General features: G+C 32.3%; 6 protein-coding genes and 1 pseudogene across 9 annotated transcripts in view; 4 read left to right on the plus strand and 3 right to left on the minus strand.

The window, feature by feature from the left end:
- The window catches only part of LOC114392277 (O-fucosyltransferase 15-like), a 4173-nt gene extending 1297 nt beyond the window's left edge, over positions 1–2876 (minus strand). The window contains exons 1-8 of one of the 2 annotated variants that reach the window (XM_028353344.1): positions 2282–2874; positions 2120–2209; positions 1506–1599; positions 1320–1381; positions 1118–1206; positions 673–793; positions 438–581; positions 1–307 (exon numbers count right to left, since the gene is read on the minus strand). The exon at positions 1–307 is cut by the window's left edge and continues 28 nt beyond it. In XM_028353344.1, coding sequence (XP_028209145.1) covers positions 1–307; positions 438–581; positions 673–793; positions 1118–1206; positions 1320–1381; positions 1506–1599; positions 2120–2209; positions 2282–2536 — 1162 coding nt within the window. In that variant the 5' untranslated portion in view covers positions 2537–2874. Of the gene's footprint in view, positions 308–437; positions 582–672; positions 794–1117; positions 1207–1319; positions 1382–1505; positions 1600–2119 lie in introns of both variants that reach the window. The other variant, XM_028353342.1, reaches the window with a different exon arrangement.
- Positions 2877–13003: 10127 nt separating this feature from the next.
- On the plus strand, positions 13004–19023 carry LOC114393054 (calcium permeable stress-gated cation channel 1-like). Its single transcript, XM_028354313.1, has 13 exons — positions 13004–13132; positions 13217–13410; positions 13691–14040; positions 14124–14279; positions 14944–15079; positions 15659–15760; positions 16061–16177; positions 16269–16349; positions 16527–16867; positions 16961–17206; positions 17506–17830; positions 17948–18181; positions 18366–19023. The coding sequence occupies exons 3-13, from the start codon at positions 13727–13729 to the stop codon at positions 18639–18641; spliced, it is 2328 nt and encodes a 775-aa protein (XP_028210114.1). The 5' UTR covers positions 13004–13132; positions 13217–13410; positions 13691–13726; the 3' UTR covers positions 18642–19023.
- Positions 19024–25329: 6306 nt separating this feature from the next.
- LOC114393753 (lysine-specific demethylase JMJ25-like) lies at positions 25330–31121 on the plus strand. Of its 2 annotated transcripts, XM_028355180.1 has the most exons (13): positions 25330–25585; positions 26255–26745; positions 26860–26972; positions 27070–27169; positions 27281–27413; positions 27485–27548; positions 27634–28330; positions 28720–29049; positions 29611–30021; positions 30103–30175; positions 30254–30339; positions 30430–30549; positions 30653–31121. In XM_028355180.1, exons 2-13 carry the CDS (start codon positions 26314–26316, stop codon positions 30722–30724), a joined length of 2631 nt encoding a protein of 876 aa, XP_028210981.1. In that variant the 5' UTR covers positions 25330–25585; positions 26255–26313; the 3' UTR covers positions 30725–31121. The 2 variants fall into 2 exon arrangements, with proteins under 2 accessions (XP_028210981.1, XP_028210982.1); XM_028355181.1 differs by lacking the exons at positions 25330–25585; positions 26255–26745; positions 26860–26972 and having other exon boundaries at positions 27285–27413.
- A 2808-nt stretch (positions 31122–33929) lies between these two features.
- Positions 33930–42163, plus strand: LOC114393754 (annotated as a pseudogene). The gene is made up of 18 exons (XR_003662597.1): positions 33930–34474; positions 34569–34713; positions 34822–34878; positions 35247–35366; positions 35461–35565; positions 35678–35901; positions 36011–36077; positions 36171–36436; positions 36537–36731; positions 37165–37244; positions 37697–37759; positions 37887–37968; positions 38570–38647; positions 38723–38824; positions 38948–39120; positions 39333–39465; positions 39573–40703; positions 41518–42163. The product of XR_003662597.1 is annotated as a leucine--tRNA ligase, chloroplastic/mitochondrial-like (transcript).
- Positions 42164–42582: 419 nt separating this feature from the next.
- LOC114393755 (peroxidase 29-like) lies at positions 42583–44210 on the minus strand. Its single transcript, XM_028355183.1, has 3 exons — positions 43815–44210; positions 43306–43674; positions 42583–43227 (listed from the first exon to the last, which is right to left on the minus strand). Exons 1-3 carry the CDS (start codon positions 44026–44028, stop codon positions 42830–42832), a joined length of 981 nt encoding a protein of 326 aa, XP_028210984.1. The 5' UTR covers positions 44029–44210; the 3' UTR covers positions 42583–42829.
- A 10790-nt stretch (positions 44211–55000) lies between these two features.
- LOC114392857 (putative pectate lyase 2) lies at positions 55001–57166 on the plus strand. The gene is made up of 4 exons (XM_028354103.1): positions 55001–55735; positions 56360–56463; positions 56551–56689; positions 56811–57166. Exons 1-4 carry the CDS (start codon positions 55001–55003, stop codon positions 57027–57029), a joined length of 1197 nt encoding a protein of 398 aa, XP_028209904.1. The 3' UTR covers positions 57030–57166.
- A 142-nt stretch (positions 57167–57308) lies between these two features.
- On the minus strand, positions 57309–58926 carry LOC114392858 (wall-associated receptor kinase 2-like). Its single transcript, XM_028354104.1, has 3 exons — positions 58033–58926; positions 57726–57770; positions 57309–57633 (listed from the first exon to the last, which is right to left on the minus strand). The coding sequence occupies exons 1-3, from the start codon at positions 58841–58843 to the stop codon at positions 57506–57508; spliced, it is 984 nt and encodes a 327-aa protein (XP_028209905.1). The 5' UTR covers positions 58844–58926; the 3' UTR covers positions 57309–57505.
- Between the last annotated feature and the right edge of the window lie 2022 nt (positions 58927–60948).

Here is a 60948-nt window from a genome sequence, read left to right on the forward strand (position 1 = left end):
CAGGAAAATGGATTTCACGATATGCTTCCAATTCTTTCCTCTCTTCTTCACCTCCCGCAAATTCACATAAAGAATGAGCTATCATGTCAATTTCAAATCTGAGATGCAAAGCTAGATACTTGGATGCTTTCTTGGCATTACTTTCACTTTTCTCCTTCATTGATTCGGCAAATGGACCAACAAGATAACGATCCAATGGTCCAACAAGACCTGAATGTTCACGCAATCTTTTAAGAAGCAAAGCACCGGTTTCTTGTATTCTGGGAACAAATTGCAGGGCATGAAAATTACATCTGCAACGAAGTCTCTATATGAAGTTCCCCAATTAGGAAGAGCATAGTAAGGCTTCAGATCAAGAAAGACAGTAAAAACAGAGCATTGAAGGGCATGAGATCATGAAAATTATATTGTAAATTTATGCTTCAAAGAACATTTACCTGCAGCTCAAATGCTATTGGATCAAATGCCAGGCGATTACCAAATCCAACAAAGTGAACAACTTGATTTTTAAGTATAATAGGTAAGATGTGTTTTAAGTAAAAACTTGGCTTGGCCTCCTTCTCCATGTCAACATCTGTCACCTGGAAGAGCATTCCAACAATTAAATACATATTTGATAAAAAAAATAGTCAAGTTTAATCAGTTTACTTGAGGGACTATGGTGTTACTTACTACACTACTAATTGCCTCCAAGTCCAAAGATTGTAGCTCCTTTGGAAGCTCCCTCACTATCCGAATATCAGGAGTCAAGTAGTTAATAAAATGCTCCTCCTGATAGATATCGCTGAATTGACTATGAAATTATACAATAAGCAATTATAAGTTATGTTGACAAAGTCACGACATAAAAGCAGCAGGCCTATGGAATGCAAATGTGGCATTGAAATGATCCAAGACACAACCTAAGCCTAGAAATCCTAATAACTTATGCTATTTTGCATACATGAAAAGTAAGAATATTAAAAACAGAAAATTATTAAGTTATCTGTTCAATCTATAGCTCAAAATTATTCATAAAGCTCGTAGCTATTTATACCAAATCGATTAACATTAGGAAATATTATGAGTAATAGGCCAAGGTGGAATGGGAGAAGAACGAGAGATAAGACGGCATTACCTCACATCTCTCCATACACTACTGTACATAAATTTGGGGATAACTAAAGTTGAATTGAGTAAACGAGCCACAACGACAGCATTACAAACCTGTTGCAAATAAAAACTAACATAAATGGCATGCTGTGCATTTAAAGTAAAACTCAAGCTTTCTTTCTTATGCAACAACATAAAAACATAACACTCTAACAAAGACTACTTACAGCTACTCGTTGTTGATTGATCCCACCATTTGCAGTAACCAAAATGTATCCATTTTTTCCCTCTATTGGAGTACAGTACAAGAGAGCAGGCTATGAGTATCAGCTTGAACTTTTATTTTCCTTTTGTAGTTGCACACTTATAAACATACACAATATAAAAAATTGTTAAATTTCAACCACACATACCATTGGGTTCCCAATTCCGCTGATCAGCACAAGGTCTCCAAGAAGAAGCAGGAACGAAGGGTTCTTGCCACAAATCTTTAGGTTCGCGTTTATTCTGTCCCATTGGGCACAAAAAGTCAAGAGTTACCAAAAACTTGCTCTGCCAATGATTTGAAATCACTCTATAACTTAATGGCATATGACTAGAAAAAAGTTATAATTGCCCTCCTAGGAAACATCCACCCAAGCATCCAGTCAGACAGTTATCCCCTTTTAAGGCCCAATAAATCACCATTAGAGCGAGGCATATTTAACAAAAAGTGCTACGTGTACAAATTGACAATCGTATACACAGTGTCATTTATTCTTAATCACTTGTAAATAAAAGTTAACCACCATCAGACATTTCAATAATCTCATGATACTATTAAATTAAATACTTGTAAAGCATATTTATCCATTAGTGCCACAAATACAAATGGATAATTTTATTCTTAGCTACTTTCGAGGCAAAGTTACCATATTTACAGACGTAATAAATATGTGACAGGTGGAGACAGGATGGAGAATCCCATAATCTAATATGAGGGTTAGGTTAATCAATAGTCACATAAGCACAACTACTAATACTATACCTCTGCCAAGGCATGTGCAGCCAATGCCAACATCCTTGCATAATTCCCCTTTTGTGATTTTTTCTTATTTGAAGGCTTGTTCCATTTCCGCTGAAAATGAAATAAGCGTTTCAAATGTTCTATTTTATACAAATAAAAATAAGAATAAAGCAGGGCACATACCTGAAGAGAAAGTGAAACGGAGGAGGAACGAAGTGTAGGTTTGGGTATAGGATCGGGTTGATGTTGTAAACGGAGAAGCATAAACCAATTGTGAAAGAAAACGAAAGCGAGAAAAGCAATAAGCGAGAGAAGCAGTTTGGCTCGTTTCCTTGGATACCACGAAGAAAAGTGGGATTGGGATCTACGGGAGCTGGAGAGGCGGCTCGGAGTCCGCGAAGTTGGCGAGCATCGATCTGGTTCGGAAGCGGATACCATGCTTCGGGTTCGGGTCAGATCCTGAAGAAGAGGAGATGAAATCTGAAAGAATGTGTTTGTGTTTGTGTTTGGTTAATTAATGGTTAGTTAGCACTTAGCATTTAGCAATAGCTACGGTATTATAAGAGAGAAATGAATCTCGTCTTTTCTTTTCTTTTCTTTCTTGGGCTTCAAGAATTCCACCCAACTCAATCCCGTCGTTACCAATCTTTGATTTGCCGTGGAACGTCTCAAATTATTTTCTGCATAATGTCAGTGTTTCGCTAATGCTACTCTCCATTATTACAAGATTAATTTCCTATGGTTCGATTTCTGTGAAACCCCTCCTCAAACAAAGATTTCAATGAAACCTTGTTATGTGTTTTTTTTCTCTATTGTTTTTAAAATGTTAGTTTTCTTTTATTATGCTTTCCGTTGATTAAATTCCGTCGAAATGAATGAATCTATGTATATTTATTTCTATATTTTTTGGGGGGATTATATCTATCTTTATTTGCATATAAATGATAAATGCAATATTTGAGGTTTTTTTAATAGATGTCAAATTCTCCTTCGATGCATTACACTTTTTCTTATTCCTGATAATGTGTTATTTTCCAGTTATATCGAATTATTATAATTTCAATTCAAATAGAGTGAATGTGAACTATCTCATAAAACTCATGATGTCCAGACTCTCAAAAACAACTTTCATTTTCACCATTTTTTCTCTCTCTTATTTCCCATGATTTCATAAACCTCTCTTCATCCCCCGTCTTGATGCAAGCAGCTGTTACTATGGCCCATGGGAGCGCTGCACTCAAGAGCAGGAAACAAAGCAAAATAAAATAGTTAAAAAAAGTTCATCAAAACCATGTTTATGATTTTTTTTTCCATAACATATTGTAAGAATAGTCAACAAAGTTGTAACTACAACTAGTTTTTGAAGTGCGGTTGCTATTTATAATGGTAACAAAACAATAAATAACTTTTGCTTTTCGCGAAATTTTAAAAAAATCATCGGAACTTCTATTGACATCTAAATTGCTAGAGTAAAATTATTTATTATTTTTTAATTCATTGGTAGAGTGAAATAATTATTATGACAATTCAATATGCCTTCTTTGTAATAACGATGATGAATCAAGCTTACACTTGCTGAGATGGTGTATCTTGTAGTACGAGCTTCGACTCTCCTTTGCATAATAAAATAAAATAAAATAAATAATAACAATAACACACTTTTTTTAACATTGACATTGAAGCTGGCTAATACTGATCTTGAGAAGAAAATTGCCTTAAGAGATTCAGAGAATAAGATTGCATCTGAATAGCTGATCATCACACCTTCACCAGGAATGCCATTGGTAGCAGTTCTATTCAACGGCGAAATTTGGGAGAAAATTATTACAACTGGGTAAGATCCATGAGGATGGTATTGCATGCAAAGACAGAGCTTGGTTTCATAGATGGAGGTATCAATAAATCAACTAATATTTATGTTTTAAGCTCATTAATAATAAAATATTTGCAAATATATTTTATAAAATAAAAAAGATAAAAAAAAATCATATATGTTGATAAAAAAATGCAACATATAACTCATTCAAAAAATTGTTTTAAAATTTACTTTAAACTTCACTTATATACTCTAAATTGAGGAGGAGTGTTAAGACGGATTAAATATACATATAATTTTTTTTATCAATAAATATTATTTATTAATGGTTAATCTTTTGTTAGTGACCACCTTTGAAAAAACGGTTTTTTTTTTCTTAGTTCCTTTTTACTATCAAATTAATCTTATAACTCGTATTTTCATATACTTTTAGTTTATCATTTATTTCTTAGATAATAATAGTATATGTTTTAGATAACATTCTATTTGGTATATATAAATATGGTATACATTCCTCTAAAAAAAATATGGTATACATGTTATAATTAGATGAGCCAACTAGTAATACAGATTTCACATGGTTATACTTCCATTACATTTTATACAATTAGACTTCTTTGAATTATGCATAATTATCACTTTTTTCTTTTTTAAAAAATCACTTTCAATTGAGAATTTGAATGTTGGGTCATGCACTTGTGCTCCATGGTATAGAAGAAATCGAAAGGCATATATTAAGTGTTAGAATTAATGTCTTATATAAGAGAAATGTGATTTATGTAAGGACTAATGAATAAATAATAAATAATTAAAAATTAAATTATAATTGGGTTAAATATGAAAAGTTTCTAGAGATAACTAATACTTGATGGGAGTAGTGGTTATAAAAAAAATTAATAACCACTAATGTGAAACAATATCTTGAAGAAAGATACGCATTATTTATCTATTATTTGTGAGAATTATAGATTTCAGAATCTTATTATTTTTTTATAATTCTCAATCTAGAAAACCCTTAAGATTTACATGCGGTACCAGGGCATGGATTATGAAACTTATGATTCTTCAAAAATAATTTATTTTCTCTTAATTATGCATGAACTTTAATTATAAAATTCAGGGATTTTATTTTTGTTGCACGTACGGAATTTTATTGAGAAAGTGGTGATTCAATTGTTTCCAATTTCTTTTATTATTTTATTAGCATGCCTTTCCAATTTCCGTTACACATATGGAACCCATCATTCGTGCACGTGTTTGTCTTTTAGATCTAACGTAAAAGTCCTAAAGCACATTCAAAGTTTCTCGGCTTGCGTTTTTGTTTTGCATTCTCTATGCATTGTTGTAAGCTATTCTTTTAAAGGCCCAAAGTTTTATTACTATGAAGTTTGATGGTTCATGTATTATGCATAAACATGTTATTGAGATGACAAAAATTATAACAAGACTTAAGACCTTGAAAATGACTATGAATAAGAACTTTTTTTTTCAGTTTATTTTGAATTCATTATTAATTGAGTATGGCCCGTTCCAAATGAGTTATAATACCATGAAAGATAAATGAATTGTACATAAATTGCACAGTATATTAGTTCAGAAAGAAACAAAACTTAAGAATCAAGGAAGTCACTCAGTTCATTATGTAAGTCACCAAAGGAATCAAAGAACTGGAAAGAAATTTGTGAATAAGCATGATAAAGGCAAAAGACCATTAAAGATCAATGACGGTCTTGTGCAAATCCAGACGAAGGCATTAAAGAGTAAAAATTGTCATTTCTATGAAAAATCTGGACACTTCTAGAAGGATTGCTCAAAGCGTAAGTCTTGGTTAAAAAAGAAAGGCGAGCTTAATGCTTATGTTTTGAATCAAACTTAAGTGAAGTTTTTAATAATACATGGTGGATTGATTCTAGATGTATGCCTCATGTTTCTAATACTATGCAGGGATTTCTTACAATCCAAATCATAAGTCCAAATGAAAAATTTGTCTTCAAGGGGAATAGAGTGAAAGCTCTAGTGAAAGCAGTCGGGACTTATCGTTTAAAACTTGACACTAGACATCATTTAGATTTACTGGAAACTCTTTATGTACCTACTTTATCTAGGAATTTAGTTTCATTATCTAAAGTTTATGTTACTGGATACTCTCTTAATTTTGGTAATGGATGTTTCAGTTTATTTAAGCATAATCATCTCATTGATACTAGTGTTCTTTGTGATGGTTTATATAAATTGAAATTAAATGTTTTGTATGCTGAAACTGTTTTAACTCTGCATCATATTGTTGACACTAAACTTGGTTTAGTGAATGAACAATCTGTTTTCTTATGGCATAAACATTTAGGTCATATTTCTAGAGAAATGATGAAAAGATTAATAAAAAATGAAATTCTTCCTGATCTAGATTTTATGGATCTAAATATCTGTGTGGATTGTATTGATGGAAAACAAACAAAACATACAAAGAAAAGAGCTATAAGAAACACTCAACTTCTTGAAATTGTGCATACTGATATTTATGATCCTTTTGATGTTAATTCTTTCAAAAAGGGAAAATACTTTATCACCTTTATTGATGACTATTCATGTTATGGTTATGTCTACTTATTGCATGAGAAATCTCAAGTAGTGAATGCCTTAGAAATTTACTTGAATGAAGTAGGAAAAAAATTAGACACAAAGTTAAAAGTTGTCAGGTTTGATAGAGGTGGTGAGTATTACAGAAAATACGATGAAACTACCATCCAAGTCCATTTGCTAAACTCCTTCAGAAACGTGGCATTTATGCACAATACACAATGTCTAGTACACCACGACAAAAGGGTGTAGCATAAAGGCATAATAGAACTTTAATGGATATGGTTAGGAGTATGTTAAACAATTCAACTTTACCTGTATCTTTGTGGATGTATGCCTTAACAACTGTATGTATTTGTTGAATAAGATTCCTAGTAAGGCATTTTCAAAGACACATTTTTTAACTATGGATGAATAGGACACCTAGTATAAGGCACCTGCATGTTTGGGGTTGTCAGACATAAATAAGGATTTATACTCTACAAGAAATAAAATTGGATACAAGAACAATCAGTGGATATTTCATTTGTTACCCAGAAAAGTCAAAGGGATATATATTTATTGTCCTAATCATAGTATGAGAATTGTCGAAATTGAAAATGTAAGATTCATTGAAAATGGTGAAATCAATGGGAGTACAGTTCCACGAGATGTGGAAATTAAAGAAGGTAGAGTGCAAATCCCTTTAGCTTGTGACTCTAACAGTAAGGTGATTACTTTCTTAGTTGTTGTTCCAAACAATAATGAAGAAGAGCAACACAATAATGAGTCCATGATACATAATGAACCTATTATGGAAGAACCACAAGAAGTACCATTAAGGAGGTCTCAAAGAGAAAGGAGACCAGCTATTTCGAATGACTATGTGGTATATCTACATGAAACAGAAACGGACTTAAGCATAAATGATAATGATTCAGTTTCATTTTCACAAGCTGTAAGTTATAATAATTTTGAGAAGTAATTAAATGCTACGAAATAAGAGATAAATTCCATGGAACTTAATGGTGTTTAGGACCTTATAGAATTGCCAAAGGATTATAAGAGAGTTGGTTGTAAGTGGGTCTTCAAGACTGAATGCGACTCTCATGGCAACCTTGAACGTTTCAAGGTTAGACTTGTTGCTAAGAGAATTACTTAGAAAGATGACATTGATTATAAAGAGACATTTTCATCGATCTCACAAAAGGATTCATTCAAGATTATCATGGCATTGGTAGCCCATTATGACTTTGAGTTACATCAGATGAATGTGAAAACTACCTTTCTTAATGGGGATTTAGAGGATAATGTTTATATGGATCAACCAATGGGGTTTTTAGTTGAAGGAAAGGAACACATGGTGTGCAAATTAAATAAATCAATATATGGTCTTAAGCAAGCTTTCCGTCAATGGTAATTGAAGTTTAATGATACCATTGTTTCCTTTGGATTTAAGGAAAATATTGTTGATCGATGTATATATCTGAAGGTCAGTGAGAGTAAGGTTATTTTTCTAACTCTGTATGTTGATAATATCTTGCTTGCAACTAATGATCTTGGTCTTTTTCACGAGACTAAGAAGTTTCTCTCTAGCAACTTTGAAATGAAAGATATGAGTGAGGAAAGCTATGTGATAGACATAGAAATATTCTGAAATAAATCACATGGATTGTTAGGCTTGTCTCATAAAGCATATATCAAAAAATTACTAGAGAGATTCAGGATGAAAAAATGCTTAGCATCATCTGTTCTAATTCAAAAAGGAGACAAATTTAGTCTTGCACGATGTCCTAGAAATGATCTGGAACGAAAACAAATGGAAACGATTTGTATGCATCAGTTGTTGAAAGTATTATGTATGCTCAGGTCTGTACTCGACCAAACATAAGTTTTGCAACTGGAATGTTAGGAAGATATTAAAGTAATCCGGGAATGGAACATTGGAAAGCTGCAAAAAAAGTTCTGAGATAGTTACAAGGAACGAAAGATCACATGCTTATATATAGGAGGTTTGATCACCTTGAGGTGTTTAGGTATTCAGACTCAGACTTTGCTGGATGTATGGATACGAGAAAATCCACTCTTGGCTATGTATTTCTCTTAGCTGGAGGACCAGTATCGTGGAAGAGTGCAAAACAATCTATTGTTGTTGCATCTAACATGGAAGCTGAACTTGTAGCATGTTTTGAGGCTACAATTTAGACTAATTGGTTGTGAAACTTTATTTCAAGGCTTGAAATTATCGACAGTATTACTAGGCCGCTGAAAATGTATTGTGATAACTCTGCAATAGTATTTTTCTCTTAGAACGACAAGTACTCTAAGGGTGCTAAGCATATGGAATTGAAGTACTTTGTCGTGAAGGAAGAAGTTCAAAAACAAAGAGTGTCGATATAACATATTATCACAAACCTTATGATATCTGACCCTTTGACAAATGGATTACCCCCCTAGACATTTATAGAACATGTTGAAAATATGGACATTATTATTATTGATAATTATTAAGTGTGATTTACCTTATGCATTTTACTAACACTCTAAGCTCATTTATGATATGTTTCTAATGATTTGTTCTCTATGTTTGCATGCATATTTGTATTAGAGTAACGTTAACAGGTTTTGTCTTGAATAAAGATATTATGTTGGACCAATTATGTACTCCTAACTAATGGTCATATTAAGGAGAAAAGTAATTTGTAGTACATGGAAGGGACTATGTCGATTAAGTGATATACAACTGTCATGACTCGAATTGGTTCTTATTCTTAATCATGAAATTATAATGTACCCAATGTATAAATTGATTTAGTCATTTTAATCCGTATTATGTTAGTTTAATCTATTTATTTATTTAGTTCGTAATGTTTAATAATGTCACATGAGTCAAGTGGGAGAATGTTAAAATTAATGTCTCATGCGAAAGATATGTGACTTATGTAGAAACTAATAAATAAATAATAACTAAATTATAATTGGATTAAATAGAAAAAATTTCAATAGATGATTGTTATTTGACGGGGGTAGTGATTATAAAAGAAAATAATACCCACTAACGTGAAACAAGGTTTTCTTCCTAACAAAAAAATGTTTTCTCTAATCCTGGTAATTACAAAGGTAAAGAGATAAAAAATAATAGTCAAAGAAACAAAATCTTGTTTCTCTTTTTTTCTAAAGAATCAAAGTGTACAAGAGAGAAACTTCATTATAAAAAAATGTACACACTTTTTATCTATTATTTATGAGAATCATAAGTTTCAAGATCTTATTGATTTTTTATCATTGTTAATTTAAAGAATCCTTAAAATTTAATTTATAATAATTTATAATCTTATTTAATTGACTTAACTAGATGTTTTTATTTTTAAAAAAAGTTTATTGTGTTTGTCTAAAATTAAATTAACAGATTTTTGTTGATCGAAATCCGCATTAATGGCTGCTTGAATTTTTATCACAAAAACAGAAATGCTATGATAAAAGGATTAATTTGTAAGTTTGACCTTTTCTCTTCTTATATCTACAAGTTGGGGGAACTACTACACTATGTCCCACTCCCAACTATCTTCATTCTATTTATAAGCATTAAATACAGGCACCGTTGGGAAAGTTATCCAATCTCAAATCATCCCTGAGTGAAGTTAATTCCGGCAAGATGACAGTTATAACTTGATGTGTCCATACACAATACATCCATTCTGTTTATTGGGGCCCTAATGCTACGGGCATCCCCCATGGAATCAACTGTGCTACTAGCAAGCACAATAGCGTTATGGGTTTTGTTTTGTCTAGCTAGTCATAGGTTCATAGCCTAAGTAGGTTGTGATTTATTACCAAGTTGTTACTATATATAAATTCAATTACTTAGATTTAAAAATAATTAATTTAATTGATAATAATATTTTATCTTAAATTTATAATTTCTTTTAAAATTATTATTACTATTATTTTTTTTATTTTATTGGTTTGTTAATGAATACAATAAATATTTGAGTCTTATCAAAAAATAAATATTAGTTTAAACTTAATTCTTATAAATAAAAATAAAAGAAATAATTATCTAAAAAACTCATTCGAGACACCACTAGAATTCTGTATGTTCTTTAATCATTGTCACCACTTGTTGTTTTGCATTTATAAAACGTATCTCCAAGATATCATTTATGAAAATGGAAACAGGTCTAATCCCAAGTAGGGTATAGCATGCCTTGTTCTTTTAATATGAGTAGGACTGTTCACAATTTTGAGAAGTGCCATTTAATCCTACACAGAGAAAAATGCCATTTAATGTTCCTTTCCTCTTCATTTTGTATTTTAATTAAGGAATTTTTTTAGTGTGCGCTCATAAGCACATCATGAGAAATTTAAAATAAAATATTTAATTAGAAAAATTGTATCCAAAATATACAAATAACTTCATATTTACTTTTTAAAGTAATTTAAAATATTTAATAAAATGTATAATATTTTCACTTTTCATTTCATGTCTTAAAAAATAAGCAAGCTCTTTTGAACGTTTTGTATGGTCCGACCCCACTCTCGCAAAAACATTTGGGTCGACCCCAATCACCATGCATATCCGATTTATATTCGCTATTGGTAAACTAGTCTAACAGATTACAGAATAATCCATTGTTTAAACTTTAAATTCCACAGCCACACAAACCTTATCTATGATCGTCTCGCTGTGATTTGGTCAAGACAATAATCACTGTGTCTTACCTTTTTCTCTTGGCGATAATTCCAAAGATGATAATGTATATTAAATCTTGATAATATTAATCATTGTTGGTGCAAAAATCTGGCCACGAGTCTTAAAACATTGTTATAGAAATATTGCAGTACATGATCGTTTTGTGAGATAGAAATGGTAGGTATTAATGTAAGTACTGGAAAATCGCAAAGTCTTTTTGGACTGATTTTGGGATCGTGCCCTGTGTAACGGGTTGTCGGGGTAATTATGACTTTGTCAGGCTTAGCTTGTTAGACCATCAAATTGTTGGGGAGAGCCTTATTTTTATTTTCTCTCTCTATCTGTTTTCGGTACCTTAATAAAATCTTATTTGGCCGACAAAATAAAATATATAAAAACTTTCAATCTTACGGCCTGCTTGTTTAATATTTAACATTGCATTTAATTAAAAATTACTAAATTAGCATGCAACATTCTACGGTTTTTTAACAGAAGGAAAATAATGATTTCTCTTCTTAACAAAGAGTTGCATTCAAGTTCTTTTTCTGAAAATAATGGCCCTTTATATGCTACAGTAGTAATTTTGAAATGCTAATTTAATTTTATATAGGAGAGTTTAGATTAATAATACTAAGTAAACATAACTTTAGTAATGAATACATTATCGTATGTCGTACGTGTAAATGATTACTCCTTTGATGACCAAAACAATAAAACCGTCCAAAGAATTATTCATGGTCAAGGGACATGATGTTATTTTTTTTTTGTTTACATTATTAATTAGCTGTCAGACATATTTATTCTAAACTCTACCAGTAAAATGAGATTCAAACGTAATTGCATGGTTTTATAAAATTTAATAGAATCAGCAATAAAAAAAATAACAATCCATCATCATTTTTTTTCATATCAAATAATAAATAAATTTGCATAATTACATTTAACAATTGCTTAACGTTGGAAATGACGTTAGATGTTTTTTTTAATATTAGATGTCAACTTTTTAATTGTTTTTTAAAATCTTCTTAATAAGTAACTTTGCATAATTGCATGTAACAACTTGTTTAACGTTGAAAAGGACGATAGATGTTAATCTTTTAATTGTTTCTTCATATTAACACCTTGATTATTTTAATCAACTAAACCTATTGATTTTTTTCTTCAATCAATAAATGGATTTTTACTTTTTATATGAAAAAATATTAACAACATATTATTTATCATTGACTAAAATTTATTAAAAATCATAAAAAAAATGAGAATCTCATTTCTTATTTAATTAATTTTACTCATAATTTTATAATTTTCAATAAAATGTAGTTATAAAAAATGTTATTTGTCAACAAAAAGATTGATTTTTTTTAATGAGAATAAAGTTCATATCTCATAAAAATGTAACTTTCAATTTGATTAGTCATGTGAGAAATTTATAAATATTTTTATAGATAATCTTTGTGCCTTAAATATATTTGGATCTTCCTAAATTTCCAAAATCCAGCTCAACTAATTATATTTTTTATTTTAGAAAAATCCACATTTCGAGCCCGCGAGAAAAACGCATTCTCCACACGGGTTACGCCGATGGTCGCTTTCTCATGCTCATATTTCACTCACTGACACCAACTTCGTCTCTTTCAGTATTATCTCCCCAAATCCAAACCTATTCGCTCACGCTCTCTACCAGCGCGTGCATCCCAGCAAACAATGGAAAAGTAGCCGTTGCTCGTTGGAAGACACCACGTGGCACCTTACCGACACAGTGTTTGATCCGCTTATTGAATTGAATCTTTCTTACGCTACAACTATTAAATATTATTACTAATCATTTTCACAAAATCACATACATAAGCGGTGAGAATGAGACGATAGTATCTAGTTAAATATTAACCTTTTCTTTTTCCACAAAATCTCACATCATGAATAATAGAATGAGTTGAGAGTCTTGTGTTGTTCACCTGTAACGTAACAAGTAAGCTCCAGCACTGTCTTTTATTCTCTTTCCTTTGATCCATGGAAGCCTGTGATCTCATGTGATAGTTGGTGTGCTGCATAGGAAAGGCTTTCTAACGTGTCTTCTAAGGTGGTTTCACTGCTCCACGGTTGCCGAATCTAGCTTCTTGCTTCTTTCTCCTTCCAAGATATCCTTTGATTCAACTTTGGATCTTCACCTCTGATTTCCTTTCATCGTTGGGTTTATACACCCTTGGGGTTTCCCCTCCTCACCCAACTGTGTGCAACAACCACAAAGTACGAACCTTTTCTTTTTTTAATTTCTATTTCTTGAAACGCTTGATAAATTACTTTCCTTTTGGGTGTCTAAAATTTAGGGTTCACAGAAAAATACTAAGAAGGTTCAAACAAAGATGAGGAATTGGTTATGAATCATTCCTCTGGATTTTATGGAGATAACAATAATTTCTTATTTCTGACTACTTTGCTTGTGTTTATTAAAGTATGTGTGAGATAACATACGAATTCTTTACCAAGATTTTTACTAATTTTTTTGTGCATTGTTATTGCTTTACAGGTGTATACCGTGTGTTCTTCCTAGAGGGGAGAAAAAATGGCCACACTTTCAGATATTGGGGTTGCAGCTGGCTTAAACATTTTGAGTGCATTTATTTTCTTTGTGGCTTTTGCTATTTTGAGGCTTCAACCTTTTAATGATCGGGTATACTTCCCAAAATGGTACCTGAAGGGTTTAAGAACAGATCCTGTCCACGGAGGAGCGTTTGTTCGCAAGTTTGTCAATTTAGATTGGAGATCATATCTTAGGTTTTTGAATTGGATGCCAGCTGCACTTAGAATGCCGGAACTTGAACTCATTGACCATGCTGGATTGGACTCTGTTGTTTACTTGAGGATTTACTTGGTTGGGTATGAACTATGAACAATGAGTGAAAAATACCACATCAGCTGAAGAGGATATGATCCTGATCTTTTCTGTTTCTGTTATGCAGACTTAAAATCTTTGTTCCAATAGCATTTCTGGCATGGGCAGTTCTGGTTCCTGTCAACGCCACAAGTACCGGGCTAGAAAGTGCTGGTCTGGACAACATAACTTCGAGTGACATTGATAAACTCTCAATTTCAAATGTCCATAGTACATCTGAAAGGTTTCTAAACCATCATGCTGTGCTGTTACAGTTTTGCTGCTGAATCTTTGTGTTATTTAGTGCATTAGTTTCTAATCCAATATTGTAGCTCAGTTGGCAACATGTGCTGAGTTTGTGGAGAAGGACCTGGGTTCGATTCTCGCAAAATATACTCTTGGGGAAGGGTGAGGTGTCTTAAGTGTGACTAAACCCCAAACCGAGTGATTACGGTTGTTGTTAATAAAAAAAAAAGTACTGCTTGCATTTAAAGATGTATTGTTGACCAAATATATATGGTTTAAGTTTAACTATGTTGAGGCTTTAGGTCTAGTGTTCAACTTGGTGCAACCCTAATATACCATGGAAATCTTAACTGCTTTGCATCTTTTCTCTAGATTTTGTGATTATATCTCAATTACTTTTCTTATCAGAATATTTATCATTATTGCTTCTCTTCTCCGAATTCTGTGATTATATCTTAATTAATTTGCCTTCTCATCAGAATCTTTATCATTGCATCTCAAAGTTAACGTCACTTGCTTCTCCATTCCAATCATCAGCAATTCAATTTTTATGCATAATCTCACTTGTTAAAAGTTATGGAGTTACTGTGGTGGTGCATTCATCTTACTTCTTAAATTGCTATTATATCTGTGCTCCTCTAAAATTTTGTACTCTGCCTCAGGTTTTGGGCACACATACTAGTTGCTTATGCATTTACATTTTGGACATGCTACATTTTACTAAAGGAGTATGAAAAAGTTGCCTCAATGAGATTGCAATTTCTTGCAGCAGAAAAACGTCGCCCTGATCAATTTACGGTAGAGTTGATTTTTCTCCATTTTAATGAGGAGTTTTTCTATGTAATACTTCTTTGTTGCATATTGTGCTGTTTTTATCTACCGCACTCATTTTTTATTAGTTTTTGGCAGCTTTGAGATGAAGCGATGAAACTTGATGTTTTGTTTCTTGTGTTAGAGGTGGTACGCTACTTGGTCATTTTTCTAGGCAGACCTTGATCGTATATATCATGATTTTCTGTACTTAACAATTCTGTAGATTATTGGTGAGGATTTGCTGGTCATAGGCAAGCACATTAATAAGCTAGCTATGTATATCAATATATAAGCAAAACAATGGAGTGATGACTGTTATGTGGCTTTTAGATGTATGGAAGGGATATAAAAAGTTAAAGGACTTTGAAGAAGCTATATAAAAAAAAAAATTAAAACAATAAAACAGGTCAAGAACAAATTTTCTTTTAATATAGAAGAGCTCTCCAATCGCATCAGCTTTTTTTTTTCCTTAATCTTTTAACAAGTTTTGGGAAATTGTAGCGTTTATATATGTGAGATATTCGATCGTGCATATTTTGCTTATAGAAAAGATATTATTTTCAGGTGCTCGTTAGAAACATTCCACCAGATCCTGATGAGTCTGTCAGTGAGCTTGTGGAGCACTTTTTTCTGGTCAATCATCCAGATAACTATCTTTCTCACCAGGTTGGTTCCACCTGTGTACACTATGCTGCTAGAATGTTCTGTTCATTAATTATCTCATTTATTCTTATATTAAGAATTAAAGAAGTGTTGGGTGGTTTCTTATTTGAAAGTTACATCTTTTAATGCAATATTAAATTCGTTGTCTCATTGATTCTGAAATGATGTTCATGAAACATTGAGTTTATTATTAACTAAATCTATTATTGCGACAATGTCATTTTTCCCTTTCATTTGGGACTTTGAGGGGGGGGGGGGGGGGATAATGTTTCAGCATATTTTATTGTTGTGACATTAATGCAGGTTGTTTATAATGCAAACAAACTTGCAAAGTTGGTTAAAAAGAAGAAGAAGTTGCAGAATTGGCTTGTATATTATCAAAACAAAGTTGAAAGAACTTCAGAAAGGCCTCAAATAAAGGTATTTAATTTTTAATATGACATGGCTTCAGAAGTTTGTCGTAACCATCTTCAGATTTACTACAATCTTTCTCTCTTGTATGTTTTACTAGACTGGCTTCCTTGGTCTTTGTGGAAACAAAGTAGATGCTATTGATCATCACAACACTGAAATTGACAAACTGTCAAAGGAAGTAAGTACCATTTATTTTCTGCTAGGAGTTTTAAACATATGCGGAAGGAAGTCGTTTAACTCAAAATTTCACTAAGGATAATATCTGCAGATATTATGGGACTTATTATGTTTTCATAAATTGTCTTTTGAAAGTCTCATGATGATTGCAATGATTCAAGTTTATTTCCTTTCACAGATAGCGTTAGAGAGGGATAATGTCAGCAATGATCCCAAGTCCATCATGCCTGCTGCATTTGTTTCGTTTAAAACACGATGGGGTGCTGCAGTCTGTGCACAAACCCAACAAACTAGAAACCCAACAATGTGGTTGACTGAGTGGGCGCCAGAGCCACGTGACATCTATTGGTCGAACTTGGCAATTCCATATGTTTCCCTCACTGTTAGAAGGTTGATCATGGCTGTTGCATTCTTTTTTCTCACCTTCTTTTTTATGATCCCAATTGCAATTGTACAAGGTCTTGCAAGTATTGACGGAATCCAGAAAAGAGCGCCATGGTTGAATCCTCTTATTGAAATGTAAGTTTCATCTCATAGTTGTACCTCTGAATATATAATTCCATCCCCATGCATCCCTGGAGATTACTTATTTGAATTTACTTTATTGTGCAGTCCTTTCATTAAGTCATTCATTCAAGGTTTTCTACCGGGTATTGCATTGAAGCTTTTTCTCATCTTTTTGCCAACAATATTGATGATCATGTCAAAATTTGAAGGCTTCGGATCTATTTCATCTCTGGAGAGAAGAGCAGCATCTAGATACTATCTTTTCAATTTTGTGAATATATTTCTTGGGAACATACTTACCGGGACAGCATTTGAACAGCTGGACTCTTTCATTCACCAAGCAGCCAATGAGTAAGTCATTCAAGATACAAGGTTTTTTTTTCCTTTAAAAATTAATTACTTTTTTAATTGGCATTATATTTCCTTTGTTTTGATTGCTTACATATGTTCTGCTACACCAAAAAGTTTACACGTCTATGTAAATTTGTTGCATATGTGGTCAACTATTCCATCATGTTAGAAGGGGGAAAATCATCCTACTTTTGGATATACTTTTTAATTTTAGCTATTTACGAACCATGATGTTAGTGCTCTTGTCTTAATTTACACCATGTTAATATGATTAAGAATTCTTTTTATATTCATGTCAGATATCCCATAACAATTGGCACTGCAATTCCTTTGAAAGCAAGTTTCTTCATCACTTATATAATGGTTGATGGATGGGCTGGTATAGCTGCAGAGGTTTTGATGTTGAAACCCCTAATCATATATCACTTGAAGAATTTTTTCTTGGTGAAGACTGAAAAGGATAGGGAAGAGGCTATGGATCCTGGGAGTATTGGTTTCAACACTGGAGAACCTCGAATACAATTGTACTTTTTGCTGGGTCTAGTCTATGCTTCAGTTACACCTACTGTTCTTCCTTTCATAATAGTTTTCTTTGGGCTCGCCTATGTTGTGTTCCGTCATCAGGTAGTTCCAAGATGTTAGAATTATATTATTCATGTCAAAGGATGATTGTATTATTTGAGTCCCCTATTTTTGTTGCCATATATATATAAGTTGAAGACACCTACTTTCCAATTGCAGATTATCAATGTTTATAATCAAGAGTACGAGAGTGGTGCAGCATTCTGGCCTGATGTCCATTTTCGTGTCATTATTGCACTGATAGTGTCACAGATAGTTCTTATGGGACTTCTTACCACTAAAAAGGCTGCTTCATCAACTCCATTTCTAATTGTACTCCCAGTACTGACGATATGGTTCCATATATACTGCAAAGGACGTTTCGAACCTGCGTTTGTTAGATATCCCTTACAGGTATGTCAATTAATCATTCTGATGGCTAATAATCCTACATCACACGTTTGTGACCTTGATTTTCCAAGTTGCATCTATGCTAGTACTACGTTCATATTACCAAACTTATAAACAACCTAAACCTTCATCACACGTTTCCTCGCTCATTGAATTGGTATGCTGCTTTTTGTAAAATTGTAAACAGGAAGCGATGATGAAAGACACATTGGAACGAGCTACAGATCCCAACTTTAACTTAAAAGCTTACCTTCAGAATGCTTATGTTCATCCAGTTTTCAAAGCTAGCCTTTTTGATGAGGACGAGGACGAAGAGGTAATGAGTCTAAAGTTGGAAACTGAGAGTTTGACTGTACCCACAAAACGGCAATCAAGAAGGAACACACCATTGCCTAGCAGAATTAGTGGTGCATCATCTCCTTCTCTGCCTGATCATGGCATTCGAAATCATCCAGAGCCATAAATCATGGACACTAAGGAATCATATCATTATTTTGGACCGACCACAACCACGACCACATAGGCTAGTAGGATGGATAGATGAACCATGGATGTGTGCATATGTAACATAAACTGAGAAAGCAAGCTAGTGTGATCAGCACAAACTGTAAGGTAGAGATTATTATTATTTCGAATTTTGTTAATAGTGAATTTGTTCCCTTACACCACGGAATGCTGTAAATTATCCAAGAGCTGAATCATGGTTTAGATCGTGTGCATATTTTTTTTTTTTCTTTTACCTTCTGCTTTTCCTTCAGATTCAACTCAGTTTGCATGAGGAAAAGAAGTGTGTTTGTACTGTACTTGTGCTCGTTTTTAAATCAATGACTTTCCTTTTCGTTTAATATTTGTCCGTCCCACGTTAATTATCAAAAAATTACGGACACAGCTGCCTATTTTGTTATTTTACTGAAACTATATAAATGATCACTTTGTTGACTGATGCACTGATGTTTTAGTCTCTTGTTTGTTTGGTCCTTGGGCATCTGTATTTAATCATCTACTAATATATTTAGTAATAATAATAAAAAAGTTTAATGTTTATAATGGTAATGTAAAATAGTTTTACAAAATTATTGTTTACATTACTTTAAAATCATTATTTTAAAAGTTAATAAATTCTCATGGAATTCACATGCAACTCTTCATTAAAAGAATTATTTACTTTAAATAAAATCATGTATTTATTTCACTTTTTTTAAAAAAAAAATAGAAGTTAAAAAGAATAATAATTATCTTATATCAATTTAAAAAAACTGTGCAACAAATTAATTGGTCCTCTATTTATGTTGTGTTTATGTCTATATTTTTTTTTAATTTTATTTATTTATTTTTAAAAAATTATGTTTATTTCGTTCTCTATTCTTTATAAGTAATAATAAATTACACAAATACTCTTGGAGGTTTTATGAAATTCCATAAAATCTCTATTTTTTCTACTTTTTTTATTAGTTCTTTAAATTGTTTAAAAATATATTACATTGGCTTCTTATATCAGTTACAATAATCTATTTAAATGCGGACCAAAATGTGCTAAATTTTGAAACTAGGGACAAAAATGGAATCAAGCATTTTCTAAATAATTATTCTTTTTTATGTAAAAATAATATATTCTCCTGACACAGACAAAATGCGCAAAGTTTTGAAAGTAGGAGAAAAATTGCACTTAAGTTTTTTCTAAACAATATATTTCCTTACCACAACATTCACAAAATTATGTAAGTTTGAAGTCAAAATGCACCTCAAAAAAAACTTGAGAGGTATAATTGTGAAAATTTAAAAGTTAGGAAGTAAAAAATATAATTAATCCCTTTTAATTTTGGAAACCAATTTGGCACACCTTTATAATTTTAAGGATTAAATTGATTTATATTTTACAATTTCACGAACTAATTTTCTATTTTATTTATTTGAGGGTCCGATTTAATCATCCATTATAATTTCAAGAATTAAATTGGTAATTAAATTTTTTTAATTATCTCTTTTATTGACATACTGATATTTTCTTTGTCTTTTTTTAATTATTATGTTAATACATTTACGACTCCTTTATTAATATTTACTAACTGTGCTAAGTCTTTTTTTATTTCTTATAGTAAGTACAAATATTAAGTGATTCTTTATACATTTTTAATGTATTAAATAAATATATTTGTGTTATAATAGGGATTATTTATCATTTTATTAACTAAAGGGATCAATTTAATTGATCATTATAATTTCAAAAAGATTAAATTTATCATTCACTCTTTTTGTATTTATTTATTTATTTCATTCAGATGATATTTTCTTTCTCTTCCTTTAGTTATTTTGCTTATACATTTATCACTCATCTATCAATATCTAATAACTATGACATATTTTTTACATTTTTCCTATAATATATACAAATATTAAATGATTCTTGGATTTTTTTAATGTATAAATAAATATACTTTTGTAATAACATCATTTTGTCATTTTATAAATTTTAGGAACTATCGATCATTATAATTTCAAAGACTAATAATAGTGAAATGTTTTTTTTAAAAATATAATGAAGTGTTTGGATAATATACTTCATGTCTTAGATTTAATCTTCATTGTGACATTTGCTTATGTTTCTTTAATTATTTTGTTGATAAGTTTATAACTCCTTTATTAATATTTAATAACTATTGCTAGTGTTTTTTTAATCTTTCCCATAGTAAATACAAATATTAAATTAATTTGAATTATTTAAGGTTAAAATATATTTTTTGTTATTGTAAATATATCAAAGTTTGTTTTTTGTCTCAACAAATTTTTATGTTTCTTGTTCCAATCATTTTATGATATTTTTTGGCCCGAAATTGGATTTGGAATTTGGATAGATACTAAACTATGTGACATTTAAAAAAAATATTCAAATTCTAAGAGTTAAAAATTGTCACAAATAACTAGGAAAAAAAAATAAAAATGATTATTGACGGTTAAAAACCATCACAAATTATTGATTTTTTTTTAAAAAAAATGCATGAACCCAAGTCTTCCTAGACCTCAAAACAACGACAATGACTATCACAAAAGAATCCACACACTCAAAGATCCCACCTACCAAATCCACAAATCCAAATTCAAATCGAAACCCTTTACTCCCCACCACCCTACCTGCAACAACAACAATAGTTTGGACCTCTTTTTCCACCATCACAAACCCACCCACCATCGCAAACAAATAGATCTGAACAAGAACAAGAATCAAGAACACGAACAGATCTCGGAGAAGAAGTCGAGGAGGTAGATGAAGGAGGCAATGATGGACAAAATGACAACGACCTCTTCCTCTTGTTCGCGCTTCTTAGCCTCAACCTTTTTGTCACAACGCTAAGGGAGTCAATGCTACTGCTGGAAGTGCTACTTAGGGCCAAATTTGGGGTGCGGTGGGGGCTTGTCGTCGAAAGAGGCGTCATCATCAGCAAAGACAAGGGAAAAGTTGTTATTGGCAGAGGTAGGGAAGGGTCTAAGAAAGAGTAAGAGAAAGAGGAAGGGAAAGAAAAGAGAGAAAATAGAACTAATACATGTCTTGCTTTTAGTAGACAAACATATACTACATATGTTCATAATCACTCAACCTTTCTTTTGAACCAAAAAATAACACATTATAATTTTATAGGAACGAAAAACATACAAATTTTTTTGCATAGAAGAAAATGAACTTTGATATATTTACAAGGATGAAAAACAAATTTTAGTCATTATTTCATGATTCAAATAAATATATTTTTGTTATAGGCACTATTTTCTTTTCATTTTTTCATTTTATTAATTTTAGGATCCAAATTGTCTCCATAAAAAAAGGAATAAAATTTTGGACAAATAGTCATTTTCGTCCTTGAAAATGTGTTGTGTGGACTAATCCGTACATGAAATATGAAAAAACAAAATTTAGTCCCTCAAAAGTGTAAAAAGTGAGACAAATTTGTCTCACCGTTAAATTTCGTCCGTTAATGTTAAGAAACTTGCCTACATGGTAGACATGGATGAAAAGGTCACAAAATTGATGTTCACGTGGATATAGGGACTAAAGTTACTGACAAGTACGTCCCTGATATAACAATTTATTAGCATTTTCATCCTTTAATTATATAACTTATTGACAAATATATCCACGAAATATATAAACCTAATTAGTTGACACGAGTAACAACATACATGCACCAACAACACATTATACTTATAAGTTTTTGATTTTGTTATTGCAAATATTTATTATAATGCATTACAATTATAATTATATTTATAATGACAACTTATCATAGAGCACTTAAGACTCATAAGGAGGCAAGGCGGGAGTAAATGGTCACTAATAGAGCGGGAAAACTACAAAGCATTGTAGTTCTAGCTGCTAGAGCTCTCATGTTTGTTTTATTCTACTTGTCAATTATCTATTTAAGATTTGACAAACTGATTTTTATTTGAAAATCTACCCATCTTGTCTCCTCTTGAGTTTTGATTCCTCTATAATAAGTTGACATTATAAATTTAATTATAACTAGCATTGAAACCTGTGCCATACACAAATTAAAAAGTAGATAAATGAATAATAAATTGAATAAAATAAATAAATTAATTGAAAAAGTTGTCCAACCAACATGTGGCGGTGGCTAGAAAGTTTTAATAATACTATTGATTATAATACATTATAATAAATATTTGTAACAATAAAATTAGAAACTTCAAAGTCTAATGTGTTGTTGATGCATGTATCTTGTTATTGATATCAACTAATTGAGTTTATGTATTATGTATTTTGTGGATATATTTGTTAGTAAGTAGTATAATTAAAGGATGAAAATATTACTAAATTATTAAATTTAGGAACATATTTGTCAGTAATTTTAGTTCATATGTTCATGTGAATATCAATTTTGTGACATTTTCATCCCTATGTGTCACGTAGGTGAGTTTCCCAATGTTAATGGATGAAAGTTAACAGTGGGACGAATTTGTGTCACTTTTTACACTTTCGGGAACTAAATTTTATTTTTTCATCTTTCAGGAACAGATTTGTTAGCACTAAGGGTGTTCGTTGTGCGATTTTAACTTAAAATTAGTCTAAACCAAACAAAGAAAAATTAAGTGCGGTGCGGTTTGGTTTGGTTTAGAGTATTTATGAAATTCAAACTAAACCAAACCAATCTTTTATGGTTTGGTTTGATTCGATTTTTGTTGTTTGAAAATTCTACTAGTGAATATTAAAAAATGTTTAAAAAGTTTGTTATAGTTAGAGAAAACTTGAATAATAACTAGTTCAAGTTGCAAGAATAAACCTAAAAAAAAGAAGTAAAATAAAGACATGAGACACACATGGGAGAGAGACGCCGCAGCAAATGCTTAGAGTCCCATGCCAGTGAAAGCCTTGTTGCAAACGCAAAGAGGACTACATGGAGAGTGATTTTAGGCGTTAGTTTTAGGGTTTAGTTTTAGGCGTTATAGGAAAGAGTGAGAAACTGAGTGTTAAGTGTTAAGTTTAACATTTTAGTCTTTGTGTATGTTGTATGTAAGTGTCTTTTTTCACAAAAGCTTAAACTTAAACTACATGTCATATATGTATATTAGTCCTAGGATAATTAAACTAATGAGTACAGTTTAATTTGGTATGGTTCGAATTTCGCATTTCAAACCAAAAATCAAAACAAATCGCTCATTCTGTGAAAAACAAAAATCAAACCAAACCAAACCAATGTCCTTTAGTTTTTCTGCAGTTTGTATTTTTTGAATTGATTTTCGATTTTACATTTAATTTGGTTTGATTTTGAACACAGCCAAGCACTACGCACTTTCAGGAACACAAATGGCTATTTTTCTTAATTTTTTTTACTAATGATCAATATAATTCTAGGAATTAAATTGATAATTCACTTTTTTTAATTATTTATTTATTGACACACTGATATTTTCTTGCTCTTTCTTCACTGATTCAAATGATACATTTATCACTTCTTTATTAATATGTAAGAACTATGGTCAATGTTTTATTTTAAATCTTTCGTATGATTAATACAAATATTAAATGATTCTTGGATTTTTTTAATGTATCAAATAAATACTACACTATTAAGAATATATTTTAAATTAAAAAAAATATTGAAAAAGTTACAGAAATTGGTAAAATTTAAACAAAATAAATTTAACTATGAAAATAAATCCTATCGATTATTTTTTTAAAAAAATATTAAAAGAATAATTGTCTAATTTAACATACTTATATCTTAAAGGAAAATTTACCACTTAGTTCCTAATTTGTGCATCCAAAATTATTATTTTTCATTGATTCCTCATTTAAAGATTCACTAAAAATTAATAAAAAAATAAAACTATATTTGCACATAAAAAGGGAATAAAACTACAAATACATCTTATTTAACATTTAAAGATAATTATAAAGAAAAGAATCTGTAAAAAAATTATTATTCTCCATTTTTTTTATTTAATATTCTCTCTATATTTAACATCATGTAATTATAATTTACTGAAAATATTCTTTATAGTAAAAAATAATCAAGAGATAAAAATCTTAATTAATATGTACCAATGTTATGTTTTTTATTTATTTATCAAGGAACACATGTATCGCTTAACTCACCGGGTCAGAGAACAATTCACTCTATGCGTGACTTTCGTTATCTCAAAAAAAAATTGGCAAAAAGAAAATACAAATTATTTTATTAAATAGATCATTTATCATGTATAAAAATTATATATTTTTACATTATTTTTTTATAAAAATTACTCATCATTAATAAAATTAATAAATAGTTCACTCTAATAAAAAAATCTCAATTAATATTGTAGTAAATACTAGTAATGATAATGTAATTGACCAGAGATATGCATAATCCATGAGTTATAAATCGAGATCCTTAATTGGAAAAAGAAAATCTAGTGGGAAGTTAATTTCCACATTTAATAGGGCAGACCAGTTTCCCACATTCAGAGATGGAAACACTTGTCTTCTCGAGAACGCGAACGAATTTGTGATCCACGTGCCTCAATCTTAGTGGTTAAAATAATCAGCATCGGCCCAACAACACAACGCAGCAGCAGTATATGTCTTGTGATGCAGGCAAAGGCATCTTTTCATAGCTGACTGTTTTCTGTTTCAACTTAACTGTGCTTTGTGAGTTATGTATTTTTCTCTGCTAATGCTAATCATATCAATGATTGTTACCCTTTTTATACCCGCTGACTCTGATCGTCATCACAATCTCTTTAATCTTTTTTTATTTTTTATCATTCATTCGGATTTTTATTCTTTTCTCAAATTTCGCATTCAGATATCGTGCCACATTTATTCCGTTTCTCATTTCTGAACACCACATAGACACATCACACATTTGATGAGCTATCTATCAATTTTCCAGCTTCAACAACTTTCGTGATCAGGTTCGTTTCGTTCATTTGTGTTTTTATGTTTCGTGTATGAATGAATTTTGAAATTCTGCCCTCTCTCTCTTTATTTTGATTTCTGTGCCATTCACGATAATTCCCAAGTTCTTTTCGTTATTCTTCATTTCGTTTTGTTTTCCTACGCATGCAATTGGAATTCTGTTTTGTTTCATGTTTTCGGAGTAACCGATGTTGTTGGGTTGACTCGGGTCAACTCAGTCAGGTTGACTTTAAACATTCACTGGAGAAAGGTTTTTCCCCCCCCTTCTGAAAGCGTATATTCAGTTCTTTCTGAAATTCATAACGGGATAGATTTTATTGAATTTGTTGCCTTATTGTTTTCGTGACTGGTTATCGATTTTGACATATCTAAAGAAACTGCTTTCCTTACCGATGATTCATCATTGCCACCGGATTATATTGTGGTTTTACAGAAAGATGCTTGAGTGTGGCTGTGTATCTTTGATTCTCAGTTTCCTATGCTGTGCTTATGAATGTGGTAGTAAACTTGTTCTGGCTCTATGTATAGGTATAGGAATTGATGTTCTATACTGGCAATAGGTTTTGCTCAGACTCTATAAAAGATTGGCATGGTGCTTAAATGAATGGTAATCTGTGTTGAGTTTTTTGGAATTATTTGAGTGTATTTCCATGTTCATTCTGCAGTAAAAATGGAGGTTGCAGTCCCCAGACAACAACAGTAAAAAAATCAGCACAATGAGGATATGATAGAGTTCTCAAGATACTCAAAACATTCCGGAACTGTCCAGAGGAAAGCTGACAAAATCCCTGAGTATGGTCACAAGAAACAAGAACTAAAAGGGGAAGAAACTATGAGATGTTTAAAGAAAATTAATGCAGTAAGATTGGAAGCTAGGGTTACACAAGGAGAACAAATAAATCAGCTTGCTAAGGACAAGATCTTAAAATGCTCGAAAGATTTTGGAACTACAAAGACGAAAAAGGTTGAAGAAATTTATAAGTGTGATAATACAAAATCGAAGTCATGCAAGAAAGGACATGAGACACAGAAGCTTACTGTCTCAAACAAGAAAAGGAAATTTGAAGATGATCTCTTGAATGACGATTTTGAAGATGAAGAAATGCTCATTCTTTTAAAGTCAAGGACCAGGAGAAGAAGAATGAATAATGTTATGGTGAGTGGTGACCATTTTTCTCTCTGCATATTTCTTGCACTGATCTTTCAGATTTTTTTAATAGGTGGAATATTTTATCATATTTCAATGATGCTTATCTAATTGTCTGAACAGGATGTTGGACAAAATCCCCGAAAATGTCATCAATGCATGAAAAAGGAGAGAACATTTTTTGTGCCTTGTACTAAATGCCCAAAAATGTACTGTATGCGATGTGTCAATAAATAGTATGTCACTTTACATCTAATGAATCAATTCTGCTTGTTTGTGTAGTTTATGAATTGTCATTACAAAATAGAGCTGTTTGTGAAATTTTGCACACAGTTACCCTGATATGTCAGTAGAAGAAATTGCTTCAAGTTGTCCATTTTGCCGGAAAAATTGCAATTGCAATGCTTGCTTGTGTTCAAAAGGAATGATTAAGGTTTGATTTGTTCTCATGCCTACCCCTAAATAAATTTCTGTAATGAAACAAAAATGTCATATATTAGAATTATATCTGCTCTATAAACCTCAAATTCTTTTTATATTTTAGACAGCTAACAGGGATATCAGCGATTATGAAAAAGCTCAGTATCTGCAATATATGATTAAATTACTCCTACCGTTTTTTGAACAAATTTGTCATGAACAAAGTCAAGAGGAGCAGATTGAAGCTAAATTACTAGGTTTAAATCTCCATCTTTAAGTTTTTCATTATTACATTGAATGAATTACCAACAATAAACTCTTCTGTCAGGAAAATCTTCTTTTGAGATTGAGATACACCAAAGTCTTTGTGGCGATGGTGAACGTGTCTATTGGTAAGCATCCTCTTACTTGAGATACTATCATGATTCTTTACATGTGCTGTAATATCTTTGTTTTAAATTTTTGGTCTTGGAGCAGTGACCATTGTGCTACTTCAATTATTGACCTTCATAGAAGCTGCCCCAACTGTTCCTATGAACTCTGCCTTAGTTGTTGCCAAGAAATACGTGATGGAAGCATTACACCCCGGGCTGAGCTGAAGTTCCCATATGTAAATAGGGGCTATGATTATATGCATGGTGGGGACCCTCTACCTGTGCCTTGTGATTTAGAGACATCAGAAGGTCATATTGAGCCGTCTACTGTGTGGAAGGCTAAGAGTGATGGAAGCATTAGTTGTGCGCCAAAGGAGTTGGGGGGTTGCGGTAGTGCTGTATTGGAGCTGAGATGCATCTTCCCAGATGGGTGGATATCTGACTTGGAAACCAAAGCTTGCAATATGCTGAAATTATGGGAAATTAAACACACCACTCTTCAGCAAAAAGCAGCAAGTTCAAGCTACACCTTTTTGAGAAAGGAAGCTATTAAAGAAGGCATAAATGACAATAACATATACTGTCCAGACTCAAGTAGCACTAAAAATGAAGGGCTGTTGCTTTTCCAAAAGCATTGGGCTAATGGTGAACCAATTATAGTTCGTGATGTCCTTAAACAGGGAACAGGACTGAGCTGGGAGCCAATGGTAATGTGGCGAGCATTATGTGAAAATATGGTTTCAGAAATCAGTTCAAAAATGTCAGAAGTGAAAGCCATTGATTGCCTAGCTAATTGTGAGGTTTGGTCTCACTGTCCCATTTGGTCTAATTAGAGCATTATGTCTCTAAATTTATAGTGTTTAACTTTTTCCAAATCCCTCATCTGTTGTGGATTGGCTGTGATCTCTAATTTTTTTAAGAATGCGGAAGTAATGCTTTAATACCTACTTTTCTCATTATAAGAAAGATAACTAACTTTTAGTACAGTATGTATAAAGCATGTCATATTGACTACACTACTGTAATACACCACATCCATTGCCATCATGCCTTATTCTTTGTTCTTTAGATTCCTCATCTTCTGGAGCTACAACTTCCATCTTCCAAAATCCAAGTGTAACATTTTTAGGTTGTATCTCTGGCAACATACTAGAATTATATAAACATTCACCCTTCTAAACCTATGCAGGTAGAAATTGATACTCACACATTCTTTAAAGGTTATACAGAGGGAAGAACATACAGAGATCTCTGGCCAGAGATGCTCAAGCTAAAAGACTGGCCCCCCTCCGATAAATTTGAAGATCTTTTGCCCCGCCATTGTGATGAGTTTATTCGCTCCTTGCCATTTCAAGAGTACAGCGATCCTCGGACTGGAATTCTCAATCTTGCTGTGAAGTTGCCAGCCCACGTCCTGAAACCTGACATGGGTCCAAAAACATATATTGCATATGGGATTAAAGAAGAGCTTGGTAGAGGAGACTCTGTAACAAAGCTTCATTGTGATATGTCAGATGCGGTAAGCATCAATCTTCGTTAGGCTGTAATTTCATTGCTTAAGAAGTGGTCGGCCAATTCTCTTTCATTTGAATATTTTACACACATACACATGGGCATACTCAATCTTCTTTTATGAGAACTCACATTTTGGTTTCCCATTTTGCAATTGGATTGGAAACTTAGTTTCAATAATCTTTCTATTTGCTTGTTTGTAGATGACGACCATTTCTTAAGGTGTAGAAATTTTTGCTTTATATGCTATTTTACTTTCCCTAGTCTAAAGGGATATTTTCATATGGTTTGAATTTTAGTTTTTTAATGTGTAACTATATTGTAAGGTGGCATAATATAAGAAATTGGTAAAGAGTTAAGAGAATAGGATGACCTTTCTGTTACTCTAATTTGAATGAGATGGCCTGGAATGTGAAAATATATTATTCTTAAAAAGAATAAATAAGTGTGCACGTGATGTGCATTTGAGGTGTATATGTGCTTTTTGGTTTAGAAACTTTTTAATATCATGTGTTTCAAATGGAAGTATATTGGCTTCTTCTAATTTCTTGTTTGGTAATTGTTATAGGTGAATATTTTGACCCATACAGCTGAGGTGATATTAACTGATGAGCAGCACTTTACTATATCAAAGTTGAAAGAAGCACACAGGGCACAAAATGAGAGAGAACAGTGTGCCCAAGAGAGGGTTGCTGACCACCTGGAGGATCGACCTTACAAAGACAACAAAGAACATATAGAAAATAAGGAAGTTCTTGAAGCCAAAAGCATGAAGAAACAACCTATTGAAATTGATGGAAACATCTTTCCAAATAATGTGCTTGAGAGGTACACTTCTCCTGCTACAGAGAATGAATCAATGGAAACTGGTAGTGCCCTATGGGATATCTTTCAGAGAGAGGATTCTGAAAAGTTAGAAACATATCTTAGAAAACACTCAAAAGAATTTAGACATACTTACTGTTCTCCAGTTGAACAGGTATTAAAATATTAATAATTTTCATTTCTTCTTTCCTTACTTTTTATGCCAAATGCTCAAATAAAATTCTTTGTTTATTAGGTTGTACATCCAATTCATGACCAATGTTTTTATTTGACATGGGAACATAAGAAGAAGCTGAAGGAGGAGCTTGGTTAGTACATGGAAATTGAATAGAATTGCTTGCTCTGTGTCTGTAATTAGTTATTTTTTTGCCAATCTTGACTTTTAGGTGTAGAGCCATGGACTTTTGAACAGAAACTTGGGGAGGCAGTATTTATTCCTGCTGGATGTCCACATCAAGTCAGGAATCTCAAGGTAAAATATCTCTTGACACATTCAATTAACTTCATCAAATCATTTGATTGTTTCTGTTCCTCTAATCACCATAACCCCAAAACCTTGCAGTCATGCACAAAAGTTGCTGTAGACTTTGTGTCCCCAGAAAATATCCATGAGTGTCTGCGTTTAACTAAAGAGTTCCGCCAGCTTCCCAAGAACCACAAGGCTAGAGAAGATAAGCTGGAGGTGATTTGCTTCTAAATTATATTTCCTTCTGCCTCTTTATGATGTCAGCTTCAAAATAAGTAACAGGATTATATGGTGACGTGTTTTATCCTTGACGGAACAGATAAAGAAGATGATAGTTTATGCCGTTGATCAAGCTGTCAAAGACTTAAAAGATTTACTGAAGTGTTCTTGATTGGCTTGCAGAAAGCTCATTTTGCCGTGGTTGATGATACACTAGATTTCTGTGAATATAAACAGTGTCCAGATAGAAAATTGTGAAGTCTGAATGTTTATTGTAGGATTAGAGTCCGGATAGAAAATTGTGAAGTAGGAATCTTTATTGGAAGATCAGAGGCACTCATAATTGAGTGTTTTCCATTTTGGTATTAACATAGTGATTTAATTGTTAATACTTACATTTTAGACAACAGTTTCAGAAAGTTCTGTAAACAGATAACGGCCACAAGAATTAATGAAAATATTGTATTCATGGCCAAAGAAAATACAAAGACTGACATTTTTTTCCTTGGAAAGATACAAGACTGAAGATACAGCTTATGAAAGAGATTGAGACCGTGCATTTGAATATAGAAATAAGTAGTAATCTGATCTGCAAATCGACTGCTTTCCGTGTTAAACCATTTATTTTGCAACCTTGGTGGTTATAATTGGGTATTTTGAAACCTCCTTTAATTATGATAAAAAATGGCCTAAATACCAAAAAGGATCCACTGGGAATGTAGGCATACTAGTGCTGGTTTAGGCCAACATCCAAATAATAAATAAATGGCTTAAATGCAATTTTGGTTAATCAATCTTAAATGTGAGTGAAAATTATTGGCTATTCTTGTCCTAAATGTGAGTGAAAATCAATCTTATCGTTCAGGTTTAGATGAAATACCCAGAGGATAATGTTATCAAATTATCATAGCTGCTTCCAATTTGTTATGAAGTTTGCGAAATGTAGTAGTGTTGCTATGATTTGCACAGGATGAGGTATAGAACAAATCACCTCAAGCTTATCTTCTCTGGCCTTGTGTTTCTTGGGAAGTTGGCGGAACTCATTAGTTAAACGCAGACACTCATGAATATTTTCTGGGAACGTAAAGTCTAAAGCAACTTTTGTGCATGACTGCAAGGTTTGACATATGGTGATTAAAGCAACAGAAGCAATAAAACGATTTGAGAAAATTAATTGTATGTGTTAGTTTTATGTTGAGATTCCTGACGATGTGGGCAACCAGGAATAAATACATTACATGTTTCTACACCTAAAAGTCAAGATTCGCATAAATAACTAATTACAGGCGCCGAGCAAGCTATTGTATGCAATTTCTATGTACTAACTACTAATCAAACTAAGGTCGAAGAATGTGCTTACCTGAAAGGCCCCTTAATCGATATATATTTTTATTGAAAAAATTTAAGTGATTTAGGTTTCGAGAATTCATTAAGGTTAATACATGTCTAAGGCTTAACCTTTGTTGGTCCTTTGTCCATAATAAAAATCTTAATCTAACATTGAGGTGAACGTTAAATTCATTGCTTGCAATCTTGATCTAAATTCATTAAAAAAAAAAGAGAAAAACTTATTATTTATTTTGTGGTTAAGGTTTCTCAACATGAAAAGTTGTAAATATAAGCTATTTAAGCACTAGGTAAGAGTTAAACCCATCAATGATTCATTCATATCATAAACTCAAATACTCCAAACAATTATCATTATAATTAAAATGATATAATATTAAATTCTATATTCAACACAAAAAAAAACTAAAATTAATCTAAGAGTTATGTAATACTAATTAAAAAAAAACCTTCAATCCCACTTGAATAAAATTAATTTATTAGAGACAAAAAATATTATAACAAAATAACAATCCTAATCAAAATAAAAATACACACAAAAACAATAATAGGTCAATATACAATCTTAAACTGCTCACTAATAACAAAAAATCATAAGACTTGAATAATCCATATCACTTAAATGTTTTTTAAAGCTCCAACGATTAAGCTTTTATTGGATTTGCCAACATGTAAAAAATGACATAAAGGACAAATAGTTTCTCCAACACAATAATTTAAGAGAGTGAGAAAAAAAATTGTACCAAAATATAGATAATAAAACAAGGAATGTTCACATAAAGTTTTAGCCCCACATTCAAAGAGTATATAATTTCAAATCTCATATATCTAAGCTTTGAGAATAGAAGTGGTTCATTTGTTTGTGTTTTGACGATTTCATTTAAAAAAAGTAGTCCTTAAATAAATGAACCTGAGTTACTCTCAAATTAATTATTATAAAATATTACATGGAATGTTTTTTTTTTCTTTTAAAAAAATACAAAAAAAAATCTAAAAATGATATTTAAAATAATTTTGGTCTAATAACCATCCAAAAATCCAAGATAATCATACGTGTTTGCATGTGCTAAGCTCGCACGTGAACATCAAACAAGATCAAAACCAAAAGTTATTGAGACAAAAGTGATTTAATTCTTGGCTTGAAAATGAAATCATAATTAATTATAGATACCACCTTACCTTAAAATGGATCAACATGGTGGGAGGAAGATTAATTGGATGTCAAATTGAAACCCAAATACCTAGTTAAAAAAATCCAAATCAAATCTTTCTTTGATTTGGTAAAAGATCATGTAATAATTCTCTCAAAATAGGTTGTCATTTGTTGCAATTTTTTAGGATAGGGTGTATAGTGATTGTTAGGGGAAGCCTTAAGTTAATTTTGTAAAAAATATGAAAATGGTAGAGGAAAAACAAATCAAAGAAGTGTTCTTGGATCTAAAAAAATTCAACATGGTGTTTTTCATGCATTGTGATAAAACTTGCTTTTCCATTATGATTGAGGTTAGATGGTAAGAAATATAACTATCAACCAATTTTGTGATCAATGTATAAAATAGTAGGGTTTTGGGATCTCAAATAAATAAAGGTTCGTTCTTAGTTTGATGGGTTCAAATTGATCATAAGATGTTATGTAAGAATTAGATATAATATGTGCATCAATCAAGACTTTTATATCAAATGATATTTTTTTTTGCAAAAAGAATGTTGGATCTTAGGACATAGTGACACATGATTTGTGTTCATATCACATAAATTTAATCAAATAAGATTTAAGAATGTATGTACCTGGAAGAATTCTTAGTCTATGTCTGCAGCTTGATCAAACATTGAAAGGAATCTTGATTCATGCTTGCAATCTTGATCTAAACCCATAAAGAAAACAATGAGAGAAAAATAGTTTTTGTCCAGTGGTGGCTAGGGTTTTTTCTCTCATAAAGTTGTGCATACAAAATTGTTTAATGAGATAACAATTTTATAGCTATAAAATGAGAGCAAGGAGTATCCATTTGGATCTTGGATGTTGCTTCTTGCAATCCCACTATTGATTTCTGCTGCGCCCCCATTCACATCATAAGCCCAATGTCATCGTGTGTACAGTGATGGGCCCAATTGGGAAGAGAAGAAGAAAGAGCGTGGTTTTTTTGAGCGCCATCTTCATTCTTGAATGTTGACGTTATCCCCCTTTCTCTCCATTTATCTTCTTCATTCTACTCCAAATGCTACACACTCACCTTCTCTTCCCTTCACCACACTCCCATGCATCACCATTTCTATTCCCATCTAGAACCAATGCCCTTCGCTCTCGAACATTCCCCGCCACTTCCATAAGAGGAGATTCTTCTTCTCTCAGGTTCCGCAGCCATGGCTGCAGAATCCGAAACTCGGCGGAGAATGACGTCGTCAGCGAAACGGAGCATAGTAAGCTACCGGTCACTAGGGCGTATCCTTTCCACGAAATCGAGCCCAAGTGACAGCGTTTTTGGGAGTACAATCGCACTTTCCGAACCCCCGATGACGATATCGACACGTCGAAACCTAAATACTACGTTCTCGACATGTTCCCTTATCCTAGGTTTTTGAATTCTAGTTACTTAGCGCTTGCAGTTTCTGGTTCTCTTGAATTGCAATGAGAATATTATATCCATAATAATAGCTTATTTTTGCAGTGGAGCTGGGCTTCACGTTGGCCATCCACTGGGATATACTGCCACAGACATTCTTGCTAGATACAAACGCATGCAGGGATATAATGTGTTGCATCCGATGAGGTGGGATGCTTTTGGATTGCCAGCAGAACAATATGCTATTGAGGTTTCTCACTTCTAAACTCTGACTTGTGTGTGTTTCTGATATTCTCGAGGTTCTGTTGTAATTTCCATTTTTTGGGGGGCTTTATTAATATGCTGCCATGTGTTTCAGACAGGAACTCACCCAAAGCTCAATACGGTGAGGAACATCAATCGCTTTCGCACTCAGGTAAACTGATGATGAAATACTTTTACTCTAACGAACGCCAGCAATGCTTTTCTTAAATTATTATATGATTTGAAATACTTTAAACGCACTTTACACTGTCGTCCAACCATGTATTGCCATGTATGATAAGATTATTAACTTTTCTAATAACTTCTTTAAAAATCATACATATGATGATTTTATTAGTAGTTTTATTAGGATATGTTGTTCACCAGAAAACAGAAACGGCTTGATTGGATGCTTGTTAGTTGTTTTTTGGGCTGAATGCTGAAGATCAGTATTTTCATGATTTTATTTTTATAGTCATCATCTCTAGTCTTAAAATTGCATGTTTTCCCTTCATGTTATGTCTTCTTACGTCTTTGCAGTTAAAATCATTAGGATTTTCATATGACAGGGATCGCGAAATCTCTACCATAGAACCTGACTATTACAAATAGACTCAATGGATCTTTCTACAACTTTTTAAAAGAGGATTGGCATATCAGGTTAAGTATATGATAACAACTTAGAAGTTTTTGCTTAGTTTATTTAAATCCTCACTATTGAAGATCCTATGGTATTCCTATAAAAAAAAACCAGGCCGAAGTTCCAGTTAATTGGTGCCCTGCACTTGGCACTGTGTTGGCCATTGAGGAGGTGATTGATGGTGTCAGTGAATGGGGCGGCCATCCTGTAATAAGAAAGGTAGTGGTTTATTTATGTCTTTCTTTCACAATTTAACTTTTTGGGTGGTTTTCCTCTCACTATTTTGAACGGTTTCATAATCTTTACAGTGTCATTGTTTATTACCAAGCAGCCAGTGAGGCAATGGATGCTTAAGATTATTGCATATGCTGACTGTCTTCTTGAGGACTTAGATGACCTTGACTGGCCCGAAAGTGTAAAAGAAATGCAGAGAAATTGGATAGGGAGGTCAGAAGGGGCAGAGATGGAATTTTGCATTCTTGATAGTGATGTAAAGGAGAGAGACAAAAAAATTATTGTGTATACTGCAAGACCTGATACGATCTTTGGTGCAACGTATTTATCTATTCATTTTTCTAATATATTCAATAAATTTTACAAATATGATGAATCACTCTTGAAAGACACTCTTTATCTTTTTCCTATTTGCTTTGTTTGTGTTCAGCTACCTAGTCATGGCACCAGAGCATCCCTTGTTGTCATCATTGGTTTCCATTGCCCAGAGCAAACATGTAATTACTATGTTTCATTGCCTAATTTATTGAAAGTATTTTAATCAAGGGTGATAAGGAGATGGTTATTCTTGGGGCTTTTTTTAATCACAGGTCGAGGATTATGTAGACTTTGCCTCAAGGAAGAGTGACCTTGAGAGGACTGAACTTCAAAAGACAAAGACTGGCGGGACTGAACTCCAATTCGCTGGGTTGTAATGCCAGATGATAAGAGTGTCAAGTCTGGAAAGGCTTTTTCAGGCATTATTGTAAATTCATCAAATACACTGGCGGGGCTTGACATTAATAGCTTGTCTAGCAAAGAAGCTGCTCTAAAAGTCATTGAGTGGGCAGGGAAAAGTGGAAATGGAAAGAGGAAGGTTCATATCTCAAATTAGAACCATTTTTTTTTACTAAAATTTTGTTCTTCATAGTTTGTATAAGATTAATATAAAATACAATACATTTTTCATCCTTAAGGTGAACTACAAGTTAAGGGACTGGCTTTTTGCTCGGCAACGTTACTGGGGTGAACCTATCCCTGTCATCTTCATGGATGATAATGGTGAGACTGTCCCACTGTGTGACACTGAACTGCCCCTTACTCTACCTGAATTGAATGATTTTTGTCCCTCTGGAACAGGGGAGCCTCCTCTGTCTAAGGCAGTGTCTTGGGTAATTTTATGCCAATAAATGCTTTTCTTTCTTCTTCTTACCTTGTTATCAATATATCTTGGCAATTACATACTAGGATAGCATCATTTGGCATTGGCAATCATGTATAAAAATCTTGAAGTTAAAATTTTCCATAGATAAAATGTAGGTCTTGATTTGGCTGGTCCAATGGACATTGAAATAGGTTGGAATTGTTTGGTTATGCTATTGGGATCAGCCTTTTGGTTCATACTTGACCATTAAATAGGGAGTAAGACCCAAATAATTTTGTGATTCCCAATCATTTCAGACAATAGTAAAATGAGTTTGAAAGTGTATGTTGTTAGCATTTTTCTACTTAAATAATTTTGAGTTTTCTGTTATTGTTTTCTTAGCTTGTCTTTTGCTCCCATTTTAATACTCTTTTTATTTCTTGGCTTGTTCACTGTTTTAGGTGAAGGCCACAGATAGCTTATCTGGAAGACCAGCTACTCGTGAAACAAATACCATGCCACAGTGGGCTGGTTCATGCTGGTAAGGCACTGAGGTTTCAAGTAGTATTAGATTTGTTAAGCACTAAGCATTGCTTTGGTTGCCAAGTTTTAGTAGTCTTGATTCAGGATTTTTATGCATTAGATACAGATGAAAAATTAAAGGCTTAAATATGTTTTTGATCCCTAATAGATTTTCGAATTTTATTTTTAGTCCCTAATACTTTTTTTAACCTTTTGGCTCCTAATATTTTTTATTTATTTTGTTTTTGGTTCCAAATGTGCTAACTAAATCACTTTCTTTCACCTTTCAAAGCGCTATCTAAACAAATTTAGGGATCAAAAACAAAATAAAAAAATTATTAAGGTCCAAAAAGTTTTAAAAAATTATTAGGCACCAAAAAAATTTGAAAAATTATCAGGATTATAAACATATTTAAGCCTAAATTAAATTATATTCATATGCATATCTCCCATTTTCTTCATCCTGCCCAGGTACTATTTGAGATTTATGGACCCACATAATTCCAAGGAATTGGTTGATAAGACAAAAGAAAGGTATGGCTTCCGCTAATTTTGTCTTTGTTTTTCATTAACTATCATTTTCTGCTTGTTTCTTATATTTTGCTTTCACTACTTCTAAATGATTTGATTTCCCAGCTTTAAAATTGTTATTCTCCTGCAGGTATTGGAGCCCTGTTGATGTGTATGTTGGGGGTGCTGAGCATGCAGTTCTCCATTTACTGTATGCTAGGTTCTGGCACAAGGTCTGTATTTTATGTCAGTCACAGTGTGGGACATGTTGATTTGTGATTTTCTTCACTCTAAGCCATTTGAATTTAACCTTCATGTCATGTGGAACAACTATGTCTTTGTCAATCTTTTTCCATAATTATTATCTGTGATTACTGGTACAAATTTAGTTTGATGAGTCTCGAAATTCAAAAGCACTTGTGTTCTTCAGGTTGCCGCAAAGTTAGCATTCTAGATGCAACTTATGTTGGTCCCTTTGTTTGTGTTAGACATGCCAATATTGCACCAAATATTGGCTTTGATTTTATTTTTTTAAAATGAACTATAATTTACATTATAAATTGATGTAGAATGACAAGCTACCCATAATTATATTACTGTTGTTTGTAAAATACAATAAGACCGTCATATTGTAATTAATGTATTTATAAAAGAAAATCAGATAGTCCTTCTAGAAGTTAAATAAGGAATTGATGCCATGGTTAAGTGTTGGCAAAAGGATTGGGAAATCCACCAATTTGGGATTGAAATGAAATAAGGCTTCAAATACCCTTTAACATATTGTCAGTGTTGCTGCAGCATTTGTGCAGATTTAATTTGAGTTTTGTATCTCAGGTTCTCTATGACATTGGTGTTGTATCCACCAAGGAGCCCTTCCAATATGTCATAAACCAGGGGATTATTCTTGGAGAGGTAATTTCAATTCTTTCTGCTTGAAAATTAGGAGGAAAAATAACTGTCACAAGTTTCTAATTGCTTGAGTTGCAGGTTCAATATATGGCTTGTAGAGATCAAGATGGAAATCTGATATCTGCTGATTCAACTGGCATGTTGAATGATCATAAACTAGAAATAATTCCTGTGGAAAAGGTTTCTCAATTAAGTTTTCACTTTTCAATTCTCAATGCATTAGTTAATTACCAGAGATAAGGTATTGGGCCCAAGTTTTCTTTTCTCTTGACAAACATTTGTTCTCTTTTACCTTGAGCATAGGTCATGAAATCTGGGGATTCTTTTGTCCTGAAAGAACATCCTGACATACGTTTAATTGCCCGTGCCCACAAAATGAGTACAAGTAGTGGAAATGTTGTTAATCCAGATGATGTTGTCTCTGAGTATGGTGCAGATTCTCTTCGATTATACAAAATGTTCATGGGACCATTGAGGTAGGTTTGAACCACAAACCTTATTGCTAATGACATTGTAGTGATTGTCCCTTAATCAAAATTGCTTTCTATGTAGTATGTTTTTTTCACTTTTATTGCTTTCATTTCTTTGGGTGGGTTGGGGGAGAGGGTGATACTATGAAGTTGTGGATCTTGTTCTGATATGGACTTTAACTTCAGATCACGCTATTCCTTGATTTTTTTAATTCCAGAGACTCGAAAAAAACTTGGAGGCTCATTGTTGGTTCACCTTTGTCTGATGGCACATTTAAGGATAGAACTGTATCAGTTGATGAGGAGCCTACTATAGAACAACTTCGTTGTCATCATAAATGCATTGCTAAGGTCAATATCTCGAATTTTAATCATAGTTTTTGTTGTTTCATTATTGTGGCATTATATAATTTGCATATTTGAGACAATTGAACTAAGGATTTAATTTCAGTATTCAGGTAACAGAGGAAATTGAGGGCACACGGTTCAACACTGGAATTTCTGCAATGATGGAGTTCCTTAATGTGACATATAAATGTTTTAAATTTATATGATTCTAGCAACACTGGAATTTCTGCAATGTTTGATATGCTGGATTTTAAGCAGGAGTAGAAAAGAAAAATTACCTGATGACAATAATACCCTTATGTTGAAGTTAATGGTGGTGGTATGGTGTTTGATATACTGGCAATGGTATAAGCAGCATGCCAATTGGTAGTGGTGGCTGTAGCAATGGTTGCAGGCCTGTGGCAGTGAATGTATGGTTCCAGGAATGGCCTGAAAATTTGAAATGGCCATTCCTTCCAATTTGTATTGAATGATGTTATTTTGAGGGAATGACTGATTCCTTTTAGTAGTTACTATTGTAAACAGTTGCAGCTCATTTACATTTCATTTCCATTCCTTTGAACATGATTCTAGCAAACCAAATGTCACTTTTAAGATTTGGGGCATAGGAATTGTTTGATAGAAACTAAATAAATTGTTTATATAAACTCTTCCCACAAATGGAAAAAAACTTTGAAACCCAGACCTATTTAGAGCGACTATGTCTACAAGTTTCTCTGGATCTATTTATAGAAAACTAGTCTTTCCAGTCAGTAACCATAACACAAGGATCTTAATTTTAGCTTTTACAAAATTCCTGTAAAAGAGCTGCTAGAATAGCATTGCCTAGAAGGTCTAGTCTGGTGCTAATTAGTTTAGTAGATTATAATAAAGTACAAAATTTGGATATTATTTATGTGCTTGGCTGCCTGCAATGATAAGCAATATCCTTTGTGATGGTACAGGGCATTCCTTTATGAAGTGTATTGTTTGTACGCAACATATCAATATCCTTTTTCTTTATACCTCTGTTTCTCATTTTCTTTTGTCATTAATAAGCGGTGAAATTCCCCCACTCACTGTTACAGACAATCAGTATAATCTATAATTTTCTTGGCATATATTTTCAGTGGGATAAACATCCAAGATCGGTTATTGAGGCATTTGCTTTGCTGCTTTCACCATATGCGCCACATATGGCTGAGGAGCTATGGTCTTGGCTAGGGCACACAAAATCATTAGCCTACGAGCCTTTCCCTAAGGTATGAATTTGGTTCAATATCAAATCATTCCTATTCTTTCATAGCCTGTCAAGTTGTGTTCATTTATTTTCAATTTCTTTAATGAAAACATAGTATCCCCAATGGCCTAAAACAGATATTTCACACCCTTGTAATATTGTTCCATAGATATTTCAGGCTCTTATACCTTACAAGAGTATAACTTTAAAATTATTTACGTCAAAGGTACATAGTTACAAGCTTAAATAGGAATCTACCCTATGGGGGGACTTATTATTTTAAAAAAATGCATAAGTATATAATTGTTTTACTTGTTATTTCAGTTTTCTTGTATAAACTTCTAAGCTATTTTTAAAATTTTAAGATTATAAATGTTTTAAATTTATTCTGTTTCTTAATTTTAATCATGATCAACTATTACTTAAAGTGAAAGCATTTTTTAAATAAATTTAATCTTTTCCTACAATCATAAGCTAGAAGTTTAAAAATGTTATTAAAAAACATCAAATTTACTCCAAAGATAATTAGAGAAGCAATTTGTTGCAAAAATCATATATTTCATTACTTTACACATCATTAAAAAAAAGTCACTTCCTGTAAGTTGTGGCTGTGTTATGACAAGCTGAAAGTCAAAGCACTAAAAAAATCACTTGCTGTAAGTTCACAAAACTACTTAATACCTGGACTGTGAAGATCCATGGCTTTGATACTTAAGTGGAACAAAACTTTGTATTTTTCAGAGGGAAATGTTATACAGATTGAGTGTTAATCATGTGGAGTGAGTGGCATATTATACATAAACAATGATCGAGTTTGGAATATGTTGTAATTTCAGGCAAATCCTGCTTACCTGAAGGATTCCACAGTAGTCCTTCCAGTTCAGATTAATGGCAAGACAAGAGGTACCATCCAGGTTGAAGAAAACATGTACAGAAGAGGATGCTTTTGTACTAGCATCTAGGGATGAAAAACTATCCAAGTATTTGCATGGTCAATCTGTCAAAAAAAGAATTTATGTTCCTGGCAAGATTTTGAACATTGTTTTGGGCCGCAAAAACATTAAGGTTGGTGTACAGTAGCTGCTTTCACTCTTGCGTCCATTTCTACTGGAAGCAACTGTCAACCGTTAAATTTATGCTGTGCCTGGTCAACTTGGCAATGACCCTGTATCCGCTTCAAAACTAAAGCATATGTAAAGAGGTGCATATATAACTAGCCAAGTATTCACCTCTTATGACTGTTAATTTATACTCCGCTTTAAGAGGTGCATATATAACTTAATAGAAGAGAGGCGGCGAGGCTTTCCAGCTTGCTTTCATCATTTCATGCTCGATGCCTAACCAATTTATTTAAAACACCATCACATAAACAGAGTGCATTTTACCACTTATAATGGTTGTATTTTATTTACTGTAGTACACTGTATCTGGTTATGGAATATGGACCATCTTGTTGTTTATAATGGTGATTCTGTTTTTTTATGGTGCCATTTTATAATTTTGAGTTAGAACAGTGAATAAATTCTTGCCTTTTATTTTACATTTTTTTTTCATTTTTCACTTTACACGTGTCATTTACTTTTTGAAGGAGTCGAAGTCCAAAAAAGTTACATTAGGGGAATATAACAATCAGAAGATATAAAAATATCATTGTTCTTAAAATATCATGTTTGGATTCCAATGAAAATAAATCCGTGCGACCAACACCTCTAATTTAAGTGCCTTTTCAGATATTAGAAATTGTGGGGGACACTGCTCTTAAGTTTGAAGCTTTGTCACAAGCGTGACGCTTTTCTTTTCCCTTACAAGCTAGATGGGAGATGTTGATATAAAGCGCAAGCCAACAGAGTCAGGGACATAGCATAACATAGGTACTAATGTAGATATCTTAATGGAACGTAAATTTGAAGGACCTTTCGCTTCCTTGCACTTGGAATTTATTTTTGGTAGCAACATGCATCTTGTTTTTTTTAATGAAACGAAGACAATGCTAGGACAAGAAGGTTGTTATGATCTCAACTAGGTTAACACCACTTTCATCATAAGAAAAATGGTCATATATTAATTAAATCTTTTAGGATTTACACTACTAGAGGAGGCCATATGAATTGGATAAACCTTGTGCACAGAACATTGACTCCATTTGCATTAGTTTACCTGGTTGCATTGCCTTCGGACATCACCCTGCACATCTGTGAGAACATTGGTAGAAGAAAGTTTAAGAAATGCAGATGAGAAAGCCTTGAAGAAGTAGTTCTGATCCATAGCAAACCGCATGACAAAGGGTGCTGTTCGAGGATCTCTAGAAATGCTGGAGTCAATACCAAACAAGCCTCTCCCCATCATAATGTCTCGGTAATACTGGTTGTCAAATATAACTGGGGTCATGTCATTAGGCACAAATGTGAAGTTTGTCAAAGGAATCTCAGTTGGGCATGCTAGTCTTAGAGAGGCTTCAAACCCAAAATCCATCTTGTCTCCTAGCTGTGGATCATACAATCTACCAACAATGTTGAAGCAGTGTCCAATCCCTAGTGTATGTGCACCTACCAATAGTTACAATCAATAACCAATAGTTAACAGTTTTAAACACCTTCTTTAAGGCTGACATGCATTAGCATTACCTAAAATGGATACAGACTCTTCAATGTTCATTCCTTTAGACATGAAAATCGATATAAATTCATCAACCGTTATTGTTGGTGAAGGAAGCTTAGCATCAGCCTCATGGAAACTACAAGTTCTGGAATCTTTTCTTCCAAGTGGGATCTCAATATGAGGTCCTCCAGAGAATGACACTGATTCCTTAGCAGCTAATACAATAATATCTGCACAAGAAACCTGGCCCGGACATTCTTCTTCTAATATTGACTTAATGTAGCTGATCGTTTCCCGCTTTCTGATACCAAAGTTCCTTGAAGATTTCATTTCAGAGCTGTGACTGTGAGCTAGGTAGTTGGAATCCAACAGAATTGAGGCATCACATCCTTGCATGAAAATAAACACAACAACAACAACAACAACAAGTGAGGCTTTTGTATAAACCTTGAATGAAACAAGAACACTGTTTGTCTGTGAGGAACAAAGTAAGGGAAAGAAAGAGAGAAGCTAGAAACACATTAATTTACTTGAACTTGGCAGTCATGAAACATGAGCCTGAGAAATGCAGCTGGTGCAGTAGCATCTGTCAAGAATATGCCTAGCAACTCACTCTTGATTACGCTTTCCAAGTTTGGGCATGAAAACTTGTAGTAGTCGTATGAAAGTTGGTTTGCTTTTATGCGAAATGAAAGTGGCATTGCCATGACCACTGTGACCACCAGAATCCAAGGAAAAGATATTTCCATTTTTCCCTCCCTAGTACACACGAGTGTTAGTACGTAGTAGGAGTAGAAGCATGTGGTGGAAAATTTATATATTGATGTTTGCCCAACCGAGATTCCCCTCTAAGGGGCCGGGAGAAATTATCACTAGTACATAGCCCCGACTGTGGCCCTAATTAATCTCCACATTACATGTAATTGAGTATTCTTTTTCGTAAATTGCAAAAATTGGACTACATGACAAATAGAAATTGGTAAAAAGACCATAGAGGCTAGGTTTCAAACTATCTAATAATTTATCGGGAAAGAAGCGCGTTTGGTGAAGTACTATTAATTGAGTTGGCAGAAGTCCTCCCTATAAACCGTGTGCTCTTCTATTTACATTTCGGTAAGCAAAAGAGTAGTAGTACTAGTTATTCTGCATGCTTTTGATGGAAGTCAGTTGTAGTGGGAATGATACCATCATGCAAGAATGTTGAAGCACAGCTACAAGCGTAATTAGACAAGTATGAGTGGAGCTAGTATTCTATCATCACGTTTTTAGCCTTAAACTGTTTGAAAGTTTGTTTATTCGTCCCCTACTATTTTCCAAGTGAAGTTATATTGGTCCCCCACTTCACCTTTGAGCACCCAAATAAGAGTTGAGAAATGATTCGTTGTTCACTTCTCTTCCCTATTGGTTTTCTTCATTCCATGAAATCAAAATCACTAATTTCCTTTAATTCCCCACATATCATAAAAATTGTGGTGCTTTGTATTTTAAAAGGTCACTCCATAATCCCATGTCTTGTTCAGTTAATGAAAGGCTCGCATTTAGTTGGTTGTGGAAGAATAATCATAGGTCGTGTGAAGTGAAGTTATGGGGCGATGATTTGAATTAAGTAACCCTGTAGTCTGTAGAGACAACTGCACATGGCTTAAGTAGTTTGCCATAACAATGTAGACATAATATCTATCTTCCCCTGATAAGGTACTGCTTGTTACAGTAATAGTTGTATTGTCAACTGCTAATTAATTAATTGCTTTGGGAACGTAAGGTAAGGATCTCATCAACTAAAATATTACATACTTTTTCTGTCTTATTATAATTTTTTAAAAATAATTGTTATTTTAATTTTTTAATGTAACATTAATTATATTTTTTATAATATTAACGATGTATAACAAAATTTACAAATGATTCAACAATAACATAAGTTTAATTTTGTAAAAATATATCCTCTTTTATTTATTTAGTTTTTTTTTTACGTGTAAAGACGACTATTGTTTTGAATAAAGTGTATCGGTTAAAAAGTGAAATTTTCAGCCAAAGCAAATGAAGATTTTTAAATCTACATGAATTGAATGATGGGCAAAATGAATTGGTTGGGAATGGAGTATTTATGTTTCATTAAATTAATAGTTTCATTAAATTAATATGTCAAGCAATGACAAAAATGATTCAATAAATTTAATACTATTATCTCTTTCCCTCTAAAATGTTACTCCATCTCAATTCTCAGCGAACCTTCCACTGCTTTAATTACTTTTTCGCTCACGAATCTTAATTTTTTTTTTTTATATAATTTCATGTTAAATTTACTTTAGCTCTTACAGTATATTTTAATAAAAATCAATTAAACATGCCTAATTTTCGTTTAGTACTTCATAATTCTTACATTCGTTGAAAACTTTTTTAACATGAACAAAAAAAATATTGATTATACAAATGTAATACTAGTAATGGCATAATCACAAAATGTGACCTACATACCAGTTCATATGAGACACGTTAGATTTCTAACAAGAGGAACGAACTTGTACGCTTGCAATGAATCTTGTGTTATGGTTTAATGCTATTCCAGACCCAGACCCTGAAACATTAATGGTTTCCTTAGGTGCGAAGCTTTCATTTATTTATTTTTGTGGAATTTGTGTGTCAAGTTAATCAACTTATACTAAGTATCTGACGATGGTGTAGTGAAAATTAAATGTGACTCAACTATATGGGTGACCAAAGATTTAGGTAAACTAAAAGATTCAATCAATCCGAGGCAAATCGAAAAAAAAAATTGGGTTGGTTTAGGTATATGTTTGAGCACATGAAGTTCGACCCAAACCAACCTATACTATTTGTGCAATTCTATAATTTTATAATTTTTATATTGTGCAATTCTATAATTTTAACTCGAGACTTTTTATTTTATTTTATTATGATTTCTTGTTTTTTTTCCAGTATTTTTCTATTTTCATGTTATTTTAAGTATCAATTAAATTTTTTTTCTCTCAACTTTTTCAAATTTTTAATTTTTAGTCCTTTAAAAGTTTCTTAAAAAAATTAGTTCTCTATTAATTTTTTATCATAATTTTTACTTCCTTAATTTTTTCTCATTTTTAGTCTCATTTATTTTTACTGCTAAAAATTAGTCCTTGTTTTCTCCATTTTTAGTTCCTCACTTTTTATATATTTTGAACTAATTGTGAACAGTAAAAATAAATAAATGACTAAAAATAAACAATATTATTTTTGAGGGACTAAAAAATGCTCATAAAAAATTAATGAAACACTAAAAGTTGTGAAATAAATTTTGAGGAACCAGAAAGAAGTTGAAGAAGTAAAATCGTAATTAACCCTTGTTTTAATTTATAGTATCAACTACTCAACCCGAAAGTGATAGAATTGATTCGGTTCAAATTATTTAAATAATTTTGTCAAATTTAAACCAATCCAAATTGATTAACATTGAATCAAACTTACATTTAAAGATTCTCTAAACTTAATTGAACTAATTCCCATCCCAACCCTTCTCACATGGAGTCGAGAGACCAATGGACAGCTTGTTGCAACAAAAAAGCTCCACGATCAGTTATACAGTAATGTTATATGTTTTACAATATCTTGCTGCATGCATGTTGATCTTAATTTTTTACTACAATCATAGCTTAAGTCGCTTAGTTCTATTATCAAACAATTGATATTATATATAATTAATATGGTGTATGATTATATTCTCCATTAATGGAACAATAAAAGTTGTCTTTAGTTGTAAAAATAAAAATTCTTTTCAGTCATTTGTTCATGTTGCTCCACCACTTGCAATAACCCTCTACAAATGACTGAAAATAATTTTATTGTTCATTTTGCATTGATTTAAAAGAAATAATTTAAATTGTGACATTCTAGTATCAAACAATTCCTCTAACTAAAAAAAATATTAATTTAAAAAGTTCTTGAAATACTACCTTAGCCTGGATGTATAGATTATAGTTCATTTCAATCGTGACATTTGTATGTCCCAATATTCCAACATGTAAGCTAGCTAGAGTCACGTTTCTTCACTCTTGCTCTAGCATAGTTTCACCAACTTCCTTCTCTGTTCCACAATTCGCGGTGAATAATCACAGCATGATGCATTATCTGAGACTTGCATCTGTAAATTTCTAGCGGGACAACTACGACAGCCATAACTCCAAGAATAGCCACATAAACCCGTTTCAACGTTTCAGCGTGGAACCCTGCGAATGTGCTTGCTATAACTATTACAATTATGTCATACCCAAGAAGATGGTGACATATGTTCCAGCCCTTGCAATAGCCCGCTTCTTTATGTACTTGTATGAAGGTGTGCCAAGTATCTCATTGAAACAAAATGTTAATTAATATTAAGGCCTTAAATATTTGGACTCGGGCGTAGAGTAAAATTAAGATGGAATTAATGTCACACATACTCACTTGTACGATTATGAATGTGAAAGCAATGAATGATGCTGATAGTACTTTGTGTTTTAGATACCAAATGATTTGATGAGTTTTGAAGCACCAGCCACATGCACCACCCTATTGTGCCAAGAATATATCCCAGAGTCTGGCACGCTATGTGCCACTTGAACCATACATCACACAGAAAATTTCTCAAGTATCTTGCAATGATTACTCCAATGGGTAGCAAAGTGCCCCATCCTATGAGGATTAAAATCTCGTGAACCTAGAATATATATAATGATATATATGCTCAAACATGTCAATATATACATATCTTACAATCATGATTTAAAAATATGATGCATATATATGTTTGGTGTTAATAATTGACTTTACATTTTGGAAGTGGTGCCGAAGATCCCGGGTGAGAATATGATCTTTGTCTTTGTAAGATGTTACATTTACATCTGTTGTTTTATTAGCTGTTTCTGGCTTTTGCATAGACATACCATGCATTTGGACCTCCATTTCATTGATTTTGGTGTCAAGTTCCAAGAGAATTCTTCTTTCATTTTGAACTTGAGACAATTGGTTACTGCAGGAACTTTGGGCATTGATAGAATGGAAGGGAACAAATAAACCAAGAAGAAGAATTAGGCAACAGAGTGCCATGACATATATATTTCAATGTCAATGCGTCACTCTCAGAAAACCAAAGCAAATTAAAGTAATTGCGAGAGGCACGTTCACGTTCCTCAGGCAGAACATAGATACTGCTACAACCACAACAGAACACGTAAATTTATTATCCCCATGGATCTGATTTAATACAGGCTTCCTTATTTAGTTTCAAAGAAATGATATTTATGTTTAAGAGATGAAAAACAGGTATTAATGTTAAAAAGTTGCCAGCTGCATGCGATTGTCTAAGTGATATTTGGTTGCTGCGAATGTGTGCATGCTTTCCTTATCAAACTAAAAGGAAGAATATATGTTGCTTCAATAAAAGTTAACACAATTCAATCAATATTATTATTTATTCCTCTCTTAAGTTAGGAGACGCACAAAATGTCATGAATAATGTACTAACTGCTAACATAACCTTTCTTGAATGAAACGGTTTTCTGCATAACAGTGCCATGTTGCAATTGTGTGTGTGAATATTGATTAAATGCATTATTGAAAGGCAATTGAATGCGTCTATAACAAAATTAAGGAAAAAACTTATTGCTTGGTAATCTTATTTGCGTCTTTGACTCCCCTAACTTTGATCCTATTAAAACCTGCCAAATTTTGAATTAAAGGAAACTTGCGTTGTATTTGATTAATCATAGACACTAGCAGCTAAGAAATTTGACCAGAAGCCGTTGTGGGGTCGTGCTCTGCACTCCAAAGTTTGGTTTAGAAAAACGCGGGATTTGTAAGCATGATAAAATGAATTTTCCGTGGTCTACGACAGAAAATTCCTTTGTATAGGGTTAGACATTTTCCTAAAATTACAATTAAATATTTAAATATTTTGCACGCAGAGCACACAGACATATTCAAGATTAAAAGTTAGTTAATAATTTTATGACCACGTAAAAAAGTTGTGTACTTTTTGCTCTTAATGTTGATTATAATGATCTAAATTTATAATTTTTTTTATCCGTCTATGGGGGAGTTTGTTTAAGTTTTTTTTTTAAAAAAAATGCTTATTTTAATAAAATAAATATTTTTATGTGTTTATTTAATTTTTTTTGTTTTAAAAAATAAATTTTTATTTATTTTAAGAAGTAAATCCTATCGATAAGTATTTTTTATTCTAAAATTATTTATTTTAAATTTTAAACAAACTGGTCTTACATTTTGTTTATTCAATCAAACACTTTATTGCTGTTCTTTTTTTGTTTTTTTATCAGTCTTTACTTTTTATTTGGATGAATGGTTATAAAATTGATTTTGGTTAAAATTAATTTTTTTAAGTAATTTATCTTTGGATGTTAAAAACGATTTTGCTATAAAAAAATTTAACTCAAGATTTAATATATATATATATATATATATATATATATATATATATATATATATATATATATATAATAGCAAGTAAAAATTGTAAAAAATATTATACAAATATTTTTTTTTACTGAAATAGTTGCTAATTATTTTTGAACTTTTATTTTTATTTCTTACTATATATTTTGTTAAGCTATAAATATTTTAAAATGTAAAGAATAATGAAATGGTGCGTGAAAAAGTTGCACGTGTGTATATCAGCGGAATCACAAAACCCTACTACTATATATAGTATATACTATATACTTGGTTGCTCGTGCTACAGTAACGTGACGTAAGTGCATGTTCATCTTTATTTTATTGCCAAATGGCCAACTCTTAAATCCAATTCGTTCCATAAAATTGTCAAAATTGTACGTCTGCTAGCTGGAACCGAACGGTGGTACTGTAACGGTTTCTTGGTTTACGACTTTACGTACGTAGAATTATACAAGAATACTGTTTCTGATTAAGATTATACGACGGATATTATTAGGAACTAAACTAATGTTAATCTTTATCCTTAAGCAAAAACCAGAATAGTTCTTCCAATTGTATCCAATTTCAACTGATTAGTATGGACGAAGTTTGAAGTTGTTGCCAAACAAGCCTAACAAGTTTAGACCACACCGCATTAACTAATCAATACGTACAGGGACATTCTTTCATGAAAGCAATTTATGCAAAATATACTACCAACTCCATGAACCTACTCGTCTATAAATACTTCCACCATCTTTGTATATCGTGTCTATAAAAAAACATATATACACTCTTTAACTTCATTTGACTTCTTTTTATTTGTCAACAAATTAAAAAAAATAAAAATGAAGTCCTTGAAGACCCTCTTCCTTCTAGCCATGCTAATGGCTTTGGCCGTTTTTGTGTCTGGAATATCTCCCGGAAGTGGAGAACCAAAAGGGAAAATTAATCGATTCCTTTCTGACCGGGTGGTGCTGAAATGTGACAAATACCCAAAGGTATGTCACATTAAAGGAAGCGCAGGATCTGATTGCTGCAAGAATAAATGTGTCAACCTGTCCACAGATGTCTCCAATTGTGGGAAATGTGGAAAGAAATGTAGCTATGGTAAGATATGTTGCGAAGGTAAGTGCGTGAATCCCCGGACTAACGAGAAGCATTGTGGAAAATGTGGCAACAAGTGCAACTCTGAGAGTTCATGTATCTATGGGATGTGCAACTATGCGTAGTACATATATGAAATGGACGAGCATGTCTGTGTTACTTTTGGGGCCAATGCACGCAACAACATCTTTGTGTGATTAATAAAACAGCCATCACAACTTGATGAGTTCTGCTACTGTTGTTTTAAACTTTAACATTGCATTAATTGGTAGCTTGCTGTAATTTATGATATTACAATAATGTTTTAAATTCTTGTCATTGCATAAGCATAATTTGTAATTCATTGTTTATGGAATAAATAAAGAAAGCTTATTTGTTCAATTTAATTTCTTCATTCATTTGGGAGTACGTAGTAGCTTCTACAAATTATATTGAAAGTTTCATTACACGGTGCTGATTTTTATGTGAAAATTTTGAATCTACTTACCTTTTCCATTATGTTAACATGGAAAATGTTAATCCTAACATCACAAATTTGAGGTGGGATAGGTGTAAGAAAAAAAGAGATAGGAAAAAAAGAGAAAAAACAAAAGATATATATGTAAGTGATGCAGTGAGAAAAGAGCAAAACGATAGAAAGAAAAATAAAGTAAAAAAAAAAATGGAAAAATGTAAATTTATATATATAAAAAAAACCTTTTTAGAAATCTCTACAATTTTACTTATTATAAAAAATTGATATTTATTATTTAGATATTTTACTTAAAATAAAATTTGATCTGATTATACAATTATAAAAATGCTTTTTATTTTAAAAATTTAAAATTTTATTTGAGTTACTTAAAATAAAATTTCAAAATAATTAATAATATTTTTAAATTCTATTTTTTCAGAAGCTTGAATAAATATATTATCAATTTTTAAAATTATATTTTCATAAAAAAGAAAAAAAAAGCACATCATCTTAATGCTTTATAAACAAATATTAAATAAATAAAATGCATGAATTAATATTCACTATCTTAAAAACATTTAATATTTTTATTTAATAAGATTAATTAAAAAAATGTAACTATAAGTAGATTTAGAATTATGTTTTATTAGAATTATATACAAATCCTTCCAATGAATTAGAATCATAATGGCAAGAGACCAACTTTTGTTATTTTTTCTTCAAAATAATAAAATATAAAAAATTATTCAAATTATTTAAATAACATTTATTGTATTTAAAATTAAAAATTGATTCACCAGTTAACCCGTTATTCCACAGACCCACTTAACCTAGGAGTTGCATACATAATTATTGGATCCAACGTGTCATATTATATATTTGAAGAATATTACTCATATTAAAAAATTTAATTTATATCTTACACTTGTGTTATTTTTATATTTGTTTATTTTTTTTACCAAACATAAACATAATAAAATTTGAGTTGATAAAGTTATTGTCATTTTCTATTTTCCGTTGACTAATTTGTGTGTGAATTAAAATATTTTTTTATTGTAAAATAATGATATATATTTTAAATTTTAACTTAAGGTTGTTTATATTAAATTCTGAAAAAAAATATTGCATATTCAAAATTTTAAACAAATTGATAACTATACTTCTAAATATATTAAATTTTAAATCTTAAACATAAAAGGTTAAGTGTTATAAAATTATTTAGATTTTTTTAATATAGATTAGGTCATGCAAGTCAAATGGTGATTTACTGAGTCAACCCTAGATCTAGTGATGGTCCAAGCAAGAATCAAATATGTGACAAATATGTGACTTTCGCGTTGCTCTAACCAACTGAGTTAATAAATTAATTATATCATAAAATAATTAATGTTATTATATATCATAAAATAATTAATGTTACTATATATTTGATGCGTATGTAAATTTAGATAATAAATTGTGACAATTAATTTTTACCGAGTAATTAATATGTTTACATATATGAATTTTTATGAAACCTATGATTTTTATTTAAAATTTATATATGTAAAAAAATATATTATTAGACCAAAATTAATTGTAATAAGGTAAAAAAATACATTAGTGGATTTATGTTAATAAACCTATGATTTTTATTTACGATTTTTATATATGTAAACAAATTAATTATTAGGTCAAAATTAATTATCACAAAATTTATTATCTAAATTTACATGCTCATTAAATATACATTAGAAATTTTAGTGTTATATATAACGACATTAATTATTTTATAACATAATTGACCTATTACCTCAATTGGTTAGAACTTTGTATTAATAACGCGAAAGTCACAAGTTTGATTCTTACACAGGTCATTAATTTGTAAAATATATTTTTGAAAAGAAATTTTTTAAAAATTGTTTGAGCCACTTACGGATTGCTAATACGGATTGACCAACTCGTATTAGCTTTACGAAAGGGTAATATTGGAATCGCACTATTGCTTTGGGTGCACAAAGCAACAACCATATATTTAGTCACTTTCTATTTCCACTCCCCTTCTTTGCTTAAACACTCCCCCTTTTAATTTTTTTTTTCAAAAATGTCCTCCTTCAAAAGATACACTCCCCATGTATGTGCCTTCTGACTTATTGTTGGTAAAAGTTTTGTAGCAAATAGGTAGAAAGCTTGTACGTGCCCTGATGAATATTCAATTAGTAGTCTACGAAAGCAATAGTTTATGGGAGCCAATCAAGTGCTTAATCAGCATTGATACAGAAACATACGGCGCATGAGACAAAACTAACATGAATGGATTACTTGAAAATCGAAAAGCCCTTTGGAAGTGATTAACACTAAACTAAGTTAGAAATAGCGCTTGATCTCGAATTCCAAAAGCTATCCTTGTTTGCGTTTGTGAAATAGGATAGGGTTAGGGTAGTGAAATAGTATGTGGTAATTATGTGTAATTGACTAAATGGGGGCCATCTAAAGTAGCTCATCAAGTGTGAACTAAACATCTCAAATTAAACTGCACAAACACTTAAATAATTAATATAGACTAGTAAGCAACAATTGACACACAATACGTAAAAGGGTATACGGTAATGGTATATGTGCACTATGAATCTATGTTAAATATATAGAGATACTTACGTGTGGTCTGTGGAGATCCATTTTCAACAATTTCAAGCCTATACTCGTGCATGATCCAATCATTTTTTTTTTGTTGATTAGGGGCTCTTCATTTGTAGAAAACGAGAATCTTTCTCATGCTAATGAGTTTGGTCTCTCATGCGCACTGATTTGTTTCTTCCAATTGTCTTCCATTAGGGGAGTGTATTATTTTCAAAACAGAACATTTTTGAAAAATAAACTGAAAAGGGAAGTGGATAAGCAGGGAGTAAAAGTAGTAATTGTGTATTAATAATAATAAAAAAAAATCCATATATTTAATTAGCTATGTCCTCAGTATTAAAAAAATCATTCTAAATCTTTTTTTACAGAAAATCATTCTAAATCTCAAGTAACTTGATTATTTGAGTCAATAATTAGAAAAATATATTGAGAAAAAAAATCCTCAAAAGAGTTAATTACCTCATAAATTTACAATAGCCAAATTAGCACCATAAGTCTCAAAACTTCTATTTCAGAAAATTTTCATACCATGAGTTTCATATACCACAAAGTTGTTTCAATTGCAAGCATTTCCAAGAATCACATTCAAAGATTATTGATTAATTTAAAACAGTTCTTATATGTTAATTTACACGCAGTATTATAAACTTGTAACAATAATTATTTAGTCATTCCTTGTAGCTTAATAGTTATATATATATATATATATATATATATATAGACACCTAATTTTTGACTTAAATTTGTTGAGTTATTAAATTGAATCCCCTAGCCCACGACTATTTTTACAAAACGTGCTTGTTCTACTCCGAAGCCGTCCAAATATTAGATTTCTAAGGAGCATTCTGTTATGAACTTCCCTTGTCCATTGAACCATCATATTCTAAAGTAATTAATACAAGAAATGTAATATGGATGAATAGGTAGCCTTTAGAACACTAAATAAAATTTTAAGATTATAATCAGCAAGTCAACCAACAACCCAAGCTCGTGCAGCCACGTTTTTGTTATCTAAACTCAAAAAAATATTTGTAAGCCAAGCTCCTAAATTGTGTGCACAACCTTCTCCCCACCTATTAAATGAGCTAATTTCCCTTGCAAATTCCTTAACAACAAGCATGGCCACGTCAACCTCACTCCTCTTGCTTTCATGCTTCATGCTACACCTTGCTTCAACCTTCGTTATTGTCCATTCAACAGATAACAAGTACTACAACACTTTACCTACCTCAAAGTATATGATCCCGGAGAGTCCTAAGAAAGCATTGCTCAATGTGATAGACTCTTGTTGGCGTACAAAGCCAAATTGGGCTTCAAATCGCCAAGCCTTGGCTGATTGTGCAATTGGCTTTGGCAAAGATGCCACAGGTGGCAAGTATGGTGCAATATACCGAGTCAAAGATCCCTCTGATGACCCTGTAAACCCAAAACCAGGCACACTCCGTTATGGTGCAATCCAAACAGAGCCCCTCTGGATCATTTTTGACAAAGACATGGTTATTAGGCTAAAAAATGAGCTTATCATGAATAGCTACAAGACCATTGATGGAAGAGGGGCTAAAGTGGAAATTACTGATGGGCCTTGCATTACAATACAAGGTGTTAGTCATGTCATTATACATGGCATTAACATCCATGATTGTAAACCAGCCAAACCTGGCCTTGTGAGGAGTACTCCTGACCATGTTGGTCATCGTCTAGGCTCTGATGGAGATGCCATTAGCATATTTGATTCCTCCAATATTTGGATTGATCATTGCTTTTTGGCTCGTTCCACTGATGGCCTAATCGATGTTATTCATGCATCAACCGCCATTGCGATCTCTAACAATTACTTTACCCAGCATGACAAAGTAAGTTGAACAAAGATATAGCTACTTCTTCCATTTCTGTTTGATGTCTTATTATACGAAGCATATCTTTCCTCATTCTGATATGAGATTTTTGGTCATATATACGCATGCCAATATAATTACTAATAAATGAGTAAATGCTACAATTGGATTTGATGACTTGGCTATAACGATGACTGCATTTAATTTAAGGGTAAAGTACAAAAATAGTGTAAAAAAGTTTTGCACCTATCCGTTACAAATTCATGCAGCACACTTTTATTGATTAAAGAAGCATTAATTTGTTACTTAAAGTACTATATCTCTTGTTTTTTTTTTTGACGAAAATCAAGAGGGTATCCGTGTATAGTTTTCGTTAAAAAGATTGTATCGTCCAATATGTACTCAAAAAACAAGAGTTCAGATTTTAACATTTTCATATTTTGCTATACATGTACATATATTTTATTACAATCTCAAGCATTGATATTTTCCTATCAACAATTATAACTACACACATTTTAACTTCTATAAAATGCATCCTTGGATCACTATAAACCTGTCAAATCCAGTGTAATCACTTTGCTACCAGTCCCTATATTATGAGACTAGGAAGAGCATCTGATTGAGCTAACGTGCCTGCAGGTTATGTTGCTAGGACATAATGACCAATACACAGCGGATAAAATAATGAGAGTAACAATAGCATTCAACCGTTTTGCTAGTGGCCTAACTGAAAGGATGCCAAGGTGAGAGTTATTTTATGGATTGAATCAGCATGGATTCCATGAAAAATTGAAACTAAATATTGTATTGACTTGTCCATGATCATGCAGGGTAAGATTTGGTTATGCCCATGTGGTCAACAACAAATATGATGAGTGGAAGATGTATGCTATAGGCGGCAGTGCTAACCCAACCATTTTAAGTGAAGGCAATCTTTATGTAGCACCAAATGACCCAAATGCAAAACAGGTCAAAATGCAGTAGCATGAAATTAAATCCTCTTCTTTTTATTTATTTTTTCCCCTCTCAAACCCAATACATATTTAGTAGTGCTTCATCATATTGAGTGCTGTTCTTGAATGATGTTCAGGTTACCAAGAGGGAAGGGAAGGAAAACTGGAAGAGTTGGAAATGGAGGTCTTCCAAGGATTTATTCCTAAATGGTGCTTATTTTGTACCATCTGGGTTTGGAAGCTGTGCCCCAAATTATTCACCTACTCAATCTTTTTCTGCTGCTCCAGCGTACTTGGTGCCTGCAATGACTCTCAATGCTGGCCCCACAAATTGTGTTGTTGGGAGAGCATGTTAGTATATGGCTAAGAATAGCGTCTAAAAAAAAAGTAAGACTTAGAATCGCCATTACTTTTCTGTCTGTGTGTCTGTCTCCCTCATTCACTTTTTTTTTTTCCTTTTTTTCTTTTAATATTTTTGGTTGATTCCGGAAAGCCCGTTTTAGAGGAGTTTATCAGAGGAGTGAGGGTATCAGTGTCTCAACCAATGAAAGAATGAACTGCTTTAGTTTGTAAATTAACACTATCAGATTCAATATTACTAAAGGAAATCAAAGATTAAAGTTAACACTTCAAAGTAGTGTTGAAGATGACCAAGCAGCAAAGTGCTTTCTTGCAATATTTGAGAGAATTACAACCCAACATCACATAAAGATGCCAACTGGGAAGCAAAAAAGGCCTATCTATATAAATATTGTATAAATAAATAAGCTTAATAGCTGGGGGGAATTAAGATGTACTCCGTAATTATATAGTTCACGTTCTTTGGTCCTCTTCAAAAAAGTCTATTCTCATTGCTTTGAACTCCACATGTTACTGGTGCTTTAGCTCTCACTTTCTTCAAGTACCAAATACCAGCTCCAATTCCAAATGCCCCTGCAGCTGAAACACCGCTAACTGTCCCTGCAGCCAAAATTCGAACACACAACCACAAACATGAACCTAATTTTCTACTTCAAAAACTATCATTGAGAAATTAACTTCATTTTTATCACCTGCAATCACATGGACCTTTCTGTTGTGCCGTGTTGCATCATAATCTGCCAGACAAACAATATCCAATTAATTTTACTTTCTCAACAAATTTCAAAATACAAACCTTCCTAATTGTAACTCAAGTAAATAGTGTATGCAATAAAAGAGATCTAATTATAAATCACCATATATGTTAAGTTTGTTAATTTTTATAATAAATATTAATTACCTTTGAACTGAGGATGATTTTTTATTAGTTGATAGTTTAAATTTTTAGTGGATAAAAAATAATTTTTTTTTTTTTATCATTGTTAGACTTAGACATACCTTTACAATGGGTAGTGGAATTTCCTTCCTTACAAAGGCACATGAAACTCTGAGTCCCAGTGTCAAATCCACAAGTTCCACCTCCTTTGTAAGGATCCTGGCACTGAAGGCAGCGCCTAGTTACGGGAATGTCAAAATCAATTCTGATCCCATATTCAGGAACTTGATCATAAGGCTGAGGAGCACCAACGTTTCTCCAATAAACACTAGTATAACTAGTACAATACTTGAGCATCAACCTCAACGATTCAGTGGCTCTCGGAGAGTAAGAGCAGCAAGAGCTACCACTCATAGCAAAGGAGCACCCTGGCATGTGCCTGCAGAGATAACTACCACTGTCACACGAAGAGTCACAACGCTCAGGGAAGCGCTCACAGAAAATTGGCTTTGGCTTAACGATCACATGATCCTCACTGCAATTGAAGAATAGATACTCATTATGAGGGGAAAGCTTGAAGCGTGTGCTGGTGTCCAAACTGAATGGCCTTGTGGGACGGTAATTCTCACCATCGTCACAGTTCCACATGAATGGATCAGTGATTAGAATGTGTGGATCAGCATAGCTAACATTGTGAACATTGTATCTCCCAGAAGGGGTTCTGACTTGGAGTTTTCCGGAGTCGGAACAAACCAGGATGTAACGGTAGTATGGGCTTCCACACCCATCGTCAATGCCAAAAGGGTATTCGATGGGAATGTCACCACAAGAAGTTCTGCATGGCGTGGATTGAGTGATCAACAATGAGTGAATCAGCAATAGTAGTAATAATAACATTGGTTTTTGGTTGTGGGTAGTAAGATGCAAACCCATCAGAGACTATGTAGCACGAACAACTAGATGGTTTATGCTACAAAAGTGGTCAAGTCAAGAAATTAACATCCAAGAGAGAATCGAATAATATCTGCAAGTGTTGCTTTATAAAACAGGCCCCTTCATAATTATCCTTTTGCTTTTATTCACTTTTGGTATCTTTAATCTTAATTCCTGATCCTGCCTTATTATCTTTATTTGTTTTTTTGCTTTCTGCATTCTGAAGCCGCTCACAGAACGCGCAAGAGAGTAGAGAGAACTAACTTTCTTATTCAGTTGCACATTTTTTGGGCCTCGTCTAGCATGTAGGCATATACATTCAAGTCCTCAAGCTTAGCACATCAAATTATGATTTCATAAAAATAAACGTTATGAAATAATTTTAAATTTAAAAGTTAACATAATACTTATAAAAAAAATAAAAATAATGAAACTTTTAAAATTTAGTATCAAAGTGAAACAAGACAAACATAATGGATCAAAAATAATATTAAATCTTTTTATTTTTTTATTTTTTCACCTCTCACTCAATAATAAAAATATAATTCTATTACAAATGAAAAAGTTATCCTAAAAATGTGATCTCATTATATACTTTTACGACAAAATTATATTTTTATTTATATTTTAATTTTTTCACTTCTCATTTAAGCAATATAAACATATTTTCATTATATTTCCATCAAAAGAATAATTTCAGGATACGATTAAAAGGCACATTATATTTCCATCAAAAAGATAATTTCAGGATACGATTAAAAGACACCCAGATGAATAGTGCCAATAGCAACTCCCCCTCTAAATCATAAGTATGGCCCAGACTTGTGAGCTTTAAAGACAATCATTTTTCACTGGCGAAGCTCATGCCTCAATGATCATCGGCACGCATTGCAAGATACATAACCAGGTTAAATCCCCTTCTAAAAATATCCCTCCAACCCTAGCAAAAAATGGAGACATTACTCCGCAGACAAATACATTTTAAGTAAATAATTTAATTTACAAAACAATTTCATGTTACCTAAAATCAGGATCGGTCCAAGGTAAAAAAATAAGTTTAAGCCTACCAACAAAAAAATATTTATTTTTAGTTTTTATAAAACAAAAATATCACATTTATTTAAAAAAAGTTACATATAGGTCTCATACAATTTTTAATTTAAAGTAAAATATTTACAATTTTTTAATTTAAAGTAAAATATTTTTTAAAATTTGATTTAAATCTTATTTATTAAATGAAACTCTAACAGTACATTCTGCAGTAAAAAAATCAGTTCACATTTATAGGCTTTCTTGAAAATCAAAAACAAAACTATGACCATTCAATTCCTCTTTTTAATTAGCATTTTTTTTTTGGTTGAGTTGGCTTTGAATCATAAATATGTCAATCTTTTAAAAAAAAAGTATTAGGAAATTTCACAGATTTGGGGTCTTGTCAAAGGGCTCAAATGCGGCGTTCATTGCACTCATTCCTAAGAAGGATAACCCGCAAGGATTACATGAATACAGACCTATATCCTTGGAAGGTTGTGTTTATAAAATCCTTGCCAAGGATCTATCATTGAGACTAAAGAAGGTGCTTCCTAAACTCATTGATGACTCTTAAACAACATTAGTGGGAGGCAGGAATTTGCTGGATGGGATTGTTGTATCAAATGAGCTGGTTCAAGATGCTAGGACGAAAAAGAAATCATGTTTTGTAAAGCATACTTTGAAAAAACATACGAATCAGTGAGGTGGGATTTTCTTTATTACATGATGCAAAGAATGGGTTTCTGCCCAAAATGGATAGGCTGGATCAAAGTGTACATGGAGTCATCAACCTTATCTGTCTTGGTGAACGGAAGTCCAACGTCCGAATTTAAAAATCAGAAAGGTTTGCGTCAAGGTGATCCAATAGCACCTTTTCTATTCTTACTTAGGATGGTTTAGGTGGCTTGATGAGGATGGCTTGTTCGAAGGGACTCTCTGAAGGATATAGGGTGGATTATGGAAATTTGAGGATCCTGCTATTGCAATTCGCTTATGACGCATTATTTTTCTGTGAGCCTACTATGAAGAATGTCTTAGCCTTGAAAAGCATGTTGAGATGCTTTGAATTAGCC

This window comes from Glycine soja, chromosome 17 (assembly GCF_004193775.1).
Source record: "Glycine soja cultivar W05 chromosome 17, ASM419377v2, whole genome shotgun sequence".
In the NCBI taxonomy this organism is placed as follows: domain Eukaryota; kingdom Viridiplantae; phylum Streptophyta; class Magnoliopsida; order Fabales; family Fabaceae; genus Glycine; species Glycine soja.

Bases quoted from the DNA above. Each gene is read 5' to 3' on its own strand.
- LOC114393054 (XM_028354313.1), top strand. From the start codon at position 13,727: ATGGCCACACTTTCAGATATTGGGGTTGCAGCTGGCTTAAACATTTTG. The intron at 15,080-15,658 runs GTAGAGTTGATT...TATTATTTTCAG, and splicing joins GTCGCCCTGATCAATTTACG to GTGCTCGTTAGAAACATTCC. The intron at 18,182-18,365 runs GTATGTCAATTA...AATTGTAAACAG, and splicing joins TTGTTAGATATCCCTTACAG to GAAGCGATGATGAAAGACAC.
- LOC114393753 (XM_028355180.1), top strand. From the start codon at position 26,314: ATGATAGAGTTCTCAAGATACTCAAAACATTCCGGAACTGTCCAGAGG. The intron at 27,549-27,633 runs GTAAGCATCCTC...GTCTTGGAGCAG, and splicing joins GATGGTGAACGTGTCTATTG to TGACCATTGTGCTACTTCAA. The intron at 28,331-28,719 runs GTTTGGTCTCAC...AAACCTATGCAG, and splicing joins ATTGCCTAGCTAATTGTGAG to GTAGAAATTGATACTCACAC.
- LOC114393755 (XM_028355183.1), bottom strand. From the start codon at position 44,028: ATGGAAATATCTTTTCCTTGGATTCTGGTGGTCACAGTGGTCATGGCA. The intron at 43,675-43,814 runs TTCAAGTAAATT...TGTTTATTTTCA, and splicing joins CATGTTTCATGACTGCCAAG to TGCAAGGATGTGATGCCTCA. The intron at 43,228-43,305 runs GTAATGCTAATG...AACTATTGGTAG, and splicing joins AGAGTCTGTATCCATTTTAG to GTGCACATACACTAGGGATT.
- LOC114392857 (XM_028354103.1), top strand. From the start codon at position 55,001: ATGGCCACGTCAACCTCACTCCTCTTGCTTTCATGCTTCATGCTACAC. The intron at 56,464-56,550 runs GTGAGAGTTATT...ATGATCATGCAG, and splicing joins CTAACTGAAAGGATGCCAAG to GGTAAGATTTGGTTATGCCC. The intron at 56,690-56,810 runs GTCAAAATGCAG...AATGATGTTCAG, and splicing joins ATGACCCAAATGCAAAACAG to GTTACCAAGAGGGAAGGGAA.
- LOC114392858 (XM_028354104.1), bottom strand. From the start codon at position 58,843: ATGGGTTTGCATCTTACTACCCACAACCAAAAACCAATGTTATTATTA. The intron at 57,771-58,032 runs GTATGTCTAAGT...TTTGTCTGGCAG, and splicing joins TTCCACTACCCATTGTAAAG to ATTATGATGCAACACGGCAC. The intron at 57,634-57,725 runs GTGATAAAAATG...TTTTGGCTGCAG, and splicing joins AAAGGTCCATGTGATTGCAG to GGACAGTTAGCGGTGTTTCA.